This window comes from Stegostoma tigrinum, chromosome 5 (assembly GCF_030684315.1).
Source record: "Stegostoma tigrinum isolate sSteTig4 chromosome 5, sSteTig4.hap1, whole genome shotgun sequence".
NCBI lineage: Eukaryota > Metazoa > Chordata > Chondrichthyes > Orectolobiformes > Stegostomatidae > Stegostoma > Stegostoma tigrinum.
This window is the reverse complement of record NC_081358.1, coordinates 86571887-86643975: the sequence shown is the minus strand read 5'-3', so window position 1 is coordinate 86643975 and position 72089 is coordinate 86571887.

Genomic DNA, 72089 nt, shown 5'->3' with positions numbered 1-72089 from the left:
TTAATGGAATTTAAGTTTAATTCAGAAATCTGGAATGTAAAGTTAATATTATTGTTGTAAAAATCCATCTGGTACACTAATGTCCTTTAGGAAAGGTAATCTGCTATCTGGCCAAATGTGACTCCAGGCCCACAGTATTAAGATTGAATCTTACTTGCCCTTTCTGACATGTCCTCAGCAAGCCATTCAATTCAAGGGAAGTTAAGGATAAGCAACAAATATTGGCCTTACCAACAAAGCCCATATCCCTTGAAACTCTAAAGAAAAGAAGAAAAGAATAATATTGTATTACCACAACTCTATGATATATAGGATGAACTTAAAGAACTATGTACAGTTTGGCACTGAAGAAAATACAAACAGGTTCACTAAACTGATTCTCAGAATTGTTCTATGACGCTCAGTTGAGTTAGCCATGGCCATATTCTCTGGAATGTAGAAGAATTGGTGGTGATTTAATTAAAACATACAAAGAAACTTCCAAGCTTGGATACTAAGAGAATGCTTCCCTGTTTGGGGAGTCTATAATTAGGGATCACCCCAACCCTAACCCTAACCCTAACCTAAAACTAACTGTAGCCCTAACCCTAGCCCACAGCATCCCAAAACCAGCCCAGCTCGTCCCCACCTCCCTAACCTGTTCTTCCTCTCACCTATCCCTTCCTCCCACTTCAAGCTGGACCTCCATCCCGCCCCCTTGACCTGTCCATCCTCTCCAGACTGACTATACCCTCCCTACCTCCCCACCTATACTCTCCTCTCCACCTATCTTTTCCTCTATCCATCTTTGGTCTGCCTCCCCTCTATTCCTATTTATTTCGGAACCCTGTCCCCATCCCCCTTTTCTGATGAAAGGTCTAGGCCCAAAACATCAGCTTGTGTGTCCCGAAGATGCTGCTTGGCCTGCTGTGTGCATCCAGCTCCACATTTTGTTATCTCGGATTCTCCAGCATCTCATTATCCCATTCCCATTATCTCTGATCACAGTCTAAGAGTAGTTTGTTGAATACTCAAGATCATAAGAGAAGGAATTTCTCCACGTTATGTGCTGTTAATCTGTGGAATTTTGTACCACAGAGAGCTATGGATGTTTAGCATCAAGTACATTGAAGATAGAGACACACAGATCTTAGGAAACAAGGATATGAGGATAGTGTTCAAAAGTAGTGTTGAGACAGAACGTCAACAGCAATTGCATTGAATGACTGCACAGAATTCTGGATATTTAGAGCCTGTTTCTATTTCTAATGATTTCACATTCTGATTCACAGACTTCTGGCTTTTCTTTTTGCTTATTCCTTAATGTTACTTCAGAGTCGTCATACATATAGGGTTTTTTTTCTGCTTCCTTTATTTAAGGCCTTTCTGCTACATCAACATTTTAAATCAAATAAAATGCTATTAAGTATTGCCCTCCCAAATTGACTTTGAACAAGAAGATGGCTGTTGGCCCTTACGAGAACTTGACCCTCTACATTTAGTCACCCAACTTGGTGATTTTATTTAGTAATGAGTTTTCACTTCCACATTAGCACAGCTCCATGTCAATATTAATGGTATCCCACTGTTTCAAATCCTAGCAATGTAACTGGAAATCAGTCTGAGCCTATGCATTTTACCAAATGATGAACTTGACAAGCAGATTTACTCATTTGTTCGAAAAAAATGAGAAGTGCCGATGTGAAGTGTAGCCCAAATTCTCAGTTTGCTTCGAACCTTATTTGCCTTCTTTGAAAATGTGAGTTGTGGCTGCTGTTGGAGGACTTTGTAGACTGGATGATTTCTTTTTAGTGTCTGCCAAGATACTTGGAAAAAAATTGCAGTTATTGTATTGAATGCTAAAGTTTTAATTGGACAAGAATATTAGCATTGGAAAATGAAATAGGAAAAAAGACAAAGCCTGAAATGAAATGTGTGTCAATGTAAAACCTGGAATTCTCATTATGTGGGAAAATTCCTACACGTGTGGAATCAATAGCAGGAATCCATGCTTTCATTTTCCGATTCAGTTCTGCTGAATTTCCAAACATTTGCAGATGCCTCGTATGTTATTGTGGCATAATTTCTGCTGTCTAGCTAGCAAAATTTATAGGATGGAAAAGTATCAAAAGCAAGCTTTTGTTAAAGTAGAGATTTTCAAAGGCACGGCATTCACCATTGGAGCAAGTGGTTCATAAATGCAGCCACTTGTCTGCCAATATGGTTATCACTGGTGAGAAATACATAAGATGCAATTTTCCAGATGTGACAAGAAAGATGGGAGAACCAATAAGAATGAAAATATCCGACTGTCAACACAAGAAGTAATTCTCTGATTTTCCCCCAAGCCATAAAGATATCAGAATCTCCGTTACATTATGAATGACATTTCATTAAAGCCCCAATTCACCTCTTTTATATGTCACTTCCAATGCTCCTCCTAGGCAGACCAAACTCCCAAGACAACAAATCAGAGAAGGTATCTGTTGTCTGCAGCTCATTGAATGCCAACCCTGCTTGTTATGCAACCGCTTCTTCTGAGCAAAGTCTCTATCTGCTTGATGGCCTCCATCCTCTTCGGCACTTCAACCATGCAAGTATTGCCAAGCATTGACAAAAATTAACAAATCAGACTTGCCTTATCATGCCTGCTCTCGGACCAACTGAAACACCACTTCAACACTTCAATACCTTCCTTTGGAGCTCAGAGACAAGTAATGACTTGTACATTCCTGACAGATCTCTTTATGTACAGAGACAGATGTGCATCTCAGGCATTTACACAGAATGCTTCTGCACTTACTTGGACATTGCAGGTCTTACTGGGCTTTCTCAGTGCACATTCATTGACTTTAGTGATGTCTTAGGGTCTGCCAAATCTATGTGTCTCACATTGCTTTCATAGGTAGCAAGGACTTCAGTTTGTGATCTGCATTGCTTTTTGGCACAAAGGGAGATACAGGTGGCTTTCTATCAGTCAGACAGATTTGGAGGGCTCTAGGACACCATGCTAAGCCAACTTCAAAGCTGCAGCATTTGCTTTCAAACAAACTACATGCGCTTCAAGCAAATGCCCATGTGTGAAAGTCAACAGTTCTTAGTGAAGTGAAAGTGGACTGCAATCAGTCAAGGACTGCAGCTATAGTCAGTCAATGGGATGGCCCTATTCCAGACCAGGAGGTTGGTCATGGTCAATCAGGTTCATGGTCATACTGCTATCTGTGGATCTGTGTCCTTACAGTCCAGGGATTAGGCCATGATCTTTCCTGCAGGTTTAATGGAAACTGCCTGGGGATTACAAGTTAATTTGGTTCAGGTGCTGTTGAAATATCAGTCTGGGTGTGGGTGCAGATTTTCTTGCAAAATGATAAAGAGAAGGATTGCAGACAAAGCAGTGGATGTAAGACATGTTAGTAATGATGCAAAAATAGAAGAGACATTCCCAGTGAGTGAGTAAAAAACCCAGTGGGTAGGAAAGGGGAGGATGAGGTGAGCTGGAGTCGTCGAGTTGACGTGATATTTGCAGAAGTGAAGTCATGTGCAGCTGCAGAGTTAGACTGGCTCTGGATCACGTGAGTGTGAGCTAGAAGAGAGAATTCGGTGGCACTAACCTTTGCAGACTACAGAAGATCATAGACTTTCTTTCTGCACTGTTGGGTGTCTCACTCTGCCTGGGTCACAGCGCTGATGAATCTATAATTTGTGTCTAGGCTGACTATGCCTGGTGGCTTGGCCTCCTAGGAAAAGGATTGCTGTCCTTTTACCCACACCATCGAATGGCACCTTCGGGTTCCTGTCTTCAAAGGAAGGTGCCTTTTCTCGGTCTCCTGGCTCAGTTGGTAGGCAAGCCCACTGCTCCTGAAAAAGTCACAGAGCTAAAAATGTCATCAGATTAATCAAAGTTTCAAGGTTTCTTGTCTGGTCCACTCAGGCTAACAGAAAACACTGGCCAGGTTTTTGTACTTAGCATGAAAATACCGAAAAAGGCACAACCTCAAGCAAGCTAAACATAAATTACCACTTATAACTGTCTAACCTAAACTCTGCTCCTTCTTAACATGCTACACATACAGGTAGATAGACGCAGACAAAAAAAAGGATGGAGAAAAGTGTATTAGAAAGATATAGTTCAATGGTACCAGTCCACAGGATTCAATGTGGTGCCCTTTGAGTGACCTGATTTCCAATCTGCTGCTGTTTCTTCCCAAGTCCTTTTCATTCTTTACTGAACGCACATAGCAACTGGCGCACTAATTTTTCAGTCTGTCGATCACTGGTTAGACGCGGCAACTCAGAGGCAAATGGTGAGTGAAAATAGCTATTTATCTTCTATTTTCTTTTGTTACTTGCCTGCAAAGAGAGAAGTTTTATTTTTAAGAGTCTGGTAGCTTTTCCCCCTGTATTGGTCACACACAGGCTGCTCAGAAGCTCATCAATAAGTTGTCGTGCAAAACCCTCCATTCCCACACAACCAGTCCTGATTCAACAAACAATCCACGGGCTAATTTTGTATAAAACTGCTGTCAACACAGATCCACTGTGCTGATGAGTACAGCAATCCTCTCTTCACTTCTTGAGCAAGGCAATCATGTAACTTTAACTCACAAAGAATCCCAGTAACGTTTTTAAACATGCAACCTCCCCTTCCACAGTTTCCTACATTTAATGCAGTCCCCATTTTTGTTCACAATCTAAAAATAAAAGTAAAATGGTCTTTACGGTATTGGGTTTGACAAAATTGGTCGAGCATCAGAGCATGTGAGGGCCAGTTCTTGGCTAGCAGAGTCTGCAGTTGTGTTGTAGCTGGGCTTTAAATACTGACCCCAAAGCACGAAAGCCAGACTATCTCAGGAATGGAGAGTAACTGTTCCTTGTTGTCCATTCAATTGCCCAAGAAAATGCGCCGAAAAGTCTGATCGCATAATTAATGAGTTCCATAAGTAAAGAGCATATGAAAGCTTGCTCTGGGTCATCAGTACAAGGCACTGGAAAAATCAATCACCAGGTACTTTAAGCTGCAAATGGACAAATTCCACTGATAGTTCTTTTCTCAAATTATAATAATTATTCCTACTAGTTTTAATGTGCAATATGAAGCTTTTACATTGTGAAACCCTCTTTTAACTAAAGAAATAGATAATTTACTTCAAGGTGTAGTCCAACAGAAATGTATTTTTGTTTCCAGGTTTTTTGTATCTTTCTCTCTATGCTGTTAAAATTAATAAATCTCATTCTTTAAAACAATAATTCTATGATGCACAGCTCCAAAAACTCTATAAAAAGAACATTGCTCTCAGTGTGACTATATTAAGATTACTGCAGCTCATCAGTAATAAAGAAAAAGTCGCAGGGAACATCAATTGTCTCAAATGCTTCCAGCTCTTGATTATCAAAATGAGCAATTTCCATTCGATTTAAAGCACTAAGCTGACTCCATTCTTCATTATTCTGCTGTAACCATCGATATTTCTCCCTGAGTGACAAAGCATTAAAATTAAACCAAGAAATTCCCAGCATGTAAACATTGCCACAGAATTAATAATGTTTGATTGATAAAATATGAGTGATCGACATGTGAATTGTAATCAGTGCTTTTAAATAGAAGGGTTTCATAAGTTCTTCAAAGCTCTTTATTATAGGTGTATCAAATTAACGTCAGGACATAACTTGGTAGCATGGCAACAAAAAAAAATCAGTCATAAACAACCGTTCATCATGAACAATATCTTTGCATTTTGATTGATGTCTTTAATCAATCATGAATTTTGCCAACAGCAATGATGAATCAGGTTTCAATTCACATTGAACACCTATTAAGTAGGCTTGAATTCAGTGGACCATTCAAAAATATATAATAAAAGCAGGTAATTTGATCCCATATAAATTGAGTTTTATTGTAGTAATGAAACTGTCAGGACAACTGTTTTACCACCTTAAAAGTATGACGTGAGATTTTCTTTGAATAACGAGGCTGGGCGCCTGGAAGCATGCCGTGCTTTTGGAGGCAAAGGAGTTGGGCACAGCATGTGTAAAATTCTTACATAGCACCTGCCGAACCTATTTTTGCTGTATAAGGTGTCTGTAATTAAAATAAAAACGCTGCTTGTACTTTTCTCTTAACATAACATTTCACACAGTATGTGCAAACATACAGACAGTTCACAACTGCTCACCTTGTTAGTGATTACTTAATATTCAAGGAACTCAGTTGTTAGCTAAAGGGATTGTTTGAACTTTGCAAGCTAGAAATGTCACAAGATGCTAAATTTTACTGGATTGTGTTTCTTTTCATTAAACTGTGTTTGTTATTTTCCATTCAATCAACATCCTCCCCATGCTTCCTTTGGAATCCAGCTTCTGTTCACAGCAAAAATCAGCTTCATTATACATCCTCCTCCTGTTACACACAGTGATGCTTGACAGAGGAAATGGCACAGTTGCATTGTTAGTTCAGCTAGGATATGCTCTTCATCACTTCGGAACTCCTTTCAAAGCAAGGTCAACATTTGACTTTCTTAACAGCAGCCGAGTCAGACAAGAGAAGGTAATATCACAGTATTATGGAAGTTTGAGGGTCACAGGGGGTAAAACTAAATATTTGGGAAATGTATTCCTTCAGAAAATAAATATTTTGGAAAATTTGTCATGTGGCACTGACCAAATGAGCAAATAACTTTGAGTAGAATTATCCTCCTTTAATGTTTCATTATCGCAGTTATCCAAATATCTAATATTCCCTTTTATAAATATTCCCTTTTCCAAGATTTCACTTAGTGTGTGAATGGGATTGCAGTCACACCTATTCAACACTTTTTCAGATCTCTGTTCACAAACAATTCTTCAGTTGTAACTAATTAATTTGGTAACTTGCCACATTGTGATGTTCTAGTCAACAATAGTAACAGGTCTTGATTACGAATGTTCTGAAGCACCAAAAGTAATTTTATTGTGTAATCTTACATTAAGTAGTAATTAAGTAAGGTAAGATTACACAACAAAACAAAAAAAAACTTAAGCCTCCATGGATCATGGTATTGTAATTCAACAGTTGACTTTTACTGTTGGAGAGGCAAGGACTGATTAGAGCTAGTCAGTATTGCTTTGTGCATGGGAAATTGTGTCTCATAAACTTGAGTTTTTTGAGGGCATGACCAAAAACATAGATAAAGGCAAAGTGGAAGATGTTGTTTACATGGACTTTACGAAGGCCTTTGACAAGTACATGGTAGACTACGAAGTAAAGTTAGATCGTAGTGGATCCGGGGAGACTTAACCAAATGGATATAAAATTGGTTTGGCAGTAGGAGACAAAGAGTGGTGGTAAAGACTTATTTTGCAGATTGGAGGCCTGTCACTAGTAGCATTCTGCAGGGATCAGTGCCAAGTCCAGTTTTGTTGTTTTTTGCATAAACAATTTGGATGAGAATAAAAGAAGCACACTTAGCAAGTTTGTACATGACGCAAAAATTGGTGATATGGTGCATTGTGAAGAAAGTTATCTAAGAGTACAAAGGGATCTTGATCAGCTGGGAAATTGGGCTGAGCAGTGGCAGATAGAATTTAGATAAATGGGAAGTGTTGGATTTGGTAAGGCAAACCAGGGCAGGACTTGTACAGTTAATAACCTTGCTTCCAGGGAACGGAGTCAGAGGGAGGAGCATATGGAGTTGCTGAATCCAAATTGAAAAAGTGACATCACGAGAGGGTTGTGACCTGATTTGCTGGTCGGAAATCTGTCGTAAATTTGAAAACAAAATCACAGCAAAATTGTGAAATTCGGCACAGAATTGATGAGCTAGGGGTCTGAGCTTCAGACACCGTGGCACATCCAGGAGGGGGTGAGCTACCTGGATGCTTTGTTTCAGGAGGCAATCACACTTGGGAGGTTATGTACCTCAAATTTGGTCAGTGGCCAGAGACAGCAGGCTGTGACTGTAAGTGAGGCAGGTGTGAGGGACATCTCTGACTGGCTTGAAAGGATATTAGAGACAGAGGGAGAGGATTTAGTCGTTGTGGTCCACGTTGGGACAAACCACATAGGCAAGGCTAGGAAAGAGGGCCTGTTTAGTAAAATAGGGTGATCTTTAAACTAGAAAGTGGGAGGAAGGCAAGACTAAAACTCAACGAAGTGTAATCGCCAATGGTAAATAAAGTAGCAGGTTAACATCTGTGAGGGTGGATTCTACAGTATGTAAAAATATGAAAAAAATGAAAATAAAGAACTCAGGAGAAGTTATTAAAGTTCCCAGCTCACAACAAAGGAAAAAATGTTTGGAAAGGGTTAGGAATCAAAATTTAAGCGCACCAGACAAAGGGACGACGGATGAAATGTATGGGAAATACAGAACTGATGTTGTTGTATCTGAATGCATACAGAATACAACATCGGGTAATAAGTTTGTGGCGTAGATCAAAATTGGCAGGTATGTTGTGATGGGTATCACTGAGATGTGGCTGCAAGAGGATCAGGACTGGGAGCTAAATATCTAGGGATATACATCCTATTGAAACGACAGGCGGGTGGGCAGAGGGGGTGGGGTTGCCCTATTAGTAAGAAATGAAATTAAATCAATTAATTAAAGCAAGAAACGAAGTAGGGCCAGATGACGTAGCATCTGCATGGGTAGAGTTGAGGACAGCAAAGGTAAAAAACAAATAGAAGTTATGCACAGGCCTCCAGACAGTGGTCAGGACGTGGGGCTCAAGATAAGCCATGAGATAGAAAAAGTGTGTAAGAAAGGCAAGGTTACAGAGATCATGAGGGATTTCAATTTGCAGGTAGGCTAGGAAGATCAGGTTGCTAGTGGATCACAGGAAAAGGGATTTGTGGAATTACCCTTTTTGCCTGAACACTGGCCCCAGTTCAGTTCAGCTGGAGACCATCCCGGTGGTAGAGATCCCTCCTGTTCCAATACTGATGCCCCATGAAAAGGAACCCCTATTTTGTGCACCTTTCTTTTAGCCACATATTTACTTGCCTTATTCTCACATCCCTATGCTAATTTGGCTCGGGCAGTAATCCAGAAATTATGACCCTTGAGTGCCTGTCCTTTAATTTTGTCCCTACCTTCTGATAATCCCTACATGTGAGACGACTGTTTGGAGCAACTTGTGGAGGACCCCACCCAGCAACTGGCTATTCTGGATTTAATATTGTGCAATGAGGCAGACTCGATAAGCGACCTTAAAGTGAAGGAACCCTGAGGAGGCAGTGACCATAATAAAATAGAATTTACTCTACAATTTGAGAAGGAGAAGCTGGAATCAGATGTAATGGTACTACAGTTAAATAAAGGTAACTACAGTAGCATGAGGGAGGAGCTGGGAAAAATTGACTGGGAGAGGAGCCTAACAGGAAAGCCAGAGGAACAGAAATGGCAGGAGTTTCTGGGAGTAATTCAGGAGACACAGCAAAAATTCATCCCTAGGAAAAGGAGGATGGGGCAACCGTGGCTGTCTAAGGAAGTCAGGGACAGCATAAAAGCGAAGGGGAAAGCATATAATGTGGCAAAAGGCAGTGGTAAGCCAGAGGATTGGGAAGCTTACAAAGACCACAGAAGACAACTAAAAAAGGAATAAGGAGGGATAAGATTAAAAATGAGGGTAAGCTAACCTGTAATATAAAAGATGATTGCAAGGACAAAAGAGAGGCAAAATGGACATTTGACCACAGATAATAACACTGGAGAAGTCATAATGGGGAACAAAGAAATCGCTTTGTGTCAGTATTCATGGTGGAAGACTCAAGTAACATCCTAAAAATTCAACAGAGTTGGGGACAGAGCTGAGTATCATGACCATCACCAAAGAGAAGGCGGTAGAGAAACTGAAAAGTCTAAGGGTGGATAAATGACCTGCACCAGATGGACTACACCCCAGAATTCTGAAGGAGATAGCTGAAGAGATTGTGAAGGAGTTACTGGTGATCTTTCAGGAGTCATTGGAGTCAAGAACTAGAAAGTCACTAATGTGGTCCCCTTGTTTAAGAAGACAAAAGATGGGAAATTACAGGCCGATTAGCCTGACCTCAGCTGTGGTAAGATTTTGGAGTCCATTTGTGAAGAACGCGATTTCTGAATGCTCGGAAGTTATGGTAAAATAGGGCAAAGTTAGCACGGCTTCATCAAGGGAGGTCATGCCTGATAAACCTGTTGGAATCCTTTGAGGAGACAATGAGCAAGTTAGATCAAGGAGACTCAAAGAATGTTATCTACTTGGACTTTCAGAAGGCCCTTGACAAGGTGCCCGCACTGGAGGCTGCTGAGTAAGATTAGGGCCCAAGGTGTTAGAGGCAAAGTGCTAGCACAGACAGAAGATTGGCTGTCTGACAGAAAGCAGAGAGTGGGGATAAAAGGGTCTTTCTCAGGATGGGATCTGGTGACAAGTGGTGTTCCACAAGGGTCAGTGCTGGGAACACAACTTTTGACTTCATACATTAATGATCTCAATGATGTGGGCATTCTGGCTATGTTTGCAGATGATGCAGATTGAGGAGGCGGGTGGCTGCAGAAGGATTTAGACCAGTTAGGAGAGTGGGCAAATAAATGGCAGATGGAATACAACGTGGGCAACTGTGAGGTCATGTACTTTGGTAGTAAGACAAATACAATGTTGGCAGTCGAGAGCACTAGAAGATAAAAGGAGGGATGTACTTCTGAGGCTTTATAAGGCTCTGGTCAGACCACATTTAGAGTATTGTGAGCAATCTTAGGCCCAATGTCTCAGGAAGGATGTACTGGCCCTGGAGCAGGTCCAGAGGAAATTCACAAGAATGATGCCAGGAATGAAAGACTTAACATAAGAGGAATATTTGAGGACTCTGGGTCTATACTCAATGAAATTTTGAAGAATGAGGGTGAATCTAATTGAAACTTACAGAGTACTGAACAGCCTGGATACAGTGGATGTGGAGAAGATGTTTCCACTAGTAGGAGAAACTAGGACCTGAGGGCAAAGCCTTGGATAAAAGGGAAGACATTTTAGAATGGAGGTGAGGAGAAATTACGTCAGCCAGAGAGTGGCGAATCTATGGAATTCATTGTCACAAAATGCTGTGCAGGCCAGATCATTGAGTACATTTAAGACTGAGATAGATACGTTCTTCATTGTCAAGGGGATCAAGGATTACAGAGAGATAACGGGAGAATGGGGTTGAGAAATTTATCAACCATGATTGAAAGCAGACTCGATGGGCCGAATGGCCTAATTTCAGTTCCTATACCCTATCGTCTTACGGTCTTAATGGCAAGACTCTGGAGGGTGTTGCTGAACAGAAAGATCTAGGGAGTGCAAGTATATAGTTTCTTAAATGTGGTTCACAAGTAGATAGAATGGTGAAGGAGACATTTGGCATGCTTGTCTTCATTGGTCAGAGCATTGAGTATAGGAATTGGTAAGTCATGTTGTGGCTGTACAGGGCAGTGATTCGGCCACCCTTGGAATACTGTGTACAATAATGGTCGCCTTGCAAAAGAATGATGTTTTTAAATTAGAAAGGGTACAGAAAACATTTACAGGGATATTACTGGATCTGGAGGGTTTGAGTTTTGGAGGGAGGCTGGATAGGCTGGGACTTTTCTCCCTGGAGCGTAGACATTCGAGGGGGACCTTATAGACATTTATAAAATCATGAGAGGCATAGGTGAATAGCAAAGGTTTTCTTTTTTCCCTTAGACTAGGGAAGTTCAAAACTACAGGGCATAATTTTAAGGTGAGAGGTGAAAGATTTAAAAGGGGCCTGAGGGACAATTTTTTCACACAGAAGATGGCACAAATTTGGAATGAATTGTCAGAGTGCTGGATGCTGGTGTAGTTACAACACTTAAAAGACATTTGATGGGTAAATGAATAGGAAATGTTGAGAGGAATATGAGCCAAACTCTGGCAAATGGAGTTAGTTTAATTTGGGAAACTTGGTCAGCAGGGACGAGTTGATCTAAAGGGCTTGTTCTGTGCCATATGACTCTATGATTTAACTCTGAAAAACATTATATACTTCTATTATTACTTTTCATGAAATCTCATAAAGAACCAAGGCAAAAATCCACACAACCTCACCTCCCCTGATGCATCATAGTGTTTGTAGTTCAGCTTCCAATTTATAAACCCTAAGATATGTTATTGCTCAAAATTCAAACGCTTACTGCAAGCATAATTATCTGGGATCAGACTGGATCCAGGATTCCCACGTGCTGCAACTATCACACCTCCCTGAATGTATTCTAATTAACCACCTCATTATTTTGTTCAATTATATGTTATCTATTTTATATACATTTTACAAACTGTACCATAATTTCCATACTATTTCAGACCTTAAGAATAAAATGAACATATCCACCAACTAACTAATTTCTTTTCCTGTGCAGGGTAATAACCCAATCACGGAACATAGAACATAGAACATAGAACATAGAACAGTACAGCACAGAACAGGCCCTTCAGCCCACAATGTTGTGCCGACCATTGATCCTCATGTATGCACCCTCAAATTTCTGTGACCATATGCATGTCCAGCAGTCTCTTAAATGACCCCAATGACCTTGCTTCCACAACTGCTGCTGGCAACGCATTCCATGCTCTCACAACTCTCTGCGTAAAGAACCTGCCTCTGACATCCCCTCGATACTTTCCACCAACCAGCTTAAAACTATGACCCCTCGTGCTAGCCATTTCTGCCCTGGGAAATAGTCTCTGGCTATCAACTCTATCTATGCCTCTCATTATCTTGTATACCTCAATTAGGTCCCCTCTCCTCCTCCTTTTCTCCAATGAAAAGAGACCGAGCTCAGTCAACCTCTCTTCATAAGATAAGCCCTCCAGTCCAGGCAGCATCCTGGTAAACCTCCTCTGAACCCTCTCCAAAGCATCCACATCTTTCCTATAATAGGGCGCCCAGAACTGGACGCAGTATTCCAAGTGCGGTCTAACCAAAGTTTTATAGAGCTGCAACAAGATCTCACGACTCTTAAACTTAATCCCCCTGTTAATGAAAGCCAAAACACCATATGCTTTCTTAACAACCCTGTCCACTTGGGTGGCCATTTTAAGGGATCTATGTATCTGCACACCAAGATCCCTCTGTTCCTCCACGCTGCCAAGAATCCTATCCTTAATCCTGTACTCAGCTTTCAAATTCGACCTTCCAAAATGCATCACCTCGCATTTATCCAGGTTGAACTCCATCTGCCACCTCTCAGCCCATCTCTGCATCCTGCCAATGTCCCGCTGCAGCCTACAACAGCCCTCTACACTGTCAACGACACCTCCGACCTTTGTGTCATCTGCAAACTTGCTGACCCATCCTTCAATCCCCTCGTCCAAGTCATTAATAAAAATTACAAACAGTAGAGGCCCAAGGACAGAGCCCTGTGGAACTCCACTCACCACTGAAAAGTTTGAAAAAATTAGAAAAGACAGAAGTAAAACAAAGGAGCATCTCTTTCGCTTAACTCCCTTAATCACTGGGGACCCAGGTTCGAATCCTTCTACAGCAGGTGGTGAAATTTGAATTCATAAAAGAATAATCTGGAATTAAGAGCCAACTGATGATCATTGTCGATTGTTACAAAAACACATCTGGTTCACTAATGTCCTTTAGACAAGGAAATCTGCCATCCTTACTTGATCTGGCCTACATGTGACTCCAGACCTGCAGCAATGTGATTGACTCTTAACTACCTTCTGGGCAATTAGGGATGGACAATAGATGCTGCCTAGCCAGCAATGCTCTCATCCCGTGAATGAAAAAGAAATGAATGAAGACTCACCTCCAGCATGCTATTTCTTGCTACACTCTGCTAAGTCACATTAAGTTGACCAGGTCTATATGCTCTAAACTCAAATGGTTCAGCTGACCCAGTTACAGAGGAATCAGATTAACCTGCTTCTTTAATCAACTAGGTTCAACTGCTCTTCCAGTAGATATTTTGTTAAAAACCCATTTAAAGCTGGGAACATTAGTATTTAAAAATGTAGATTTCAGTTCAGGCTAACTCTAAACAAAAATAGATTAGTCCAATAAGATTCAAACTTTCTTACTCATTACTAGCCAGCATTCGGTTCCTTCAGGACAAGTGAGGGTGCTGCAAAGGCAGTTCCTAATCTACATATTCAACAATGACTTTAATTGTGATATTTGCAATTAGGATAAAAACCCAGGTCTAATTTAACCTCATATATGAGACAACACCAACCGAGATGGTGATCTTGCTAAACATTCATTGTCGAAGTGACAGAAGATTCCACACTAATCAGGACTTTAATTTATTCCCTGTACAATAACAGTAATCAAAATGAATTGTATTTCATCTGCACTTCAATAGTAGAAAAAAATATTCAAAGTGTAATGAGATAAAATAATAATGTTAAATAATTTCTGTCGAAAGCTTTCACTTAGAATTATAGAATCCCTACAACGTGGAAACAGTCCACTCCAAAGAGCATCCCAGTCAGATCCACCCCATCCCTGTAACCCTGCATTTCCCATGGCTAATCCACATACCCTGCATACCTTTGGACTGTGGGAGAAAAGCAGTGTAAGCCCAAACAGGCACAGGGACAACGTGCAAACTCCACACGGTCACCCACGGCTGGAATCAAACCCAAGTCCCTGGCACTGCAAGCCAAGAGTGTTAACCACTGAGTCATCACAATTTTCACCACATAATCAATTTTCTAGTTCTTCCCACACTTTAAATGGCCCATTTCATTAATACTGACACATATTTGATGAATACTACATCAAAACTCATCCCAATCTAGGCGAGATTGTTACATATGGAAAGGGTTATTAATTATCCAACAGAATAATTCAGATGCTTTAGCACTTCAGTCTGGATTTTAAGAAGTTCTGACTATTAGAACTTTGAAGGTATACAATCAACTGCGTGATTTTATTATTTTGTGTGAGAATGGAGATAGAAGTTCACATTAATTATGTATTTAGAACTATTAGATATTCTCATTTTTGATGTTTAGTTACAGTCCCAGTATGGATAGGATGTTTTGCCTGCATGGAGTTTTACTGTAGATTCATACAGGGATTAGATGTACTGTAAGTCATTTCATAGTAAAATAAACTGCCAGCTTTGATCTACAACACAATGGCACCCTCTTACCTTTACTGCATTGACTTATATGGGTTCCATGCAAGAGATCATGCTGATTTTACTTGACTCAGACTCCCATATAAAATGGCTCCTTGACTAATTGCCTAGCTTGGCATCTAAAAGTTAGAAACCAAAAAGCAACGAAAGAAAATCCTGGAATTGGAATTCAGAAACATTACCAGTAACATTTGTAAATGCAGTTCAGATGAGTCAACATCACCAGGTAGTATAGACAATTTAGTGCTAAGAATATGCTATAGACCTAAGGGGATATTGATGTGCTTTTCTAAATGTTAATAAAGCAAATTTTAGTTACCTACTCAGTAATAATCCTAAAGAATTTCAGTCTAACTCATTATGACTGATATGCACTTAGGAAAGTCTGCAACTTTTTGCATTTTTAAAAATAATCGAACATTATGTTAGGGCACCAAGTAAATAACATAATTCTGGAGAGGTAATTTTAAAACTGAATGTGGATTTGAGGAGACATCTGGATTACTATGCACAGTTTGTATCTATCTTTATCAAAAGAATATTCAGTTCTGGAATGGATTTCAGAAAATGGTTGCAAGATTGATCTCAGAATGTAAAGTTTGATGCATGAGGGAAAATGGACTGAATCCCTTCTCTCTTCAAAACCAAAGACTCACAGGAGGTAAGATAGAGTTGTTTGAAATTATAAAAGTCTTGACAAAATTGAATTACTAAAAGCTGGTGAGCATGTGAACAGGATTTAAGCACTGGGGTTAAGCAGAAGGACAACAAACAAAAGTAGGAAATAAAGGAAGAATCTTTGTATAAAAAAGTTGTGTTTATGTTGAAGAAATACTGGCCTGACTGCTAAAATGTGGCTGTAAGAGGTTCCAAGAAAGAATTCAAATTTGAATAGAAAGAGGCTTATCAGCCCATCAAAACTGTGCTACCTCATTGAAAGTGCAGTTCAATTAATCACATTCCTCTTTTCATCCCTCATAGTATGGCAACTCATGAAGGCAAGCTTGTTTGAGGATGTAAAATTTATGTTGTAGCACACAATGTGATACCTTTATCTTTTCATAGCTTCACATATTGCAACAAATCAAAGCAAATAAAATCCAAAACTTCAATACCACTAAAATCCAACCGATGTTATAGCCACACCTCAGGTGAAGTTCCACAAATTAATACAGATCCAGATGGATACTCCAAATTATTAAACTTGTGTGTGAGGGAGTTCACTTTAATTATTCACACACCCGTCAGCTGGTCACAACAAGGTTAATTTACAAATGTGCCACATGTTTCCTTTACTTTTGAATGGGTGATTAATAAAGTAAGATATTGCTTTAAACTGAGGAAACACAAATGAGTTGTATCAAAATTTGAGAGCTCATGTCCAAGATATTTTGAAAGAAAGGCCATGTAAAATTGGGTGCAGAGTTCACAAATGATAAAGGGATGAAGAAGAACACCAAGTTTTATACCATCAAAAGTAAGGTAGGACTAGAAACTGCTAAATGCTTTTCTTTTTATAAAGACCAAATCTTTTTATTTCTTTTGCTTTTCGATTAGAGACTGATAAAGTAAGATACTGCTTCAAACCAAGGAAACTGTATTATATAATGGGCACAGTTTTAAACAGCATGTTCACTGAAGCACATTTTGAGTTGAACAAAACATTGCCACCTTTGGGAACAATGAGAGCTGAAGCAGATAGCCTGGAGTTGAAGAGTTTTGAACGAACGAGTAACTGCTTGACAGCCATGTTTTGACTAGCTTCTAGCCAAGTGGCTATGGCTCATTTAGTGTTTAGAAGAAACACACAGGCTGCAAAGAGAAATCATCAAAACTCCATCTCCATGTGGAGGTATCAGGAAGTCTCCAATACAGCTTGATGGCTCACAATTACCCTACTCTGTAAATTCCCATGTTGAAAAGAAAAAGTAAAAATCATCTTCAGAAACTCTGACGGGGATAAATTTGTAAATAATGAATGAAAGACAGTATCGCTGTATGAGAGTTCTTCTCTCATTGGCAAAGAAGTAAAACAAATTTGGAAAAGACCACAATAAAACAAGTCATTGAATCCTGTGACCCAAACTCACTCTGAGGAAGGGTCACGAGACCCAAAGCATTAACTCTGACTTCTCTCCACAGGTGCTGCCGGACATGCTAAGCTTTTCCAGCAATCTCTGTTTTTGTTTCTGATTTCCAGCATCTGCAATTCTTTCAGTTTTTATGATCAAATTGTGTTTCCCTGATTTATTTTTCTTCTTCAATGCTTAATAGCTGTCTGACAGGTCAGTGAATGTCAGGAAATAATGTCGACGTGCCAAAAAAGCTAATACATACTCATGGGTAACTTCAATTTACATGTAGATTGTAAAAAATCAAACTGGCAGAGATATTCAATAAGGAAGAATTTATGAAATGTATTCTGAACAGTTTCCTTAAAAAGTATATTTTGTGTCCTATCAGGGAGCAGGCTAGTTTGGAACTGGTGATGTTTAACCTTTAGCCCTACACTTTTCCTCAGAACACCTGGATAACAAGGATACCTATGTCAAGCTCCTAGTTATTGACTAAAGCTCCACCTTCAACACTATAATATAAGAAAACTAATCTCCAAATTATAAGACCTAGGCCTCTGCTACATTCTCTACATTCCCGAATTCCTGACCCACAGACCACGATCATTGAGAATAGGCAATGACTCCTCCTCCATGATATTCCTCAACACCAGTATCCTGCAAGGATGTGTACTCAGCCCCCTACTGTACTCAATGTACTTTCATGGCTGTGAAGCCAAATTTCATCCTAACCCCATCTACAAGATTCTGATGGCACCTGTAGGCCAATCTCAAACAATGATGAGACAGAATACAGGAAAGAGATAGAGAGCTTGGTGGCACGGTGTAAAGATAACAATCTCTCCCTCAACATCAGCAAAATGAAAAAGCTGGTCTTTGGTTTCAGGAAGCATAGAGTAGGGCATCTCCCAATCTACGTGGTTCTAAAATGGAGAAGGTCAAGAACATCAAGTTCCAAGGAAAAAATATCACCAACAATCTATCCTGGACCGTTCGCCACAGTCAAGAAAAGACAGCAATGCCACATCTTCTTCAGGAGGCTAAGGAAATGTAGCATGTCTGTAAAGGCTCTTACCAATTTTTATAGATGCACCATAGAAAGCATCTTATCCGGATGCATCACAGCTTGGAATAGCAACTGCTGTGCCTAGAATCATAAGAAACTACAGAGAGTTATGAACAGAACCCAGCCCACCATGCAAGTCAACATTCCATCCATTGACTCTATGTTTCTCGTTGCCTTGGGTAAGGCAGACAACCTTTTCAAAGTCCCCTCCTACCTTGGTTATAATCTCATCCAACTTCTTCCATTGGGCAGAAGACACAAAAGCTTAAACACACATGTGAAGAGATTCAAGAACAGCTTCTTTCCCGCCATTATTAGACTTCTGAATGGATCTCTGAAATTTTAAACTTAATGTTAATCCTGGTCTTTGTGCGCCTTCTCTGCAGCTGTAACATTGTATTCCTTGCTCTGTTCTATTACCTTTATACATGTTTTATGCACACAAGACCAAACTTTCATTGTACCTTGGTACATTTGACAATAATAAATCAAATCAAATCAAAAGTGGAAGGAGGCTATCTAGCCCATCGTTCCTGCATTAGTTCATTAAGTGAGCATTATTTTTAACTGAATAATCATCCAATGCCCTCTTGAATGCCTCAACTGAACCTACAACCATACTTCCAGGAAGTGGATTCCAAGACTTCACTAATAGCTGAGTACAAACATTTCATCATTCACCCTTGCCTCTTTTGCAGACCACTGTAACTCCATGTTATGTTGTTCTTATTCCTTTTACCTAATCTATCCAGCCTGCTCATAATTTTAAAAACCAAATATCCTCTCAGCCTTCTTCTGTCCAAGGAACAGTCCCAATTTATCAAACCTGTCCTTATAACTGAAGTTCCTCATCCCTGGAATCATTCTTATAAACTCCAATCTCTCCAATAAAGTCACATCCTTCTGATAATGTGATGCCCACAACTGTAAACAATACTCCAGCTCACGTCAAACAATTGTCCTATACAACTACAACATCACCTCTTTGCTCTGTACTCTATGCCCCTACTAATAAAGTGAGAGTATTGTATGCTTTACCTAATGCTCTGTCTAATTACCCATGCAAATTTCAATGACCTGCTCCTTATATATACCTTTAGGTTCATTTGTGCCTCCTTAAAATTGTAGTCCCAATTTTGTATTGTCTTTTGACGTTCTTCCAAACAGCTTCACCTCACTCTTCTGCATTGAAACTCATCTGCCACCTATCTATTAACTTGGTAATGTCCTGTTGGAATTTTACACTGCTCTCCTCATCATTTACAAACATTCCAATTTTTGTGTCATCTACAAACCTATAAACTTGGAAATTGCACACCAAGATCTGAATCATTAACGTGCATCAGGCAAAGCAAGGTTCCGAATACTGACCCCGGGAAACTCAATGACGAATTGCTTCTCCACCCCAAAATATATCCATTAACTATTCTGTTTCCTATCACTCATCCAAGTTTATATCCATGGTTCTAATGACCCTTTAATCCATGTCCTATAAGTTTCCTCACAGGTCTATTTTATTGCACTGTATCAAACACCTTTGGGAAATCCATATACATCAAATCAACAGCCTTACCCTCATTGAGCCTCTCTGTCACCTCTTTAACAAAATTCTAGCAAGTTAGTTTAACATGATTTCCCCTTTAGGAGCAGATATAATTTGAGCTAAAAATAGGATACCAGTTTGTCGAAGGTGGCTAAACCCTATTGCTAGGATTAAAAGGATAACAAACTGTGCTGTAGGCAACAAGATCATGTTGCAGCAGGCAGCTAAGAAGCTAAGCATGAGGCCACTGTTCAATTAAGGATAGTGGCCCCTCTCCTACTCTACCAGTTCAATCTGAGAGTCAGCAGTTCAACAATGCCAGCACTGTTGACTTAATATGTCGAGATTACCTCAAAGCTGAAATTTCCTCAAAGACTAGTTTGTATCATTGACTGCGCCAGGGCTGGCAGGGCCAAGCAAGGGACAGTCAGGAAAGTAAGGGAGATTTTTCCAGTGGCGTTGACTTGGGTGCAGAGTCTTGGAGGACACATCAAGAGGAGCTGAATATGTCACACAATCACCTTGAGTAAGGAACTGAATTCACTACCTGATGGCTAGGAGTACCTCTGAGGTTCCCATTGCTGGCAATGTGCCATAGCTTGTAAGAATCATTGTCAGATCTTGTTATTTCTGCTGTAACTCGTTAGTGAATTTCTGGAATGATGTATGTTCTCGTTGCAATCGTTCTTAAAACAGTATTCTGGTGACAATATCAGGATTGATGCCCAAACACCACTGTTTCCAATGATATTATGAACCAGACAATAACATTATATGTGGAAAGCAATATTTGTCATGAAAAGCTTCTTATAAGTTCAATAGTTTACAGCAGTAGATATCAGTATTGTTCAGCTGTCAGTTTCGGGACAAGAGCTGACTGCAAACACCTTGACTCCAAAATCACTTCAAAAATATTTACCGCAGCTGTCAAAAATTGAAAAGTTCTTAACACAGGAGCAACTAAATAGGAGTAAATTCCATTTGGGGCATATTGTTAAGGTACTCAGGTACAAACCTGAAATGCACAAACTTCATGAGATGCACATCTAAGAAAGAAAGTTGATTGAAATCTGATTTGGGATTTAATACTTCTGACATGCAGCAATCCCTCACAACTGCATTGACTCAGCCTGGCCTTGGAACTTCAAGTCATTAGATTGGGGTTAGACTCAGCAAGAATTTTGTCATTGTGGAAAAATTGATACTTCAGCTATCTGTCCAAACATATACAAGGCTATGATAATTGATCTCAATTACAAAATAGGTTTCATTTATATATTGGCCTTGAAATTCTTTTAGGTTTTACTAAATCTCCCACAGTCACTTCAAAAGCTGTATGACAGGATCACAGTCTTAGGGGTAGATTGTTTAAGACTCAGTTGAGGAAAAATGTCTTACTCAAAAGATGTGAATCTTTAGAAATGTCCACCACAGAAAGTCATGGAAGCTTAATCCCTGAATGTATTCAAGAAAGAGATCGATAAGTTTCTAGATTTTAAATGCAGCAAAGGCTATGGGAAGAAAACAGGAATATGACATTTAGATGGAGGATCAGCTATTATTCTATTAAATGGCAGACCAAGCTCAAACATTCTGAATGGCCCACTTCTGCTCCTAGTTTTATCTGCAAAAGCTAGATTTAATGGTTGACTAGAAGCAAGCTCTTCAGGGAGGAATGGTGGACTGTTCCACGAAAGAGTCTAATATGGCATCAAGCTTATTAAAGGGCATCACTGCCTCTCAGGGCCAGGAAAAGATTTCTTATGCAGCACATGGTTTACAGCTCAGTACATTTGCATGCAGGTTTAGCATGGGGCTGCCAACCAGGCAGTTCTCACTGCGGGCATTTTCTGGGGTCAAAGACTCAGGCACCATCTTTAAAAGGTAACTTTGCACGGCTTGACTCAGAGCTGGCTGGCAGCATTGCTGGGGCTTGAGTTGGTCTGAAATGTTTTACACCAGCATAAGCTGGTCTGTGGTCCAGCCATGGCTCTTCAGGTGTAATGGTCAATGGAAAAAGGGAGTTTTTCCTCTTCAGGTATGGCAGCAGGGAACCCTGTCTCAGATTTACATCCTTTATTAAATAGAGCACCAGCCATTTCTGAGTGGGTGACATGAAATGCCCCAGTGATCACCAGTGGCTCCCTGGAATAATCCACTTGTGTAAAACTTGAGGTCTGCTTTTCCCTTTAAGGTATCTGAAATGGGATTGCCATCCAGTCGCTGCAGAGGCAGATGCTAATCTACGAGCTGGGACATTGTGAGGCACCTTCATTATTGCACCTCCATAGGTTTCAGGTAGTTGCAGTGACACATGTAAATGCCTTTCTGGCCTTTGCTGGTCATTGATGTAACCCTTGTTGGATGGTGGACCTCTGCAGGTTGGGCTACATCTTCCGGCTGCTGTTGCCGACCCTGTATCCTCAGACACTACTTACTCCTCAGCTGTGAGATGATCAGAAGATTAGCAGCATTGATTGGCGCCATCAGGGCTGTTAGTTTCAAGGATCTGTGAAGACAGTGATTTGATGCATACAATCATCCTTCTCTTCGAGGTTTGCCATCAGGCATGCTCAGTGCTGCCTTTGATATGTATTTCACCAAGCAATGCTCCTCCCCAGCCAATATATCCACCAAGGTGAGGGCCATTCTCCTGACACCAGAGGACAGCGCCTTATGACCTAATGTTCAGCTACATTCAGACAGTGTACATTGGCCAAGCTACTGAAAGCATGACTGTACATCTTTCCATGCCCAAGATGGCTCAATATAGCTTCAGGAAACTGTTGTAATATTGCTTTGTCATAATATACCTGTCAACAAATATATTGCACCTCAAATTTCATATTCCCTCCCCACCACCAACGCACAATACTCCAAATCTTCCCCTCGTCTGGCAAGAGCTGGTAGTCCTTGACGTGGCTATGTTGTGCCAATGGAGCACCTTACAGTTGGAATGTATCTCCCTTCCTTCATGACTATAGCCACACCTCAGACATGACAATCAGCCCAGCCCTTTGGCTCCAGGGCATCATGAAATCTGACTGGAATATGATGCCATGAGTTTTAGGGAAATGTTGGGTGATTGAGATTGGAACGTAGCTGAAAATGACTTGCTACCCATAGGTTACATTATCAATAGAATGCCTTTTCAATCAACCAAAGTCAGATTAAACTCCACTGATCAGAAAAACTCCTCCCACTTTGGTGTTGTCTTTTTGAAAGGAAGAGAGATTTTGGAGAATTAGTTCAGATGACAAGACTTACTTCTGTTTTTGAATAAATATGTTTGACACTCTATCTGATACTCATCAAGATTCCCCTCATTCTTTATCTCCCATAGAACCTTGGGATTCCTGTTGTCCCTGCCATCATGGAACGTCCCAGTTTTCACCAATCCCACCCATGTGTTTGCTAATTTCCTCACCCTGAGCTCCTTGTGATTAATGCCCCTGCCAACCCTTTACCCTATCTATCTAGAGACTACCCCAACTATGATGAAACAGCACCCTACCCTATCTCCACTAGCCATCGCTCCTTTAGTCACTTTGGCCTAAGCTTGCTTGTCAAACATGCTCTACCCTTCATAACCTGACTACACTTGGACTACTTAAGCTACTTCCCTAATGCATGCATTATTTAAAATATTATCGCTCTGAAGACAAAGCTGTAATACTTACTTTGAACTCCAGGAAGAAGCTGAAAATCATCAGGTGTGTGCAGTAAGGCAACCTAGAAGCTAATACCCAATCAGATGACCAACAACTCAGCCATCCCAGCAGCACCAGCTGGGAGAAGTGTCCACTGCTGGAACTAAAGGAGGTCTCATCATACCAAGGAGCCCAGGTAAGCCTTGGAATTGGATTTCTCAACAGTGGCTTGTTGTGGATGGGGACCAGGATCAAGATGCCAAGGAGGGAGGGCTAAAGGAGGAAAAGACCTGATCATGGGGTTTCGTCCAATGATCCCAAAAAATGTCAAAAGGGGATTCACCACCTTCCACCGCGCCCCCACCCCAGCCCTCTCCCTCTCACATGACAGCTGAAATCCAGCTTCTCACATTGTATGACCATTGCCCACTCATGAGTATAGTAGCAGTGGTGACTAGAAGACAAATCTCCAAGGTCAGCGATTGGCGACTTCATTATTTCAATAGGCCCAAGGGTGGGAAGGTTTTCTGACGCCCCCTTCCCTGAAAATCTCAGGTAGGCTGAAAGTAGGCGGCAGACAAAACTTCATATCTGTTGCCAAGGGAACATAAAGTACAGTCCAACATAAGAAGGTTCAAGCATACACAGTGTAAATAACTGTTCCTGCCGTCTGGTTAAAATCAATGAAACAGGGAATCTGCAGGTTCTTTTCTCTTCACATTATTTCAAGTTTGCAGCCTGTCCTAATGACTTTTGTTTTATGAATATGCCTTTACCACTGAGCAAAGAATATAAAAAAAATTATCTTTAACTTCTGTCTGAAAATTTCTGCTCATTTCTTCTTTTGTTAAAGAAAAGCTTATGATATCATCAAACTCATAGCTTTCAGCAAGTTGTGAAATGTTTACATTACTTGTGGTGCAGGCTTGACAAGTCACATGATCTGCTTCACTCCCATTTCTTGTGATCTTGTATGAAGTGGTTAGATTTTGCAGGAAGTTATGGATGTATGAACAAAATCACCAGACAAACCAACAACAAATCAGACCAACACTTGTACTTCTCTCAAAAATGGCTGTGCACTAGTGGCGCAGACAAGCAGAATTTATTGTTACATATGGGAATAACAGAACAAGAAATCCAAGTTTGCAAGTATTACCAAGATAGGAGATATATGTTAGATAGCCTGACCTTCAGGACCTGTAGTAATCAAGTGCATCAAGCACTCAGCATGAGAGTAGTGACATCTCAGACATACAGTGCATTCCCTGTGCTGAGCTTTATGCAATGTGATTGGCAGTACTTCAGATTCATTTAGCTTGTGCACTGCACAACATTCTCATTAGAACAGTGCTTATTCACAAACAAGGGAGCTTCCCATAATGTGATTCACATGTCTGAACCGTACTGTTTAGGCTAACCATAATACAGACACGGCAAGTAAAGACCTTAGCTGAAGCTGAATCTTTAATCTTAAAGATGTATCAGTTTGCAAGTCATTGTTTTGACCATATAGATCTTGTTGAGTAATGAAGGGGATTACGTGGGAAATAAACCACTTATAACATCATCATGGGATGTAATGCCTGCTTCAGGCGGCCTCAGTGTGCTCTTTACAGCACCTGAACCAAGATGATACAGGGTCTGTTTCCCTATGTTGGGAGAAATTGGGCAACTGTTTTTAAACCTCTGTTCAGTTCAAAAAATGGACACGAGGACTAATTTCTACCTTTGCATTTTTATCCGGATGCATCATGAAACATTGCTAAGAGACAGCTCAAAATGACAGTGAATCATTGTACTTTTCAGGCCAAAAATTAAACATTTAATCTTACTATTATTATGAAAATATATTCTTTTAAAATGGTCTTATGTACTCTCTTAAATAATTTTTAAAGTTTTTTTAAAATTAAAATGCATAGAGACAAGGACAACTCTCTTTTTCTCCATTAACAGATGCTTCCAGATCTGATGGGTTTCTCCAGCACCTCTGCTTTTACAGTTAAAAGTGGGGTGTTAACCCAGCACAGTCACAACACAGAATTATTTGTTTGCCAAACTGCATAAACAGCAAATGATAACCAAGCCTAAATGATTCCGCCATCAGTAGATCAGACTTGAACTCAGCAGTCCAGCCATATTCAGTCTTGAAAGATGGTGGATATTTAAAAAACTCAATGGAGAAGGACCCTCCACAAATAACCCTCAACAATGGAGTAGCCAAACAGCCTAATGACAAGGTTAAAGCATTTGCAATAATCTCTGCATAAAATGCCAAGTTGGTAAGCCACTTCGGCCTTCCCTGAAGGTCCCACCATCACAGCTACCAATCGCCAGACCATTTGATTTATAGCAGATGCATGGAACACCACCAAGTGCAAGTTCACCCCCAAGCAACTCACCGTCCTAACTTGGAAATACATCACTGTTCTTTCACCGTTGTTGAACTTTCTCCATAATGGCACTGTGTGTCTACTTGTACCAAATGAAGTCTAGTCATTCGGGAAGGCAGCTCACCACCACCTTCTCAAGGATACAAGCTCAAGAGTAAAAAGCTAACTTCGTTGTTGGTGTGCTCAAGACCTTTATTCTAATGTGGTGTGGCAGTCAACAGCTTTGAGATGCCAATAATATGTTGTTTCATTGCAGGTAAATTGGCAACACAAGAAGGAAACAAGCTAGTCAAAATGAAACCGGACAAAATAATTTTAATTGATTTGCAATAGCCAACAATCCCAATTTTAACTGTTCAACTACTCAAGTCAATGATACCTTTAACAAACACTGAAATAGCTGCAATGTTCTTCATGCTATTTTTCAAGCATCAGTTAGAGACTGACCCATATATCTTGTCAAATTTTTATCTTTTGCTGGGCTGTGTCTTGTTCCTGTGCATATATGAGTACATCTTTTCATGTTGAGTTCCCAGTAATCTCACTCTTCTGTTCATTTGAGAAGGCCTGGTTAACTTGGCTATTTTACAACATAACTTCATATGGGTCTGACAGAAAGGTATCCACAAGGGCAGGTAATTTATTATTTAAACTTGTTGCAACCATTTTGGGGGTGGGGGGAGGAGTTGAATGGAAAAAGGAAGGAAGCCAATTCATTCTCCTTGCTAGGGATCTTGACAATTTAGTGTATGCTGTCTGGAATTGTAATAATTTGGAGAACTTTTCCTGAGGACTGCTCAGAGCATCAGTTACATTTTAATGGAGGTGACCTGTTGGCTTGTATTCATTTCCATTTGTTGTGAGTGACAAGATAGAGATACAAAAATGTCACACTGTGAATGACAATATCTATATCAATGGAGCCGACATGCAGATGGTTGAGACCGTCAAATTCCTAGGAGTGACACTCGCCAACAATCTGTCCAGATCTACTCATGTTGATGCAATGGTCAAGAACACACAACTCCTCTACTTGCTCAGGAGGCAAAGGAAATTCAGCATGTCCATAAGGACTCTTTCCAACATTTTAGATGTACCATTCTACCAGAGTCATTGCTGCTTGGTACGGCAACTGCTCCGCCCAGAGCTGTAAGAAACCACAGAGTGTTGTGAACAGAGCCAAGTCCATCACATAAGATAACTGTCCATCCATTGACTCCATCCAGACTTCTCAGTGCCTCAGGAAGGCAGACAACATCATCAAAGATCCCTCCCGCCTTGTTTATAATCTCTTTCAACCTCTTCCACCAGGCAGAAGATACAAAAGTTTAAACATGCGAGCTGACTGTTTCAAAAACAGCTTCTTCCACACTGTTATTAAACATCTGAATGGGCTTCTCGTTTTAAATCTAATGTTGATCTTGTTTTTGTGCACCTTCTCTGCAACCGTAGCTTTGTATTCCTTGCCCAGTTCTATTACACTATGAACTTTGAGTGGTATGATTTGCTTGCACTACATGCAAAAAACATTTTACTACACCCAAATGCATCAAGTAAAAAGATGATTTCCATATTCTTAAGCAATCTTGTCCTTACTGATATAAGGTGCAAAGATCTAAGGAAAGAAAGGCGAAATGGTCATCAGAATAAGGGCAAATGTAGGCCATTTGCTCCATCACAAACAACGAGAGCATGGTTGATCTGATAATCATCAACTCTACCTCCCTGACTTTTCCGGTGACTCTAGTGAACAGGTAGAGATCAATGCTGACAGTGTTCACCATGAGCCGCGTTCCCTGCCAACAATTGCCATTCTCTAGATGCAAAATGTAACAGAAAAATAGGCAATGCTCAAGGTGGGCAGAGTCAGTGTCACTTTAACGTGTGAAAGTGTGGGATCCATGTCTACTGGATTTTAGAACATTGAAGGGCCAAATATATGAAGAATGGGTTTGTAAAGTCCAACCACATTTCATTTGCAAATATCTCTTCATACATATGCAAGGCAATTAGGCCGTTGCACATAGGAGCAGAAATTAGGCCACTCAAGCCATTGAGTCTGCTCTGTCATTCAATTATGGCTGATACATTTCTCAATCCCATTCTCCCACTTACTCCCCATAACCCTTGATCCCCTTGACAATGAATAACCTATCTATCTCTGTCTTAAATATAATCAATGACCTGGCCTCCACAGCCTTCAGAGGCAGTGAGTTCCATAGATTCATCACTTTCTGGCTTAAGAAGTTTCTCTTTATCTCCTTTCTAAAAGGTCTTCCCTTTATTCTAAGGCTGTGCCCTCAGGTCCTAGTCTATCCTACTGATACATCTTCCCAACATCCACTCTGTCCAGGCCATTCAATATTCTGTAAATTTCAGTTAGATCCTCCCTCATCCTTTTAATCTCCATTGAGTATAGACCTAGAATCCTCAAATGTTCCTTTTATATTAAGCTTTGCATTCCCAGGATCATTCTCATGAACATCTTCTGAACCCACTCCAGGGCTAACACATCCTTCCCGAGATATGGAGCCCAAAACCGCACGCAATACTCCAAATATGGCCTGACCAGAGCCTTATAGGGCCTTAGAAGTACAGAAGTGTCACTAGAAAAACTGAATGGCCTGAAGGTGGATAAATCATCTGGACCAGATGAACTACTCCACAGAGTTCTAAAAGGAGATAGCTGAAGAGAAGAGTGAGCATGTTTACATATCAAGTTTTCATCAAAGGTGGATTGCACAATACCATTGTCATAACCTAACATTTTCAATTCAGTCATGTGGAGGTCAGTGGCAATACTTAAGAGGACATGAAGTTGGCCAAAAGGGCTGGAACATTTGTAGAACTTCCAAGGATGCTGCAGATGAAGTGGAATGTCGTTGCATTGTAAGTCATGTGAGAATGGTGATACTCTCCAATTAATGCATTGCAATGGAGAATTGTTGAGTTGGTTCTGAGTTGGCTAAGGGTCAGCATGCACAAATATCTATTTTTTTAAATAATATGTTTGTCATTCAGGTGCCACATGATTATGGTACACTATGCTCTGCGCAAAAGGAACAGGTAACCAGGTGCTGTATCAGGTGCTGAGGAGCCAGGGGAATGGGAACAGTATTCCAAGGAGGAAGAGGAAGATGGTGAGCTGAAGGAAGCCATCCTTGTGACTGACAGAATTCAGCAAAATTGAATCCTACAAGGCAGACAGCGCCTGATTGACAGCAGGTTACAGTAGATATGAGCTGGTTCCAGAAGACCATCGTGGGCTGCCAAAATCATGATGCCAGCATTTAGTTTGCATTACGGATGTAAAGTGCACCCTGTATTCTTGCCTGATTTGTTTTACTTTTGCTGTCTGTCAGGAAAAGTTCATGTTTGGATTTGTCTAGATGTTTGCCTGTATGTGACGTTGCCCAAATGGACAATGACAAGATATCAAGATTTGGATGACCACTGGACATTGGGGAAACAGTAACAAAGACTCAGAAAATCTTCAGATAGAGTATATCTAAGGACAGGCAAGGTGTGTGATTTGCTGGTTAAAAGGTGATAAAGCATACAGAACAGTGTTGCATTCATGGGGCAGTATCAGCCTTGCGTAATGTGGCTTTGCAACTGCTGTCCCATCATCCTGCCAGTGTGGGGCAATGTCAAATTGCCAGGATGTGCCCACTGCACAGAGTCCTCTCAAAGATGGTACAGGACGAAAGGATGCCTGTCATTTAGTGGAAAATCACTGAGTGGCAAGTGGTTCTGGGAATGGTATGTGGCAAGGGGGGACAGACAGTTACTGAAGTGCATTTTGTAATATTTGGCAAGAAATTTCAGCTGCAATCACTCAATGTAACTGCCTTAGGCATAAAACGTAAGAGCCATGGAGTCACAATCATAGGGTCTTACAGCACGGAAACAGACCCTTCATTCAACCAGTCCATTCCGACCATAATCCCAAACTAAACTAGTCCCACCTGCCTGCTTCCGAGTCATATCTCTCCACACATTTCTTATTCAAGTATTTATTTAAACGTCTTTTAAATGTTGTAATGGTAGCACTTCCTCTGGAAGTTCATTCCACACATGAACCACTCTCTGCGTAAAAGAATTACCTCTCGTGTCTTTTTTAAACCTTTTTTAAACCAGCCTATCGAGCCTTTCTTTTTTTATGACTCAAACCTTCCATTCCCACCAACATCCTGGTCAATCTCTTCTGAACCTTTTCCTACTTATTAATATCCTTCCTATAACGGGGAGACCAGGACTGGACACAATACTCCAGGAAGAGGCCTCACCAGCATCCTGTACATCTTCAACATAACATTCCAACTCATTTATTCAAAGATCTGAGCTCTGAAGGCAAGCTTGCCAAATGCCTTCTTAATCTCTTTGTCTGTATGTGATGCAAACTTCAAAGAATTATGTACCCAAACCCTTAGGTCTCTCTGTTCTACAACACTGCTCAAGGCACTACTTTTAATTGTATAAGTCCCATATGTTTCAGGAAAGTCAGATTTCATTCTCTAATTCCAATATATACGATTCCCACCTGCTCAATGTCTCATTACAAAATCTCTCCATGCCTGGAATGGATTTAATGAACTTTCTCTGCACTGTCTCCAATGCCAATATATCTTTTCTTAGGTGAGGGAACCAAAACTATTCACAGTATTCTTGATGTCCTGCACCTAAATGCAATGTATAGTGTTAGCAAGATGTGCCTCCTTTTATGCACCACTCCCTTTGAAGTAAAGGCCATCAGCCTTTCGCTTTCAATATCATCTGTTGAAATTGGCTGTTAGATTTTTGAGATAGAAACATAGAAAAAAAGGAAGAGGAGTTGGCCATTCATCCCTTCAAACCCTGTTCCACCATTCAACACAATCATGGCAAACCTTCCAGCTCAGTAACTTGCTTTCTCCCTGTATAGTTTTATCCATTTTGCCCTAAGAACTATATTTAGTACTTACTTGGAAATTTTCCATGTTTTGGCTTCAACACTTTTGTGGCAGAGAATTCCACAGGCTTCCAACTCACTGGCTGAAACGTTTCTCCTTATCTCAGTCATAAATGTCATACCCCACATGGTGACTCCTGGCCCTGGGCTCCCTGGTCATTGGAAACATATTTCCTGTATTAGGGTCGAGGCCTGAAACATCAGCTTTTGTGCTCCCAAGATACTGCTTGGCCTGCTGTGTTCATCCAGCTCCACGCTTTGTTATCTCGGCTTCTCCAGCATCTGCAGTTCCCATTACCTCCTGTATCAATACTATTAAGCCCTGTTGGAATTCTGAAGTTTTCTATGTGAACACCGCTCATTCATTTAAACTTTAAACTCCAGTGAAAATTTTCCAAACCGATCCAGCCTCTCTTCATATGCCATGCTGACCATCCCAGAAATCAGTCTGGTAAACGTTTGTTACAGTCCCTCCATGGTCAGCACATCGTTCCTAAGATGAGGAGACCAAAACCGTGCACAATATTGCATGTTTGTTCTCACCAGTTGCAGTAAGACTAGTGAGAAGTGAGTGAAAGGACAGCCATGGATTGTGAAGAGTGTGAGGTTAGTACCTCACTTGCCAATTGAAGATATATTTGCTGTCCTTGACCAGATGTGAAATGATCAAACTTATTGAGTCACTGCATTAGGTCCTCAGGGCAACCCAGCAGGTACAGCCATAACAATTAACTGCTCTTATTGATTTTGTAATGTCCGTCTCATGTAAAATTCTTCAAACTTGAAATCTTGTTTCATGATTCTTCCAGTCAACACTGGAAATTCAGAATCGCTTCTGCAAATTATTAATTTCTATGGGGATCATAACACAATATTTAAAAGAACGACATACATTCTATAAACGTAGCAATAATAAGCAAATTGTTAATTACAGTTTGCATAACTGCTGGTAAAGCATAGGAAGTTAGCAGAGGTTAAATAGGCATTGATAGGAATTCTTTACAAGTGTTTGTGACAATGTTTAAAGTACAAAGGAATATAGTGAATAAGACTCTGAATTCTTTCCGATACGATAATTACCTTGCTTTAGGAATATTAACCACTTGATGCCAATAGGCAACACATGTACAACATGTGTCTATCCCTTTCTATCTCAAATTGAAATTAAAGCCCTAAAACCAAGCTTGCATATTTCAACAGCCTTACCCTGAAAGCATGCTATGTGCCCATTTACAGACCTGTCTGAACATTATACTAGATACACCTCAGGCATTTATCAGAGCACCCCACCTCCTGAAATTTTTAATTGCTGGTTTTTAGATGAGAACCAAGCAATTGAAACAAATATTCCTGACTGTTCCCAGTAGGGGCCTGATCTATTGATTTAAAATAGTGAGTAGGGGAAATCTTTAGTTTAATTATAACAGGAAACGTAGGAATTGCACTGTTAGAAGTGATGTGTGACGGAAACCTTATTTTAGCATTTTAGAGCCTGATAAATAAGCAGTTGAAGGCAAAGCAAATAAAGGAATAAGACAGCAGGTTAAGTGGACTGGTTGGGCTGAACAGCCTGTTTACATGCTGTAATGCCCATTTAATTCAGCACTATTCTTCAAACACATGCAAAGCCAAGAACAAAACTTGATGGTCCTTCATTCAACAACTTTACCAATGTAATAAATACATTCATTTTAATCTCATCCACAAAAGTTTGAACACATAGCCCAAATTTTAGCTCTAAAAACGTGAAAAGCTCTAAAAAATGTTGCGTACACAAGGTTTTTCCACTGTGCAAATGTTTGAATGACATCAAGTTAATAATTTTATCATTTTCTCAGGTGATGCAAGCACAGGAACCGGCAGATTTTGATTTGCTCCAATATACACATGTTACCAAGAGATAGACAATGACCATCTCTTATCAGGTTACTGCAGACTTCCATTCATCTGAGAGTCGAGTTTCATCATGATGGCTTTCATGTGATGATTAAAGTTGTGGGCTGATGTGTTACAAGTACTTACTAAATTATGCAAAGCTCCTGTGTTATAATTTTAGCCAGATGTTAGATGAAAGTCGAAGCTCTTAAAAAGTAATTTGGTCTATTATTGCTAAAGAAACATTACCAAAAAACTCCAATATTGAAATAGTTGTCACTGGAGTGTAGAGTACATCAAAAAGATTTTCCCTACACAGAAACATTAAAGTAGCAGACTTGTGGTTCATATATTGTATAGCTTGGTTGACAATATTAGTTCCAGAAGTCCTTCTGTCTTTATGCTTGAGGCAGGGAATATCACTTGAAAGACACATTGTGAAGTTGCAGCAATTATTTTAATGGCAGAAAACGTTAGGCAGGAAACTTACGTTGTTTGAATATATACAGTCAGCCGTGCTCTCAAGCTGATCAAAGGAAGAATATCTTTCACATGTTTTATGGTTTAAGGTATGTTCAAAGTATGTGGAGTTTAAGAGTCAAGCTGCAGCTGCCGACAATCGTCATTGAATATGCCAGCTTTTGTCCTGCAGGTCGCAACAGGTCTTCCTAAGCCACATGGCACATCAGCTACAGGGTTCCACGTCTAGAAACACTAATAGCAATATTCCCCCGTTTATTAACTTGTCAATGTGATAGCCAGGCAGAAGTGTTTGTTTGACCAGTCTGGTCAGTAGGGGCACGTAGGACGTGGCATGTCTTCAAGCATAAATTAAACCCATTAGAAGTAGGCCCTTCAGCCATTCAATACATCAGGTAATAGGGAAGGCAAATGGAACTTATTGCTAAAGGAATAGAGCATAAAAGTAGGAAAGTGTCACTGCAACTGTACAAGGCATTAGTGAGACTGCACCTGGACATGACGCAGAGCATTGGTACCCTGACTTGACTGGGGATGCAGTTATATTGGAGGCATATCAAAGGGTGTTCACTAGATTGATTCCCGAGATGGGTTTGTCTTATTAAAAATGATGCAGAACTTTACGCCTATATTCTCTGGGGTTGGAAGTAACTATGATGCCAAAGCGGATTAGCTAAGTACATGTCAAAAAGATTTCTGGTCCTGTGCGATATGCAAGGTGTAGCAGATTCAAAATAAAGCCCAGCTCAGACTGTGCAGGACTCATCTTATTGCATCTTCCCATCAGCCGGCCAACCTTCTAACCTTCTTACACCACGTGCTTTTACTTCCAGCTCCAGTAGCCTGGAGGCATCTTTCTAGCTTTGGTAGCCTAGAGACTCCGTTTCATCTCTGAAGGCAGAAGACTGCTGAAAACCTAACCATTTCTATAACCTAAGCTCTCACAGCCTGAAGATTTGTACAGAGTATCACACTATCCTTCTTTCAGTACTTTACTTCTGCTAAACTCAAAGTACTGAAATCCCTGACCATTTGTTTCTGTGTAAGTTATAAAAATACATCTTAGTGAACATTCAGCAATTAAATCTCCAGGTGGCTGATCATGTCTTTTAACTTAAGTTATTTACCGTCTTGGAAATTATGATTGAACTCACTTTTCTGACCTTTGTTTAAAGAAAAATAAGTCACCTTCACAGAACTGAAATCCTAAATCTATCTTTTCACCCTTTCAATCAAAATTCCCAAATGGGAAAAATATGTTATACTCATTATTCCTCATCTCTTTTAATTATCCAGGGATGGTGGGATCCTCCCCACCATTAGAATCTCATTTCCTAGAAAGAATATACCTATTCTGAGTGTTCAAAATATTCCCTTAAATATTTTGGGTCCATACTGATCTAGCTCCAAGCCTAGTATCCCTGTTCATACTAGTAAGCTCAGCTTTATTTCTAGCATAATTATCACTATTTAAGATGAAAATTTTAGTCTTAGACCCATTCTCTTTCCTTTCAAACTGGCTATAAAATTCAGTCATACTGTGGTCACTGCTTACTGGGGGTCCATTTACACTGAGACCATTAATTAACCCTGTCCCATTTCACTGTACCGAGTCAATTTTAATTTATCCTCTGGTTATTCGAGGATGTGCTGTTCCCTCCAACTATCTCTAAAACATTCTGTGAATGCATCCTCAACATACCTATTGTCAAACTAATCTTTCCAGTTTACACATAGATTATGAATTTCGCTTACCTTTTATCATAAGTATTTCCTCATTGCAGTGTTCATGGAGGAACCGTGCAATATTACAGTTAGCGCAAAATAAAAATGTGAATATTTAGTAGTTTGCCAATCCAGTTCACTTTAAGAGGATGAAGCTCCAACTGCCAAAATTGTCTGTCAAAGAGGGATATTAGCATTTGTCTCCAGATGTTTCTGAGTAGCTCCTGAGTCTTATCTGGGAGGCAAATTGCACTTTGTTGTAGCTCAAGATGTTTGACATCTGCCCATAGGTCCTTCTCCTCTACCAAATCTTGAGGATCTTGATCGGCGCAGGCTTGGAGGGCCGAAGGGCCTGTTCCTGTGCTGTAGGTTTCTTTGTTCTTTGTTCAAACACAACGCAGAGTTTCTCCAACACTTTCTGATTTAGTTTAGGCTCACATACACCAGATTAGTAGTTGACAGCCTCAGATTCTTAGTTTAATTACACATGGACAAACAACAGACAAAATCTTCTTCTTGCTGCAAGGATACCAATGGCAGAATAGTGGGCCATGGTCAGCCACACATTGTGATGGTCAATTAAATATGAAGAGGTAAGGCCTCTGCCAATCCGGTGGCAGGGACAGGCATAATATTACTTATATGTGCACCTAACTTGCACAAAACTGTGAAGTAATACACATTGGAAGCAAATAAAAATGAGAATTGGAATATAATGCTGAATATAATTAGGCAAGTTGGACCATTAACAAGACATCTCACAAACAATAAACCCACTTGATTGGCAACTCACTAGTAGAAAGAAGCTCGCTACACAGTTTGTCAAAAAGCCTAAACGATGGAACAAGAGGACCCAAATTCAAGATCGACTTTGCCAAATTTCTTGCCCAATTCTGTCACAAATCTTTCCAAAGCCCACAGTGCTCACACCCCGATGAGTTTCCAACCATGTGATCACATTAAATTTTGTCTGAGTCTTCATTTGATGTTCGGTGTGAAGCTCTGGGTACTGCAAGATAAAAATAACAAAACCAAATTAGAAATATTGAGTGTTAATTCACTAGGTTATTGGTAAATTAAGGTATGATTAATTAAAAAACAATAATATTCTTATTAACAGTCTTCGAGATAGTACAATTTACAATAATCATATACTGGGTGGTTAAACTAAGGAATCATTTGCCACAAACGATTGTATCAGCAGAGTCTGCAATTTACCGCAAGGAAAAATTGGCTGCTTTAAAAGAGTATAAGAAGTAAGTGGAAGAGTAACCTTCGGCTAGATGTCTTATAGACAAAAGAGCAATGCGGATTTAATGAGCCATGCGATTTGTTTCAGTACTCAACCACTTTATGATTGTATTATTTTGCAACAACAAATCTCTCAGAGATCATCCTGATTGAAATTGCTAAGCTCTATTTATTCTCATGAACTGAAAGCACAAATTGGAGACAGAAATTTCCACTTCCTTCACGTGCTTTCTAAAAGTAAATTGAAAATACAGTAATAGGGTAATGAATCAGGTGGTGAATGCAGTTACAGATTTTCTTTTGTGAAACAAACTACAATGGTTGAGAGCAGCCACGGATCGCTGATTAACATAATTAAAAATGGCATCGGCTATCAAGGTATTTGCACTTGTGCACTACCTGTAATGTGAGTGAATGATGATCGTGCTGGTCTGTGTTCAAATCTTGATATCATAATTAATCCTAAAGACTGACATTCTAAACCGTTTGCACTTACAGATTTCTATTGGTATTGCAATCAATTCATTGCAATCTGTGAAAAGCATCAGGAGAATTCATACTTGCTTATCAGCCTGCAATATTGTCATTGCTGATGTAAGTAACTTGGTTAGATTTTACAGCAAGGGGACGAATTGCAATGCACAGTAGCAGGTAACTAAATTTGTAAGTTATTCTAAATGTAAATTCTAGGTTAATGCAGACCATGAAAAGATTTGATGACCAAATAATGAAAAGATGTATTAAAAGAAGCATGATTTTTTTTGGCACACTGGCAGTCCTTCACTAGGCATTGGGCCTTCAGCCAGCAGATGGCAATAGTAAGGGAGGGTAGCCAGAGCAGCTGAATGGACAGTCGCTGGACAAAAGAGAGCCTTTGTGGAAAGGGAGCCTCATGAGTTGAAGGATTAGTCAGACAAAAGATTGCCTCAGCCTGAAGTAAACCACATGTTTAATTCAATGTATGCCCTGTGTCTTCAATGTTACATCTCAATTTCACTTCATGTTTATGATGCCTTGATGCCAGTGCAATAAAGAATTCCTGTTTTGTGATACTTGGGCTGTCTACCTGTTCCAATTTCATCTTATTTTTCTGGTGTAGGTAGGCAGGATTACCCAGCACAAGCATCAAGTCATGCCGAATGAAGCTAAAAAGTCCCTGGCTGAGATTGTGTATGTAAGGTAGGAAAGGTGGAGCAAAAATCCCCATCACTTCATGGACACACCCTGGACTTAAAACCCTCTGAAGACAGAAGCTGTGGAAATTACACTGGATTAAATTCAATGAATTTTTGGGATTCCAGAAACCCAATTATGATATCAAATCTTGATATCATAATTAATCCTACAGACTGACATTCTGAACCGTTTGCACTGACAGATTTCTGTTGGTATTGCAACCAATTCATTGCAATCTGTGAAAAGCATCAGGAGAATTCATAGTAATGAAATGTGAGGCTGGATGAACACAGCAGGCCCAGCAGCATCTCAGGAGCACAAAAGCATCTGCAGTTCCCATTATCACAGGAGAATTTATACTTGCTTATCAACCTGCAATATTGCTATCACTGATGCAAGTAACTTGGTTAGATTTTACAGCAAGGGGACTGCACCTGAGCCAGGAAAAGACTGGCTGGGACAGACTGGGAAATATACAAAGCCAGGGGCAGATGTCTGAAACAGGGGTAATGGGGACTGCAGATGCTGGAGAATCCAAGATAACAAAATGTGGAGCTGGATGAACACAGCAGGCCAAGCAGTATCTTAGGAGCTCAAAAGTTGACGTTTTGGGCGTAGACCCTTTCTGATGAAGGGTCTAGGCCCAAAATGTCAGCTTTTGTGCTCCTAAGATGCTGCTTAGCCTGCTGTGTTCGTCCAGGTACAGACTTTGTTGTCTGGAACAGGAGTTAGCTTGAAGAAACTAAAGGAAGACCCCCACAGGTGGGCTGTGTGAGGACAATTTGAGAGTCTGAGCAAGAAACAGGCCCCACACATGAAGAAAAGCAGCCCTCAGAACCACTGAAAACCAGCAACTAACTATGAACATCTACTCGACATCCAGAGGCAGCCGAAAGCATCCAGAGGCACAAGACGCTGACCAGGGCAACACCAGCAACCTCCATCACCATCCAAGACAGCAACCTGCTCACAATGATTACCAGAAAAGAAAGAAAGCCCAAGGTACTCTCCAGTCTGTTCCCACACATCTCAACACGTCAACAGACCACCACTCGACTGACTGTAACTCATACTTGCAGCCCTTCACTGAACCCCAGCTACAGCAAGCGACTACAGACAAAAGCCAGTCAAAATCACACCAGACATGAGCCTAAGGTCATTGAGATTCTCTAAATCAGCTTGGCTAGTACTAAGTAGGGAAGGTGAGATTTGGGGCTAATGGTGTAGGGCAGCTCTAAGGAAAGGAAGTGGAAATGGATTTGGGGTCAGTAGGTTATCTCTCTCTCTCTTTCTCTCTCTTTCTCTCTCTCCCTGCCTCTCTTCCCGATAGCATATGTAACAGTCACCCACTGTATCTATTTACCCACTGTGCTAAGTCTTAGCTGCAAAACCTAACTGGGAGATAGGTCTCAGCCAGAGATAGATGGATTTTAATTTTGCTATTCTCTTTCTTGTTTTCTGTAAATATATTCAATCTGCTTGTTTGTTCAATAAAATCAAAGTTTTCTTTGCCTCTGAAATACCTGCCCCCTGTGTTTTCCCACCACACCATAATTCCACGACATAAGCCCAGTGTCAGAGCCAGGGAATTGTTGAACAACAAACCAGGCAGCACTCCCTGCAGGTGGATGATGGAAATGTTGAGAATGGCAATGTTCATGCGGGAGGCCGAAGCTGCTCCTAAATCATCGGAAGCTCAGGCATTGGTAGAGGAAACCAGGTCTTAGGACAAACCCAGGCTTCGGTGATTTATCTGCTTTCCCTTAACGAAATGGAGGAAGGACTTCTTGTCAGATATTTACTTGGCAATGTGTAGGAAGCTGGACAAATTGAGGAAATGCTCTTTAATTGAAAATTAGCTTGAGGAAACGCAAATGACATCCCAGTTTTGTGTTTCCACGAACTGGCAAGGAAGGACAGAAGTACTGCGAGCTTTTAAGCTCTGGCTGAGGAGGAAAAGCACAGAAAGTCAAGACCAGGTGACAATGAGCGCAGAAGTAGGCATAAAACAAATGTTGCTAAGAGAACAAGCCAGAAGCCCAGAGATGTAATCTGATCCATGCCATGAATTGGATGCCTGTTCTTGCATGCAAAATGTCCTGACATTGTTAAGATGAGAGGTGTCAGTGTGCTCCAAAGTGCGGCTTTGAATTTCAGGTGTCTGCAATGTCATCATCCATGGATATGTGTGCAGGCAATCACTGCCCATGGGGTGTGCCCTGAGCTGTTGGTGACTCCTCTCCAAATTGGATGGCTGGAGGAGTCATTGATATTCTGGAATTGCCAAGTAACCACTCTAACTTTCATGGCACAGATTGTCACCATCTAGCTTCTGACTGGCAGGAAGGAGAATTAGAAACCGCATATTGAAAATTAGGTAATAATGACATTTAAATGAAAATAAGTCAGCCCTTTCCACTCGCTAATGAGATTCTCCTCTTGCCGTTCAAAATTTGGTTGCAGAGTTGGACATTTTGCTCTAAGTAGCAAGAACCTCATGGCTGACAATCTCACAGTGTATTCCTTACAGGTTCATCAATGCACGCATCATTCAGGGGCTGGGAAGATTCTGCACCCCGCTCCCCAATCTAAATTCATTCCAATTGCAAGGAATTAGCACATTCCTTTGAAATTTTGCAGGACACTCTGAATAACAAATGATTGCCGAAATAATGTACACAGAGTAATACGTGATTTAACTGCAACACTGTCTTAGCATTTAATCCTCACATAGTTTTCGGACAGGTAGAAAATGGACAGAAACCTGGCAATGCAGAATATTTACTCCGTCACTAGCCGTAAGGCTAGTTTCAGCTGCAACTTGTCTAAATTATCAACCATGATTTCCAGGCTCTAATCTTAAGTGTTGATAGTTATCATAGTTCACAGTGATAAATAAACCCTCAACTGATGTGCCAAATATAAATCTCATGCAATCTCATAACTTAAACAATGAAACCTTTTTCTTGTCGCTGCCCTTAAAGATAAATGTTACAATATTGATCATAAAAAATATCCTGTTTATTAAATTGAGGGAGGCTGGCTTTATTTTATTGAGGTTAATAAGTCTACTACAAAAACAGAATCATTTCATGAGTGTGTTAAACATTCATATGATAACAATAAGTTGCTTATATCTGCCATTTTACCAGGTTGTTCAGAAAACCCTTTATATATTTATGCCTGCTACGTATGCTCCGGTTTCCTCCCACAGTCTAAAAATGTGAAGGTGAGGTGGATTGGCCATATTGAATTATCCATAATATCCAGGGATGTGCAGGCTAAGTGGTTTAACCATGGTTAAGGGGGACAGGTGTTATGGGGATTGGGGTGATGGTTTTGGTTTGGGTGCTCTTCAGAGAGTCAGTGTAGACTCAATGGGCCAAATGGCCTGATCTATACTATAGGGAATCCATGAAGTATCAACCCTATGAACTGTTTTAGCACTGAGTGTAATATTTATATTCTTATTCCTTTGCCCAGTTGCAACATTCTATGTCTACAGTAGCTCTATTTTTTAATGCTTATATTAATCCCTATTGTTTAGGAAGATCTGAATATAAATTGTGATCAATGTTACACACTATTTTCATAGATATATGGTATTTCTCACCTGTAGCCAATAAGTATGAAGAAAGAGCACCCTGTCCTGTTGATGCCTTACATATTATCTCTGCGGCCACGGACCAGTGTCATTCCCGCTACCCATCTCTGAATTAACTTCATCAAGAACTCCGATCGCAGGGATATTATTGTTATGACTACATCATACATATCACAGAGTGTTTTATGATCTTGTGTGCTGCTGCCTTTTTGTTTATAACTGAATCAATTTAAAATAACTTAATGTTTTAAACTAAATAAAAGGATAATTTATTGAAGAACTTTCTCTAAAAGTTATTTAAGGTGAAAAAAAGTGATAAAGTTATTAAGTAAATTTGGATACAAAGACTTAAAGGAGACAAGGACAAAATATATTTGAAAAAAATCACGGTAATGTCTAAGATTATTGCAGGCATTTTACTTGCTTGAGGATTTTTTTCTGTAGTGAAAATGCTGAAAGCTTGAAGTTAGAATTCAGCAGCTATTAATGCTTTTGTATTTGAATAGTTAAAGGTTGCTCTCGCAGTTGAGGTTCAGGGGCAACTTGATAGAAATTTATAAGATTGTGAAAGGCATAGATGGAGTGAAAAGTCTGGGGCTTTTTCCTAGGGTAGAGAGATCAATTAACAGGACAGGCTCAAGTTCAGTTGTGGTTCAAGTTGTGGGGGAGTATTTAAAAGAGATGTTTGAGGCAAGTTTTCCAAAAAAGGGCAGTGAGTGCCTAGAACATGCTGCCAGAGTTGGTAGTGGAAGCAGACACAATACCAACATTTAAGCAGCACCTGGATGAATACATGGCTAGGAAGGGAATAGAGGAATACAGATCCTGCAAGTGAAGACTGTTCTAGTATAGAAGAGCAAAATGTGTCAGCCCAAGTTTGGAGGGCTGAAGGGCCTGTTTCTGTGTTGCATTGCTCTTTGTTCTTTGTTCTCATTAGTGGACTGAGCAGATCAGGAATGGGAGTGAATTAGGGCTCCTTCACTGTGTTTCCCTGGCACTATAAATTGTAATTTTTAATAGTCTGGTTCAGTACAGCACGGCAGAATAGCAATTCTTCCTCTGCTCCTTTTTGCTGCAAAGTCACGACTGTTTCACAATATTCCTCTAATGGTCACAGCATCACAGTCTTTCCTCCCAGCCTAAAGAAATAAAATCTATTATCCTAAAACTGTTGGATCATACTTGTCTATTAGTTATTGGGTAACCTAGGGTCATGGTAGACTCACCCAGTATATTTCTATTGAGGTCATTCATTTTTAACTGTGTCAGCCAACAGCTTGGAGGGATCTTATACTTTTAGTTTCTTGGTGAGGTAGGAAGGACCTTACACAAGAGTTTCTATTTACGCTTGGACGCGGTTGCTGAATTTTGTAAGGTCTCTGTCATTTCTACATTAAAGAAGCATTGGTGCCAATTCCAGCTCAATCCATGTTAAAAGTCATATGATTTTGAGGAGTCTATGCAGCAATTTTAAGGAGTGAAGAGTTTTCTTTGCCAAATGTATAATATTGCAACTGACATGTGATTGTGACTATATGCAACAAAAGAGACATATCTAAATATGGTAATTACGGAGGAGTCTCCTGTCTGCCACAAAAGAAGATGGTTGCAAAGTCCTTCCTAAAAATCTTTCTCACGATGGTCAAAGAACTTCCACGGATTTGAACTTCACCATGTGGTAAATCTAAGGGAAATGCTTAGAACAGAACCAATTGCTGCATGTGATCCTTTCAACCTTACAAAATCCTTTCAGTCCATCACCTGCAAAGGTTTGTGGACTATCTCCCTCAAATGTGGTTGCTCAGAAATTTGTTGCCATTGTCTGCTTATGTCTTAATAACCTACATATCATTTTCATGACATGGAACTACATGGAAGCAGCAAAACAGCTATCTTGTGGAAAATTAGGGTCAAATAAGGTTATGCTAATGCACCAACCTTGGTTTCACAGAGATGTAGAAAGTAGAAGCAAGAGAAGGCCATTCAATTTAGTCATGGCTGATCATCCAACTCAGTATCCCATTCCAATTTTCTCCCTTTGATCCTCTTAGCCCTGATAAATAGATCTAACTTTTCCTCAAAGGTATTCAATATTTTAGTCTCAGCCACTTTCTGTGGCAGCGAATTCCACAAGCTGACTACTCTGCAGGAGGGAATATTGCCCGGTTTAGGGATTGAACTCACAACTCTGAGATTAAGAGATTCATACTTCCTGGACTAAGCAAGCTGGGCTAGCTGCCAGTGTCCTTGCTGCATTGTTGCACCTCACCCCTGGTAAACTACCCACAGACTTGGAGATAATTTACAGAACAGGCAAGGAACTGTTTAAACTGTGATAACACAGTGTGGAGCTGGAGGAACACAGCAGTATCAGAGAACCAGGAAAGCTGACCTTTCGGGTAATTTTCTGAAGAAGGGTCCCTACCCAAATCGGGTCAGCTTTCATGACCTGCTGTGTTCCCCCAGATCCGCACTTTGTTATCTCTGGCTCCAGCATCTGCAGTTCTTGCTATCTCACTGTTTAAACTGTGGCACTTTTAATACAAAAACAAAACTATACCAATTTCTCCAATAAACTCCTGAATACAGATAATGATAATGTGTGATCACTCAGAAACCAAGCTTCAGGTCATTGTTGAGCCTTTCGCTTACACACATCAGACAACGGACTTTTCACTTAAAATTCAAAAATCTAGGGTCAGCTTCCAACTAGCTCAAACAGCACAATCCCTCCTGATCAACTGATAAAGACCAACATTGAGATCCCTCGACCATTTTCCATACCCAGGGAACTTCCTGTCAATGAAGGCAGACTTTGACAATGGGACTCATCTGTTCCTTTAATGTGCCAGTTCAGCCTACAACTGGCTGCAAAAAAAATGTATTTGAAGACCAGAGTCTCAGGGCAGAGATCAAGGTTATAATTTATCAGGCAGAAGGGATCATGGTGTTCCTTTGATCTAAGATGAATGAAGATTTGGACAACCTACAACAGACACCTCAAAGTACTGGAGATGTACTCCCAACACTGCCTTCGCAAGATCATCCAAATCTGAAGGTAAGAAAGGTGCCAACAGCAGTATTCTCAGTTAAATCACTAATTGTTCGATACCAGTTCTCATATGTCTGACTTCAAACTTCCAAAGAAACTGCACTGGTTTTAACTCAGTCACAGTGAGGCACTCTCAGGAGAAAAACAAAAATGTTTTAGGGGTGTCTTCACAAAATTCCTCGAATAACTCAGCCAAATCATGCAGTCCCTGGCCTTTGATTGGCCAAAATGAAGAAGTTTCATTTAGAAAGATTTTGAACGTATGTCAGGAACACACAGAGACAAAGCTGTCATGGTGTGAGAGAGGTTACACTAAACCTCCAAACAATTTATCCACTCTATCCTTCAAGCACACATAAAGAAAAGTCTTCAATTATACCTTGGGCTAATCAGCATCTCAGAACTAATTTAACCAAAGTCACAATTGTCTCACTAGATCATACGGTCACTCATTAGAGAGAGAGAGATGACTGATGGCAGTTGAAATTAAGGGTTACCATGTACTAGTTGAGAAGAAGAGATTAGATCTCAAAGCCTAGCGTCAAAGTAAAAGAATGGCCCTTTAGAACTGAGATGAAGAGCAATTTCTTTAGCCAGAATGGGTGGTGAATCTGTGAGCCTCATTGGCACAGAAGGCTGTGGAGGCCAAGTCAGTGACTACGTTGCAGACAAAGTTGGGTTCTTCATTAGTAAAGGGAATCAAGGGTTACAGTGAGAAGGTAATCGAGAAACATGTCAGCCATGACTGAATGGCAGAACAGACTCAATGTTTAATTCTCCTCCTATACTTTATATTATTGTCAAATCCCTCATGGTCACCTGAGCCAGTACAGGAATTAAAGTCACTCTTGTTGATATCACAAGCCAGCTATCCATCTGGCTGAGCTAGCTAACTACCCATCAAATAGGAGGGGTCATAAATTATTCTCAATCCCAAGGGGCTGCCTAAGAGAGCAGTTTGTTGCTATTATCTCTGAACTATCTCTATAAAGAACTCAGAAATCCAAAGGTGCTGGAAACTTTCCAGTGAACGTCCATCAAACCATTTTTCATTCTATATTGTATGTTACTGAACACAAAAAAATTATTTTTGTTAGTCATGTACAAATCTTTGGTGACAATTGATCTGTTTTTCGCTTATAATCTCCTGACATATATGTACCATCAATGATAGTAATAGCTTTATATCTGGGCATCATGAGAGTGAAAACGTATTTCTTCCTCTGATTTTCTTCCATGTCGTCAGCAGAGTAAACCAGCTAATTAATGTTCATGGCTTGCAGCTTGAACATGGTCCTGAGTAAATTCGTTAGGACCTAGTACCTTGCCAGCTTGCATACTCTCGAGCACTTTTGCCACCTTCTGCTTCAGCAATTGCCAGTGACATTTTCTGCCTAACTCTCAGTGGACTCTGCAGGATGACGTCTCTCAAGTTATATTCATTCAGCAGCTTTCAAAAGACATGATTCCATCTGGTCTATATTAGTACTGGAGGTGTGTGAAGCTTACAGATGGTAAAAATCACCAAAGATGAAGGATTAAATTAACCTTGGCTTCTACTGTGCCTAATGAACTATAGCTTTGCTGTTTTTTCATCTTCTAATAAATTAGATCATTCTAAAAAACTCTGCTTGCACTGTCACACACAATTCTCTTCTTTGGAAACTTAAATTGTGGAGCTCTGGGAATAGATGGAATGCACATCTAATCTTTCCTGGCTTATTGACTCTCTTTAATTGATAAAATTAAAAGATTATCATCATTATCGTTCCCAGGAGGAGGTTCAACTTCAGAATCAGAGATTCCTGAGATTTGTTACACTGAGTTTTATTTTGTTTTCTAGGTTTTCTTTCTTATCTTCGATCTTGAAGAAAAAGAACACCAGCTATAATACACAAACAACAACAAGCCTTTACATTCTCATTGATGGTAATTCTTCTCAGGCAAGTGATGGGATAGGCTAACTTGGATTGTACAGAAATGTGTGTCCTATACTGTTATCTCTTCAGTTCCAAGGGGCAGTTGATTAAATGGAAGGTAAACAGATCACCTTCCTTTCAACTCCTAACTCCATCCCAATGAGATCTGGGTGATAGGAAGACCCATGAATTCCATCCCGAGCACACTGCCAACTCCTAATTAAAGCCCTTCAATTGGCAATTAATCACCACTTGTCTCACTGCATTTGGTATTAACCCAGTGGTTAACCATGTGAGGTCCACAGAGATGCCCCAGAATTTTTGCTTGGTGGTAGACTCTTTTAAGCATTCAGTGTTGATCGAGGAACTCGGCTTCAGAAAATAGTTACCTGTTGAAAGCTCCCCTCTGCACTCACTAGAGACTCCACTCATCTCTCCCCACTCAGCTACCATCCCATATCCATCGTACCATCACTCACCTCTGGCCTGGGATCCAAATACAATTCTAGGCCTCACACGGTTACCATAATGTCAGCAGTCACCGATTTACAAGTGACAATGCCTGGAGAAATGCAACACAATACATATTGATGATCTGCCAATGTGACGATGTGAATTTTTTGTCAGTTTGAAAACATGATGCTCTGAAGAATTAAATTTGCTTCCATTATAGCATCTGGTATCTACATAGGTACATTATAATCAGAGGTACTCGTATGTCTGGGCTCAGGCTAAATAAATCAGATGTACTGTAAGATGATACCCTCAGAGCATCATGCTGTAAGAGAACAGAGCTAAGCAACATGGAAGCTGCCATGATGCAGGGATTACATTGTTAGCATTCCCCTTAGAAGTATGTTGCATATCTGCTGTGAGACATAACTCAATATGATATTGAGATAGAGGATCACAAGGCCATAAGACATAGAAACAGAATTAGGCCATTCAGGCTCTAGTCTACTCTGCTATTCAATCATTGATGATAATTTCTCAGCTCCATTCTCCTGCCTTTTCCCGATAACCCTTGATCCCCTTACCAACCAAAACTGTATCGATGTCTTAAATACACTCAATGATTTGGCCTTGACAGCCCTCTGCAGCAATGAGTTCCACACATTAATCCCTCTCTGGCTGAAGAAATTTCCCTTCTCATCACAGTTCTAAAGGGTCATCCCCTCACACAGACCCTCAGGTCCTAACCTGTCCTACGAGTGGTAACATCTTCACCATGTCCACTCTATCCAGGCCTCTCAAAATTCAGCAAGTATCAGTGATGTATCCCTCAACCTTCCAACTCCATTGAGTACTGACAAACAGTCCTCAAACACTCCTCATATGTCAAGACCTTCCTCCCTGGGGTCTTTCTTGCAAATTTCCTCTGAATTCCAATGCCAGCACACCTTTCCTTAGAAACAGGGCCCAAAACTGCTCGCAATGTTCCAGATGCAGTCTGACCACAGACTTACACAGCCTCAGCAGTGCATCTCTGCTCTTACAATCTAACCTTGAAATGAATGCTGACATTGTTTGTGCTTTCCTAAGCACCAACTAAACCTGCATGTTAACCTTAAGAGAGTCCTAATTGAAGACTCCCAAATCCTGTTGCGTTTCAGATTTCTGAAGCCTTTCCCTGTTTAAAAAAAGTCCACGCCTCTACTCTTCAAACCAAAGTGCATAACTTCACACTTTCTCATATTGTATTCCATCTGCCACTTCTTCGCCATTTTCCTACCCTGCAATAAGTATGAAAGATGTAGTAAGTTGATCTCGAAACCGAGGTGGGACTCTTTGCAATTCTCACCCAATTCTGCCAGTTCTTGCAATTGTCATGTCATTCATTCCTCTAAGATTCCACCCAAAGTCTCTAGGCACCACACACTAGGAAAGGTTTGAAGACATTAGGGATTGTGCAGAAAAGAATTCTGAGAATAGTTCCAAAAATTGGAAAATGATTTCTTTCAGAAGCTAGGACTATTGTCTTTGGAAAGAAGAAACGTAAAATGTGATCCGATTGAAGCATTCAAAATTGCAACCTGTCTGGACAGAGTTGATTGTGAGAACCTATTCCTATTAAGGGAAGAGCACGAAGCAAAGGCCAATGATTTTAAATGAATGTGAAACTTTTCACTGGCGAGTGATGAAAATCTGAGATGGACTGCCTGAGAGTGTGCTGGAGGCAGATTTAATCATTGTTTTCGAAATAGAATTGCGTAATTATTTGAACAGAAAAAAAAAGTACTATAAGAAGTGGAGGGGTGTGGGGCTCAACACAAAGGGCAAGCTGACCTCTTTCTACGCTGTACTCAATCCATAATTCAGTCAAGTGAAAGAAATCTGTTTTATGTTTGATTCAAGGACCTTTAAAGTAGTTGAATCCACTGCCCTCTAAAGTAGGCTCGTAAACCATTCAGTTGTATTTAAGAAGGCAGCTTATGACCATGTTTTCAAGGCAGTTAGAACTGGATAAAAATGTTGGTCTTCTCAACAACCGCATTACTGTAACTGAGTGAATAAAGTGTCACCATGGATGAGTTGGGCTAAAGGTTGCATTTCTAAACAATGTCCCCATCATAGCAAATGATGCTTACAGTGGCATCTCAAGAAAGAAAGCAAACAGGGGGGATCAGCAGGCTGTACTCTTTAATTGTTGCAACTTGTCAACATACAACCCGCTATTTCCAATAACTAAAGAAAAGATCATCTTCCCAAGTGCTAACTCAGCGGAGATGCAAATGCAGAATTATTGTCTCTGCTGTAAATGTGCCTGAAGCTATCATGATTGGCACATTAAGTCAAAGCAAAAAGCAATTGCAACATGAATCTGGGCTCTAGCTATTTGTAAACTTGCAGCCATGCTGATTTTAATGGTAGCACAATGGATGGCCCTTCTTGTAGCCACTTTCTGTAATATTATCTACACTTCTACAGCATGAAACTATGGATTGGAGGCTGTATTGCTTTCATTTCACCACAGACTCATAACTGCACTTTAAAGTTTTCATCGGTCTCAATGTTTGCTTGGCCATTTAATCATTCATCTCCTCAGATGAGCTGCTAATCGACCAAGAAACCATAGCTTCTTAATTGCATCACTTTAAATTCTGTGCATTTCCATCTCCTACAATAAATGTACACGTTGTACAAGTCTAAATAGGCATTAGCCATTTGAGTCCAAGCTGCACCCCTTGCTGAAAATGTACATGTTGTGGTGTCTTGTCCCTGGAAGAGACAGGAGAAAGACAGATTTTCTTCTTTTGTACTTCGGATGTAAAAGCAAAGGAATATCAGTGAAGATGATATGTGGATAATGGAACATTCTCCATTTTTCTTATGTCTTGCTTTTTGTATTAAACTGTATTCTGCTCATGCAGTCAGTTACAGTCATGTGTGAAAAAGGAACATTTGTCTCATAAGTGACTCAGTCTAAACATTGCAGATGCAGGGCAATATGGGAGACAAAAGCACAAGCTCTCACTGGAAGTTAAAGAAAAACCTCCATATTACAATCTAACAGGGAAGTTGCACGTGGTATTCATGAAGTTCAAAGTTTACCAACATCAACTAAAGCCCGCAACCACTAAAAGGCTGTTCGAGCTCAACCAACCTCATTATGGCAGTATTTTAAAGTTGGTTTCTGTGCAATTATCCTGTAACAAATACAAACCTCATGCCATTGGCAGGCACCTCTTTATTATGACTAATTGTAGGTACCGCACTGTAATTGATACTGACTGTTCACCATCTGATAGCTTTAATTATTGATGGCCTTTGCACCAGAGGTATTTGTTAACTAGATAGTGTTATATTGTCATCAAGCACTGGAATGCACTCCAAACATCATTCTATTTCCCTCTATGTATAGAGCACAATATTTTTCTTACCTTTTTACTTGCTTGCATAACTAAAAAAGATGTAATGTGTGGTTGTACTGTTTTAAAACTTTGTGGAAGAAAGAGAATTATTCTCTTTTCATGAACTGCATCAACTCACTGTAATGAGGCCTAAGGGATCATTTCTGTTTTTATTCAAAAAATCAAATAACTTGACTGAGGCTGAAAATGAACACCACTTCAGAATAAAAATAGGAAACTTGTATACATGACAAGACTGCAGATTTAGTTATTTGGATCTGCACCACTGTGCTCTTGCAAGAAAAAGGATCATAAACCTTGCTTCATCAGATATTTTCATCTCAACATCGCTGTCGTGAAAAATAAAGCTTCAGTAATTCAAAACTCCTTTTCAATGCTGGAATAAAATATCACATGCAGCAGCTAATATCAGTCTGAGGTGCTAAACGAATATAACAAGAGAGAAGAACATGAGAAGACCAGATAGTCCATGGAGACTGCTCAATAAAGTAAAATTCAATAAAATCATGGCTAATCTTGGGCTTTAGTAATACATTTCTCCCCCCACTCTCGATAAATTCGGATTTTAAAAAAAAGTCAGGATTTAGGTTACACTGACTGCACCAGCAATTATTCCTCAATTGCCCTTGAGAAGGTGATGTTGAACTGCCTTCTGGAGCTGCTGCAGTCCATCTTTTGTCAACACACATGCACACAATGCTTTTGGGAAGGCATTTCAGAATTTTGACTCACTGACAATGAAGGAACGGCAACAGTACCCTGAGGATCCCCTGTAGTGATGTAGTAGAGCTGAAATGACTGAATTCCAAAGCCACAACCCTCTTCTTGTGTGTCAGGTATAACTCCAACCAGCAAAGAGTTTTCCTCGGTTTCCCATTGACTGTCGTTTGGCTAGCTCTCCTTGATGCCATGTTCGGTGGAGTGGGGCCTTGATGCCAAGCACTCTTGCCTCACATCTCGAGTTGAGCTTTTTTGCCTATGTTTGAACCAATCTAATATGAGTTCAGGAGCTAAGTGGCCCTGGAGGACTCAAACTGAGCATCAGTGAGCAGGTTATTGCTAAGCTAATGCTGCCGATATCATGATTGATGACACCTTCACCACTTTCCTGATGATCAAGAGGAGACTGATTGGGCAGCAATCGATCAGGTCAATTTTTGTTGTTGTAAAAGACATTCTTGGGTAATTTTCACGTAGACGTCCATATTGTTAATTGTACTGGAACAGCTTGACTAAGGGCATGTTACTTCTAGAGCTTATGTTCCAATGCTATTGATGAAATGTTGTCAGGACCCATAACCTTTGCAGTACCTTCAACTGTTTCTTGATATTGCATACAGTGAATTACATTGATTCAAGACTGGCATTAATGACACTGGGGGTGTCAGGAGGAGACAACAATGTCTGTGCTTTAACATTGATGGACCGCAGCAACAATGGCACTGAAACCTCACTTTGGAAGTTGTACTTGCAAATCTGGCAAAAAAATAACAAGGCATTGGTGAGGGGGTTCCAGGGCAAGTTGTAGCTCTCAGCCTCACTCTGCATCACAAACCAGCCACCTTGCTAATGGAGCTAACCATCCCTTAGGCAGAAGTAAGGTGAGTAAAGAAAGGCCAACTGATGAGTTTCTTCACATCATTGTGTAGGGATGAAAGAGTATTCTCTGCAAGTTAAAGTGAAACTCACCATTCAGGCTCACTCCACAACCTGGTGCACTTGGGCCTGTGTATGAGACCATTAGACCATAGAAATAGGAACAGAATTAGGCCATTTGACCTCTCAAGTCTGCTCCATCAATCAATTAGATTGAATGATCCACACATTCCTCACATTTACTTTCCTTGCACGGCCTTTGCCCCATGTATCTTGATTGCAAGACTGATCAAGCATCTGTCTTTCTCAGCTTTAAATATATACAAAGATTCTGCCCCCTCAGCTCTCTGTTGCAGCTGGTTCCCAAGACTCACAATCTTCTCAGAGAAGAAATTTCTCCTCATTTCAGTCTTGAATTAGTGTCCCCTTATTCTCAGACTATGGCCTCTGGTTCTGGGTTCTCCCACAAGGTGAAACATTGTCTCAGCATTTCCCCTTCAAGCCCATTAAAAATCCTATATGTTACAAACAAGATCATTTTTCTTTATTCTAAACTCCAGTGAGTAGAGACCCAACGTGTTTAAGGTCGGAAATCACACAACACCAGGCTATCATCCAACAGGTTGATTTGAAAACTAGAACGCATCTGCAAATACAAATTCAACACAGAGATTTATATTTGTGTTTGTATGTTTAAGTGTCGGTGTGTGTGTGTGTGTGTGTGTGTGTGTCTGTCTTAGAGAGAGAGAGAGAGAGTGTGTGTGTGTGAGGGGGGGTAGAGAGAGGGGAAAAGGGTGTTTCTGTGGGGGGTGCACACACACACACACACACACACACACACACACTCACTCTCTCTCTCTGTCCCTCTCACACACATTCACTTTCTCTCTCTCTCTCTCTCTGTCTCTCTCTCACACACACACACACACACACACACAACACACACACACACACACACACACACACACACACACACACACACACACACACACACACACACACACACTTAACTGTATGGGTTGAATTTGTATTTGTAGGTGCATTCTATTCGTACAAAAAGCGCACAAATTATAATCAGTCAATGTGGCATTTTATAATTTCCTACTTTAGAAATAAAACCAGTCTGACTCCAAACCAAAGCACAAACAGATTCTAAACAAGGCCTCACACCTAACATGCATTGTCTGACCTAAAATGTCACCTCTTCTTTGCACTGATAAAAAGTTTAGTTCTCACAGGGCAGTGACTTGAAAGAAATTCAGGGATTTACATATTAATCAATTGACACCTTCTAACTGATTAAAGATTTAACAGCATCTTAGGTTTGTTTAATACATCCTCATCAGTTGTGTGGCTCTTGATCTTTTACTCGTAAATTCTGTCCCTTATGACACCTCTCTCACCAAAGTGATTTCTGACCCTGTCCACCCCAGTCCAACAGCGGCACCTCCGCAACAGGCCAACCTGTTCAGACTTTGCTCATAAGGCAATCCTTCCATATCAGGGATCATACAAGTGAACATTCTCCGAAGTGCCTCCAACGAAATGATATCATTCTTTAAATGAGATCAAAACTGCTCACAGTACTCCAGATGTGGTCTCACAAACACCTTGTACAGTTGCAGTAAAACTTCTCCATTCTTATACTCCATCCCCTTTGAAATAAGGGCCAACATTCCATTAGCTTTCCTGATTACTTGCTGCTATTATTGCCAGATTTTTTTTGTCTCTATCCCTTTTTGAATGGGGCATCACATTGACAGTTTTCCGATCCTCTGGTGCCTCACCAGAATCAAAGCATTTTTGGAGAATTATAATCAATGCATCCACTATCTCTGCAGCTACTTCTTTTATGATCAGAGGCTGAGGATGAAACACAAGGTACGTTTCTGGCCCACCATTAGTATTCCTACCTTTCAGCCTACGAGACTCAGCTTCTAAGTCCCACCTGCTCCAGAGGGGTGAGATAATATAGCTGAACAGGTTGATTAAAGGCATCTAAGCAACTGACTGTTTACAGATCAAGAATGTGTGCAGAAGAGTAAGCTGTCATAGAGAATGATGCAGCATTGTCAGGAGCAGTACTTCTCAGAAATGCTTTCCCAAGCTGTAAATTTTATTCAGCAGCTCCCCAAAGTGGCACGTGGAGAGATGTTATATTGGCTTCGTGAGTTTTGGGAACTCTATAGCTGGAGAGTAAGAGAGAAACCCATGTTCCCCTTTCCAGGAAGGCTCACTGGCATTAAGCGTAGGCCTGCAGATAGATTAATACTAGGGCCCTTCAATGTTAATTATTTGACTATTTATCGGCCTCGCTTGTTTGGGAGGCAAATGGCCCAAATGGGCCTTCCTGCCTTGGACTTCCTGCCCCAAGAAGGAGATGGAAAGATGATGAGATCTTGTTTTTCACCACCTTCCTGATTTAAATCAATTCCCAAACACACCATTAGTGAAACCATAAGATATTCCTCCACCCCATTCTCATTTCCACAACCCTCTCTCCCACTTTAGACTGCTGTATTGTTTAAATTGATTTTTTTTCTTGCAGTTCCTAAAATTATTATGAAGTCTTTTTATTCCCAGTATGACATTCCTTGTTTTATTTTCAAGTTTACTGCATGCTTCATATGTACTGCCAATATTTCTGGTCACTAACTGCAGAAGATACTATGAAATAGCCAGGAAGGATATTCCTTTATATCTCTTTGCCTAATTGGTAAAGTCCATTTAGCAGCTCTAACACCGATTAAATTAAAGTGGAACAGAAATGCTGTTAAATCACCAATTGCCTTATTCTGTAAAAGACCTTAATCAACATTTTCTGATTTACATTCCTTTAATGCACAGTAATAATGTAAGCATTAAAATCTGGTTTGTGAAAAATTAGAGCCTCATGTTCTAAGAAGCTGGACCACCCTAAAAGTATAACAATTTGTAATTTAATATCAAGCATATGTTACCCATTAGATTCTGCAGAAATATTCATTGTAATTATAAAGAAATATTGTCCCAATTTCACAGTTGCACCTTTTTTCAATAAAGACTGATTTCTAATCACACCTATTGGCATAGACTTGCTGAGTCTGGAGAGAACAAATGTTAGCTAAAACCAGATTTTTGAAATGTTACGATTTATCTATGGTCTTTTGTGGAGAATGATAGGACATATTGCTTGATGCACTAATATTTGGAAGAGAATGTCTATGTATTGAAATGCAACTTGAACAAAAAACGTTATTGGAAATGGCAGTTATAATATGGGAAATAGGAAACACACTATTTAGAAAATACTAATAAATATTACCTGTTAAGTTAATGATAACAAAAGCATGGTAGAGATGCCAATAGTATAAGTAAACAAGAGAATTTATATCATAATTTATTTGTATTTGTAGAGACTATCAAATTAATGTAAAACCTGGACACCGGTCTGTGTTAATATTCAAAATAGAATTGATGTACACTACATGGGCTGAAACAATACTTTACAATGTCAGCATTCAGTCTTTCTCATCTCATGAAACACTGAAAGATGTTTTCAGTTGATTGCATCAACAGACAGCACTGTAAAAAGAAGGGCTCATCAACAATGCTATCCAGCAGCATTTGCTCAGTGATAGCCTGATAACCTGCTCACTGATGCTTACTGAGATAGTAGGCACTGCAGATGCTGGAGAATCCGAGATAACAAGATGTAGAGCTGGATGAACACAGCAGGCCAAGCAGCATCAGAGGAGCAGGAAGGCTGATGTTTTGGGTCTAGACCCTTCTTCAGAAATTGCCATTTCTGAAGAAGGACCTAGGCCCGAAACGTCAGCTTTCCTGCTCCTCTGATGCTGCTTGGCCTGCTGTGCTCATCCAGTTCTACACCTTGTTATCACTGATACTCACTTTTGTTTTGCCAGGCCCACTTAGCTGCAGATCACAGTAAAGCCTTAGGGCAAACAAGGACAAAAGAGCTGAATTCCAGAGGTGAGGTGAGAGAGACTACCCATGATATCAAGGCTGCATTTGACCAATTGCAGTATCAAGGAGCCCTGACAGACCTGGAATCAATGGGAATCTGGAGAAAACTCTCTGATGGTGGGAGACATACCTAAGCCATAAGAAATTGGTTATGATTGTTGGAGATCAGTCATCTCAGGTGCGCAGCATCTCTGCACAATTTCCTTGGGGGAGTGTCCTAGACACAACTCTCTGTAGCCACTTCATCAATAAACTTCCCTCCATCACAAGGTCAGAAATAGAGATGTTCACTGATGACTATACAATATTCAGCACCATTCACGCCTCTTCAGATAGTCCATTTTCAAATCGAACAAGGTCTGAACAATATCCAGGCCTGGGCTGACAAGTGGCAAATAACATTCACAACACTCAAATGTTAGGCAATGATCATCTCCAATTAGAGACAATCTAACCCCTGTCCCTTGGCAGTCAATGGTGTTACTTTCATTGAATCCCCACTGTCAACATCCTGGCAATTGCAGTTAACCAGAAACGGACTCACTACACCAACACAATGGTTACAAGAGCTGGTCAGAAGCTAGGAATACTGCGGCAAGTAACTCACCTCTTGACTCTCCAAAGCTTGTTCATTGTGAACAAGGTACAAGTCAGGAGAGTGATGGAATATTCATATGAATGGCAGGGAATGACTTGCCAGTTAATTAAGAGGAGAAATTAGGATATGGTAAGAAGCTACAAAAGGGATAACAAGAGTTTCTATGAATATACATGAAGGAAAAGAATTGGGAAAGTGAGTGTTCATCCTCTAGATGGTGAGAATGGCCAATTAATACCAACTAATAAGGAAATGGCGGATGAAATGAATACATGCTTAGTTTCTGTGTTCATTGCAGAGGATATGAAAAGAATTCCAGTAATAGCTGTAAGTTAGGAGATGGAAGAAACGGAAAAACTCAGTGAAGTCATAATTACCAGGAAAGCAGGACTAAGGAAACTGATGGTGCTGCAGGCTGACAAGTCTTTGGTTTCTGATGGACTTCATCCTAAGTCCTTGTAAGGAGTGACTGATGAACTAATTGATGCATTGGTGCATATTTTCTAAAATTCTCTTGCAGCAGGAAAGGTTTCAACTGATTGGAAATCAACAGATCAGCCAAGATTGTATCAAGTGGAACAAAAACAAAGTTGGAAGAGAAGCTCAGAGATAATGGTGACTGCAGATGCTGGAGAATCCAAGATAACAAAGTGTGAAGCTGGATGAACACAGCAGGCCAAGCAGCATCTCAGGAGCACAAAAACTGACGTTTCAGGCCTAGACCCTTCATCAGAGAGGGGGATGGGGAGAGGGTTCTGAAATAAATAGGGAGAGAGGGGGAGGCGGACCGAAGATGGATAGAGGAGAAGATAGGTGGCGAGGAGAGTATAGGTGGGGAGGTAGGGAGGGGATAGGTCAGTCCAGGGAGGATGGACAGGTCAAGGAGGCGGGATGAGGTGGGTAGGTGGGAAATGGAGGAGCGGCTTGAGGTGGGAGGAGGGGATAAGTGAGAGGAAGAACAGGTTAGGGAGGCGGGGATGTGCTAGGCTAGTTTTGTGATGCAGCGGGGGGAGGGGACGAACTGGGCTGGTTTTGGGATGCAGTGGGGGAAGGGGAGATTTTGAAGCTGGTGAAGTCCACATTGATACCATTGGGCTGCAGGGTTCCCAAGCGGAATATGAGTTGCTGTTCCTGTAACCTTCAGGTGGCATCATTGTAGCAGTGCAGGAGGCCCATGATGGACATGTCGTCTGAGGAATGCGAGGGGGAGTTAAAGTGGTTCGCAACTGGGAGGTGCGGTTGTTTATTGTGAACCGAGCGGAGGTGTTCTGCAAAGCAGTCCCCAAGCCTCCGCTTGGTTTCCCCAATGTAGAGGAAGCCACACCGGGTGCAATGGATACAGTATACTACATTGGCAGATGTGCAGGTGAACATCTGCTTAATGTGGAAAGTCATCTCGGGGCCTGGAATGGGGGTGAGGGAGAAGGAGGTGTGGGGCATGTGTAGCACTTCCTGCGGTTGCAGAGGAAGGTGCCGAGTGTGGTGGTGTTGGAGGGGAATTGGAGTGGTCTTTCCGGAAGGAGGACAAGGGTGGGGATGGAAAAATGTTTTGGGTGGTGGGGTCGGATTGTAGATGGCGGAAGTGTCGGAGGATAATGCATTGTATCCGGAGGTTGGTGGGGTGGTATGTGAGACCGAGGGGGATTCTTTTAGGGCGGTGGTTGTGGGGGTGGGGTGTGAGGGATGTGTTGCAGGAAATGCGGGAGACATGGTCAAGGCTGTTCTCGACCATTGCGGGGGGGAAGTTGCGGTCTTTGAAGAACGCGGACATCTGGGATGTACGGGAGTGGAATGCCTCATCCTGGGAGCAGATGCGGCGGAGGCGAAGGAGTTGGGAATAGGGGATGGGATTTTTGCAGGAGGAGGTGTATTCTAGGTAGCTGTGGGAGCCGGTGGGCTTGAAGTGGACATCGGTTTCTAGCTGGTTGCCTGAGATGGAGACAGAGAGGTCCAGGAAGGTGAGGGATGTGTTGGAGATGGCCCAGGTGAACTTGAGGTTGGGGTGGAAGGTGTTGGTGAAGTGGATGAACTGTTTGAGCTCCTCTTGGGAGCAAGAGGCGGCGCTGATACAGTCATCTATGTAATGGAGGAAGAGGTGGGGTTTGCGCCAGTGTGGGTGCGGAAGAGGAACTGTTCCACGTAACCTACAAAGAGGCAGGCATAGCTTGGGCCCATGTGGGTACCCATGGCCACCCCCTTAGTCTGTAGGAAGTGGGAGGATTTGAAGGAGAAGTTGTTGAGCGTGAGGACGAATTCGGCTAGGTGGATGAGGGTGTCGGTGGAGGGGGATTGGTCAGGCCTGTGGGACAGGAAGAAGCAGAGAGCCTTGAGGCCATCTGCATGAGGAATACAGGTGTATAGGCACTGGACGTCCATGGTGAAAATGAGGCGTTGGGGACCAGGGAATTGGAAGTCCTGGAGGAGGTGGAGGACGTGGGTGTTGTCATGGTCATAGGTGGGGAGTTCCTGGGCCAAAGGGGAGAAAATGGAGTCCAGATAGGTGGAGATAGGTTCCGTGGGGCAGGAGCAGGCGGAGACAATGGGTCGGCCAGGGCAGCGGATTTGTGGATTTTGAGAAGGAGATAGAAGCAGGCAGTGTGGGGTTGGGGAACAATGAGGTTGGAGGCTGTGGGTGGGAGGTCACCTGAGGTGATGAGGTCATGGATGGTGTTGGAGATGATGGCATCATCCTCCGACACTTCCGCCATCTACAATCCGCCCCCACCACCCAAGACATTTTTCCATCCCCACCCTTGTCTGCCTTCCGGAGAGACCACTCTCTCCGGGACTCCCTTGTCTGCTCCACACTCCCCTCCAACCCCACCACAGCCGGCACCTTCCCCTGCAACCACAGGAAGTGGTACACTTGCCCCCACCTCCTCCCTCACCCCCATCCCAGTCCCCAAGATGACTTTCCACATTAAGCAGATGTTCATCTTCCCTCCCTCACTGCACCCCAAAACCAGCCTAGCTCATCCCCTCCCCCCACTTCATCACAAAACCAGCCCAGCTCATCCCCGCCTCCCTAACCTGTTCTTCCTCTCACCTATCCCCTCCTCCCACCTCAAGCCACTCCTCCATTTCCCACCTCCCTACCTCATCCCGCCTCCTTGACCTGTTCGTCCTCCCCGGACTGACGTATCCCTTCTCTACCTCCCCACCTATACTCTCCTCTCCACCTCCTCCATCCACCTTCGGTTCGCCTCCCCCTCTCTCCCTATTTATTTCAGAATCTTCTCCCCATTCCCCCTCTCTGAAGAAGGGTCTAGGCCTGAAACGTCAGCTTTTGTGCTCCTGAGATGCTGTTTGGCCTGCTGTGTTCATCCAGCTTCACACTTTGTTATTATGGTGGAGAAGCTCAGCAGGTCTGGCAGCATCTGTGGAGGAGAAAACAGAGTTAACGTTTCAGGTCCGGTAACCCTTCCTCAGAACTGATGTTGGCTGGAAAAACGTCAGTTTATATGCTTGAAGTAGGGCGGTGGGTGGCGTAGGGAGTAAACGATAAGATAAAGCCCAAAGAGAGAGAAAAACAGTTGGACAGACAAAGGAGTTGCTAACGATCAGGCTGGGAGGTTGAATAGTTGTTAATGGGGACTGTTAGTGACTAACAACACGGGGTGTGTAATGGTAGGCTGTGTGTTAACAAGGCCTGGTGCGTGGGGTGGCGGAGCTGGGACATGGGAGAGTTTAGGCCCTAAAATGATTGAACTCAATATTGAGTCCAGAGGGCTGTAGGGTCCCCAAGCGGAAAATGAGGTGTTGTTCCTCCAGCTTGTGTTGGGCTCCACTGGAACACTGTAGCAAGCTGGAGACAGAGATGTTGGCCAGAGAGCAAGGTGTTGCATTGAAGTGGTAGGCAACAAGTAGTTCAGGGTCTTTTTTTGCAAGCAGAATGTAAATGTTTTGCAAAGAAGTCGCCAAGTCATCGTTTCCCCAATGTGGAGGAGACCACACTGTGAGCAGCGAATGCAGTAGACTAGATTCTTTGAAGTGCAGGTGAAGTGTTGCTTCATCTGGAAGATAAGTTTGGGCCGTTGGATACTGGGGAGGGAGGAGGTAAATGGGCAAGTGTAGCACCTTCGCTGGTTACTGGTGATGGTGCCTTAGGGCTGTGGGGAGGTGTCGGGGGTGAAGGAAATGTGGACCAGGGGGTCCCAGATGGAACAGTCTCTGTGGAAGGCAGACCAGGAGGGGAGGGGAATATGTATCTGGTGGTGGCATCTTGCTGGAGATGGCGGAAATGGCATCTGATGATCATCTGAATGTGGATGCTGATGGGATGGCAGGTGAGGATTAGGGGAACCCTATCACTGTTGCGGGAGGGAAGACAAGGGGTGAGGGCAGAAGTGAGAGAAATGGATCAGACCGATTCAGGGCCCAGTCGACAACGGAGCTGGGGAGTCCTCGGTGAGGAAGAATGTGGACATATTGGAGGCTCCCTTGTCAAATTTGGCCTCATCTGAACATATGCGACGGAGACGGAGAAACTGAGAGAATGGGATGGAGTCTTTACATGGCCCGAGTGGATCGAGTGTATTGAGTGGAGCTGATCAGGCTCAAGCGGCCAAATAGTCTACTTCTGTTCCGTGTTCATATATTCATGCATTCTAATAGAAAGGAACTTCACAATTAATGCAAAAAAGGAGTGCTTTTGTTGACAGTGACTGAAAACTAGTAACTTGTACTTTGAAGTGTTTAGAGGAATCAACCAGACAAAATAAATTTAAGAATCACAGGAGATGCCCAAGGTGCCACATCACAGTAAATTATTTACTTTGGTGATAGTAATATCTCTGGCTTTCATGATATTAAAATTTTTAGTTTTAAAATAGCACATGCTATCACATAAAATGAAAGCTACCAAAAGTGAAATTGATGATACATGAAACATTCAATATCTGGTTTAGATCTGTCACCTCAGTGCTGCATGGTCCCAGCTCAAACAGTCAGACCTTGAAGTACATATCAAAACCTGAACCTAATGATGCAAATACAATTTTTTACAAAATAAATTGTAAATGAAGAGATTCAGCAATGTAGCAGGGTGGATCAAAATTACTAATCAAGGATTTACCACCCGGGTGCAGCTCCAATAAAAAAGCAGAACGGGATTTTAAAAGCCCATTCAAATGCCATTTTATTTGATTATTAGCCTTGTGAATATGACAAAGTCAGACTGTAAGAAAATGAATTGTTTACTGAAAGAACTTTCATTTACTTTTAAAATTGCCCTGAAAAATTCCAACTAAATGTTGATTTCTGTAGCTTATTATGTTTATAATATGCAACCACACAGCTCCAAGCAATTAGATGGGGAGGCAGTAATTTACTGCGCACATTCTGCTACCTATTGGATGTAATATAAACTTGCTGTTTTTGTCATGTGCTGAGGAATTTGGTTATAGGCTATACATTTTCCCTCTTGTGTGTTCTTTGAGATGAAGATGCCCATGTTCATCACCTGTAGTGTGTGATAGAGTCAAATACAGGCCTCTGCTAAAAGTCATCTGCATTTAGCTGATTCTGCTGCTAACTGGGCAGAGTAGCAAGACATTGTTTAGGTGGATGGTCAGCTCAGGATTTCCTCTTCTCCCTGCTCTGATCTGTGCATATTTTCAAATGAGGAAGAATTGTTTTTAATTTGGCTGCTATGTGAGTCCCATTCACAGGCAAATATCCTTCAGGACATGAAGTCAGTATCAAAACTCCCAAATGAAGCATTCAGACAGATTTTTAAGTTCTTTCTTTGACTTCTATGGTAGCACATCCAAAACTCAGTTTCTTCATAAGAGATAATGGGAACTGCAGATGTTGGAGAAACCAACATAACAAAGTGTGGGGCAGGATTCACAAGGCAGGCCAAGCAGCATCTTAGGAGCACAAAGGCTGAAGTTTCAGGCCTAGACCTTCATCAGGAAAGGGGGATGGGGAGAAAATTCTGAAATAAATAGGGAGAGAGGGGAGGCGGACTGAAGATGGGTAGAGGAGAAGATAGGTGGAGAGGACAGTATGGGTGGTGAGCTAATTTCCAACCCCACCCTTGCCTGCCTTCCGGAGAGACCACTCTCTCTGCAACTCCCTTGTCCGCTCTACACACCCCTTAAACCCCACCACACCCGGCACCTTCCCCTGCAACCGCAGGAACAGCTACACCTGTCCTCACAACTCCTCCCTCACCCCCATTCCAGGCCCCAAGATGACTTTCCACATCAAGCAGATGATCACCTGCACATCCGCCAATGTGGTATACTGCATCCGCTGTACACAGTGTGGCTTCCTCTACACTGGGGAAACCAAGCGGAGACTTGGGGACTGCTTTGCAGAACACCTACGCTCGGTTCGCAACAAACAACTGCACCTCCCAACAGCGAGCCTTTTCAACTCCCCCTCCCATTCCTTAGATGACATGTCCATCCTGGGCCTCCTGCAGTGCCACAATGATGCCACCCATAGGTTGCAGGAACAGCAACTCATATTCTGCTTGGGAACCCTGCAGCCCAATGGTATCAATATGGATTTCACCAGCTTCAAAATCTCCCCTCCTCCCACTGCATCCCAAAACCAGCCCAGCTCGTCCCCTCCCCCCACTGCATCCCAAAACCAACCCAGCTCATCCCCACCTGCGTAACCTGTTCTTCCTCTCACCTATCCCTTCCTCCCATCTCAAGCTGCACCTCCATTTCTAACCTACTAACCTCATCCCGCCTCCTTGACCTGTCCGTCTTCCCTGGACCGACCTATCCCCTCCCTACCTCCTCACCTATACTCTCCTCTCTACGATCTTCTTTTCTCTCCATCTTCAGCCCGCCTCCCCCTCTCTCCCTATTTATTCCAGAACTGTCTCCCCATCCCCCTTTTCTGATGAAGGGTCTAGGCCCAAAACATCAGCTTTTATGCTCCTGAGATGCTGCTTGGCCTGCTGTGCTCATCCAGCTTCACACTTTGTCATCTTCTTCATAAGAGGTTTGCTTTGGTATGCAAATGTCAGTCATTCTGGCGACATTACCGGCCCATCTCAGCGTTGGTTGCCTCATTATGTGGATACTTGGCATGCCATGGTATTTTCTCCTGCCATCTGATTTGCAGAAGCATCTGAAGGCACATCACATTCAAAGTCATACAGTAATACAACATGGAAACAGACCTTTTGGCCCAACCTGTCCAGGCCATGCATAGTCCCAAACAAAATTAATCCCACCTGCTTGTTCCTTGCCCATATCCTTCCAAACCTTTCCTATGTATGTGCTTATCCAAATGTCTTTTAAATGTTGTAATTGTACCCACATCCACCACTTCCTCAGGAATTTCATTCCACAAACAAACAACCATCTGTGTAAAAACCTGCCCTAATGGCTTTGTTTAAATTCATAGAATATTTCATGGAATCCCTACAGTGTGGAACAGGCCCTTTGACCCAACATATCCACACTGATCTTCAGAGTAACCCACCTAAGCTACACATCCCTGAACACTACAGGGTACTTTAGCATGGCCAATCCACCTAACCTGCACATCTTTGGATTGTGGGAGGAAACCAGAGCACCCCGATGAAACCCACACAGACCCACAATTTCTCTCCTCTCGCCTTAAAAATGTGCCCCCTAGTCTTGAAGTCTCTCATCCTAGAGAAAAGACAACTACCATGAGCCCTATGTATACCCCTCATGATTTTATAAACTTCTATAAGATCAGTTCTCAACTCCTAGCCAATCCAGCCTCTCCTTATAACTCAAACCTTCCACAACCAGCAAGAAATGTTGGAGATTCTTGACATAAAGCTGGTACACTGCCCAAGGCCTGCATTCACATAGCAGAGTAGGCAGGGCTATTGCTCTATAGAGTTTCAATTTTGACAGCAGACATCTCCTCATTCCCAAACTTACATTAAAAGTCTACCGAACATTTGCCTTGGTAATTATTGCATATGTCTCATTGTCAATATCGGCAGCTCAAGAGACTGTTTTGCCAAACAAAGCTAATGTATCTGCTGCTGACAAGATTTTTTTGCATGGACTAAAACCTTTGGCTTGAGATAGGGGTTTCCAGAACTTTTTTTGGTTGATTATCAGGCCAATGTTATTGTGTGCATTTGAGAACAAGTTGATATCATATCTCAAGTTTAGCTCTGCATTGGACAAACAGGAAATCGAAAAGTATGTCCTTGGAGACCTTTATCTTTGCCTGGAGTTGTCTCAGATAGATTAGCTTCCCGTCTATACGATACTGATTTTATTACCAGCATCTGTGCACGGACAGCATCAAAAAGCATGCCAAAGAAAAATGCTGAAGGCGGTTCATGCTAATGCACCTCTGCAGTTTAGTTCCATTACTGAGTGGGAATAGGTCAAAATAAAATAAATAGGAGCAGGAGTAGGCCATTCAGCCTCTATGAATGACTACAGATCTGAACCCTGAAGTGCTGAAGACATTAAAGAAAATATCTGCAGATGTAACTCAGTGGCTGTCTGGAGAAAGAGAGAGAGACCCATGGAATTTCACCCTGTGTCCAAAGTTCCTTGTAAACTCTGTGCTGTTTCTCTTGAACTGTCCATCTGCAAATGCCATTTTAGCTGTTACTTGACTTTCTCTGAAACAGCAAGTTTCCTTTTACTTTCAGGCAACTGAAGCATTTTGTATTGTTGTGAGATGTTTCCTTGCTCCTCAAGGATCTCTATAGACCGATAAGGTTCAGTGATCTTCCTGGCTATGTATCAATCTGCAGCATTGTAGACTTTGGTTGAGATAGAGTAGCTCCTTGAGACAGGGGTCTGGCTGCATCCACCATCCCTTAACAATGTGGGGGGGTCGTCAAAACAGCAGTTACCAGCAAGTTGTGGCAGACTGATGATTGATTCTTCATTGCTGGATGAAGGCTGTTTGAGGATGCATTTAAAGTATTCTGCCTGTCTTTGTAGAATTTAGACCATTTCTGGGAGCAGTGTTGACCCATTGGCATATTGGTGTCATATTTCCAAGCATCCTACAATTTTATTTCATTCGTTCACAGGATGAAAGCAACGCTGGCTGGTCAGCATTTATTGACCAGAGGGCTGTTAAAATTCGACCACATTGCTGTGGTTCTGGAGTGATATGTAGACCATGTAAGGATAGCAGTTTCCTTCCCTAAAGGAAATTATTGAACCAGATGGGTTCTTCCAACAATCGATTCATGGTCGTCATTAGATTAATTCCAGATATTTAGTAAACTCAAATTCCACCATCTGCCATGGCAGGATTTGAACCCAGCCCCCCAGAACATTATCTGGGTCTCTGGAATAACAGTCCAGCAAATAATACCTCAATGCCATCACCTTCCCTTAATTTCTTCCAGTCTTTCTGGTCTGCATAGAACTGAAGAACAATTTTTTTTTGATTTAGAAATGTTCTTGCATTTCTCTGAGTTTCCCCTGAAGAATAAATATTTTTAGGCATTAAGCTTTAAAGATTGCTGATTTGTCATTAAGGTCAATCATATTTTCCCTCCATTGGTTCTGAATTGTCTGTTGTTTTCATCAAGCCCATTTTGAAGTTTATGAGAAGTTGGACCAACAGCTTTCAAAACAGTGGAGTATTATACCTTGAATTTGTCCAATAGTCATCTTTAATGCGGTTAATGTCCATTTTCACTGAGAGAAATTCCTTTGTGACTATCTGTTTGAGCCTTGAGACATTGAAACTTTTCTGGGTTTTAATGCCCTGTGAGTCCTCTGAAGGGGGAGAGTTTAAGTTTGAAATAATAAGATGGTGGTCAGTCCATGCATAAGGGTTACACATGAGTGATAATGGGAACTGCAGATGCTGGAGGATCCAAGATAATAAAGTGTGAAGCTGGATGAACACGGCAGGCCAAGCAGCATCTCAGGAGCACAAAAGCTGACTTTTCGGGCCTAGACCCTTCATCAGAGCTCTGATGAAGGGTCTAGGCCCGAAACGTCAGCTCTTGTGCTCCTGAGATGCTGCTTGGCCTGCTGTGTTCATCCAGCTTCACACTTTATTATCAGGGCTACACATGAATTTGGTTTTATTTAATTTGGTTTACTGTAGTCACAGGTACCTAGGTACAAAAGTTTTGTTCTGCAAGCAGTACAGGCAGATTATAGAAAACAGGGACATGGAGATCATAGTGTGCTTAGACAGAGAGAGGCATACAATTTTACACTGCAAGGGAGGCACGAAAAGCAAGACGCACATTAGCAAGATCAACAGTATTTGAAGTTAGAGAGTCCATTCGTCAGCCTAACAAAAGCAGGGAAGAACCTGTTTGTGAACCTGTTGGTATGTGTTCGAGCTTCTGCATCTTCTGCCTGATAGGAGAGGTTGTAGGAGAGCATTGCCAGGGTGCAATGGGTCTTTGATGATGTTAGCAGCCTTTCCATAGCAGCAAGAAATACAAATAGAGCCCATGGGTAGGATGTTGGCACCCATGATGGCCTGGGCTGTGCACACAACTTCCTGTAGTTTCTTATGGCCCTGGGCAGAGCATTTTGCCCCTGGAGAGCATGCTTTCTGTTGTGCATCTGTGAAATTTGGTGAGGGACCTTATGGACATGCCAAATTTCCTGAACTGCCCAAGGAAAATGAGGCGTTGTTGTGCCTTCTTGACCGTTGCATTTACATGGGAGTCCAGGGCAGTTTGTCAGTTATCATCCCTCCTAGGAACTTGACACTCTTGACCCTCTCCACCTTAGCTCCACTAATGTAGATGGGGGCGGGATGGACCTCCTCCTTTCTTCCTGAGGTTGATGATCAGATGTCTTGTTTGGCCGACATTGAGAGAGAAGTTGTTATCGTTGCAAAATGTCACCAAGCCGTCTATCTCCTTCCTGTATTCGAACTCATCATTGTTTGGTATCCGCCCTACCACAATCATTTCATCAGCCAACTTGTAGATGGTGTCTGTTCAGAATTTGGCCCCACAGTTGTGGGTTTACAAGGAGTACAGTAGGGGGCTTAGAACAAATCCTTGGGGGGGGGGCCTCCAGTATTGAGGGGTTTAATGGAGGAGGTGCAGTTATCTATCCTCACTGATTGCAGTCTATGGGTCGGGAAACTGAGGATCCATTTGCAGAGTGGGGAGTCAAGATCCAGATCTCGGAGTTCTGAGATTAGTCTGGAGGGGATTATGGTGTTGAAGCGGAGGTGTAGTTGATGAGTAGGAATATGACGTAGGTGTCCTTGTTATCCAGATGGCCCAGGGATGAGTGCAGGGCTAGGGAAATGGCGTCTGTTGTGGACCTGTTTCATTGGTAGGAAAATTGCAAGGGATTGAGGTAGGCGGGAAGGCTGGAGTTAATCTGGACCATGACCAGCCTCTCAAAGCACATCAGATTATGGAGGTCAGAGCCACTGGGCAGTAATCATTAAGGCACATTGCACACATACCTTGTCTATTCTTCTGCCTGGAACTGACAGTTAAAACGATACTAAGGAATTGAATGGAAGTGAACCCAAGATTTCTTCTCATGTTTAAAGAGATGACAAATTCTTCTGGTGATTAAGAATCATAGAATTCCTACAACATGGAAGCAGGCCACTCGGTTCATCGCGTCCACACCAACCCTCCGAAGAGCATCCCACCTAGACTCAACACACTAGCATCTCCCTGTAACCCTGCATTCTCCATGGCTGATCCACCTAGACTGCGCATCCCTGGACACTATGTGCAATTTGGCATGGCCAACCCACTTAATCTTAAGGAGGGTGCATCTATATATTTTACCCAGCTAGCTTTCTACTGTTTACCTCTCAAGCCTTGTAGATAGTATAGACTGCTGCTGCTGAGCATCAATGTTGGGGGAGTGACTGTTTGCGAATGTGATGCCAACCAAGTGGACCTCTTTGTTCTGCATGGTGCCAAGCTTCTTGAGTGATGTTGAAGCTGCACTCGTCCAGGAAAATGGAGAATGTTCTATCTAACTCCTGACTTATGGTTTAGAGATGGGAGATGGGCTTTGCTGAGTCAGGAGGTGGGTTACTCATTGCAATACTTCTAGCCTCTGACCTGCTCGTGAATAGAAGAGTTATAATTGTTACTTTCCATTCTAATGGTATCTTTCCTGAATGTAATGATCTTTGGATATGCATCTAAAACCTCATGAGCAACATCTTTTGAAACTCTAGGATGAGTCATATACTAATCGCTTCCTCCTGATTAACCTTTTAGACATTCTCTGCCATTCTTTCTGTTCTGACCTGCCTCTCATACTTGTGAAGTTATATGATTGTTCCTTTAGTCTGATATTTACTCAAACTCACTTATTTAACCTGGGTATACTTATTCTGAATATTCTGAAATACCTCCTTAAAATTTCTGCCACTGTCTCAAATGATCAACCCAGTCATTATGTATTCCAGTTCACTTCGGCTAGCTCAACTATGTCTCCTTGATTAACTGATAACTTTTGCAGTGCTCAGTTGCCTTAATTCTTGATTATAGACTGCAACAACTTCCCTACCACAGATGCTGAACTAACTGGTCTATAAGGCTTCTTCTTTCAACCTTCTTAAAAAGCAGAATGATGTGTGCAATTTTTCAGTCCAGAGGGACAACTCTTGTATTCAGGGGTTTTGAAAGATTATATTTTCTTCCACATGCTTGGATGGATGCCCATGTTTCTATCTGTATTTTGCATTTCATTCTTCTCTTGTCCATGAAGGCATGAGGGATAGCAACATAGCTAGTGTCTCATACCCTTCAGCCAACATTTCTTCTTTACTCTCTGAGATAAGGATGAGTTAATTGCGTAAACTGATAAAAAATAAGTATGACATTGTCAGGATTTACAGAGAAGACTTGACTGCGGGGTGATCAGAGATGGAAACTAAATATTCAGGGATATTCAGTATTTCAGAAGGACAGATGCAAAGGGAAAGGTAATGGAATTGGATTGCTGGTTAAATAAGGGAATAAACACAACAATGAGGAAGGGTATTAGTTCCAATGATATGCAATCTGTACGGGAAGAGCTGATCAACAACAAGGAACATAAAATTGTTAGTTGGGGTTGCTGTCCAGTTTCTTTCCACTGCCTGGGAAGATATAAAAATGCATATATGTATTATACAACATAAATACATATACACAAAAAGTGAGATTAGGAAATAATGAGATGTTATTGAATACATCTAGCTATTGATCCCTTATATGCAAAATGAGAGTGTTTTCTCAATGTTGAGAATTTCATTTTTCCATTCTTACTCTATTTTCCCAACTGTTTGCCATTTTGTTATTCAGAGCATTGGAAAATGCATCCCGTTGTTTCTAGTTACTTGTTTTTCTAGCTTAAGAATTGATATAATGTATGAATCTGAGCGAGATAAAATTTTGCTAAACAAAAGATATGGACCAAAGGCAGACATATGGAAGGTTCCATGTGCACAGATCAGCCATCATCTCATTGAATCACAGGACACATTCAAGGGACTGAATGGCCTACTCCTGTTCCTATGTTTCTGACAGTAGTTTCTCCAAACATATGATTTAAAGTAGCTTTGTGTTTGATACATTGTATTTTGATGTTTTTGTGCCTGAGAGCATTGATGAAGCTTGTTGGGCTTCCTGAGCTACTTTGCCTTTTTGGTGATATCCTTCTCTTTCAGATTTCAGCTTCTCCACGAACAAGATGACTATTAAAAGATCCTCTTTTGGGTGCAGCATTTCTGAAAGAGATAAATCAGAAATTCCAATAATAATTCTGTCTCAAATTATTTCAGGTTTAAATTTATAATCACAAAATTGTGGTAATGTGATTAAAAAAAGGTCGCCCATGGGTTCTACCTGGATGGTGTATTCTTGTACTAGATCTTGTTCTTTCCATTATATGATTGTTGCTTGGTGTAACTGAATTGTCAAATGCTCTTGAAACATTGTCAAAGTTCTCTCTCTCTTCTCTTTCACTTTGTCATTTTAAAATACGACCTGTTACCAGACCTACAAATTAAAGAAATGTTTTAGTTTATTCTTTGCTGCTTTTTTCTATAGCAATTTCATGTCGCTCATATTACCTCTTTTATATAATCTGGCCCAGTCCCTTGCCAGAATGATTTGCAATTTAAATATACTGGGTGAAATCATCTCTTTCTCCATTGTCATCATATTTAACGACACAGTTTTTCTTTCCTTATTTAAATGATTCATTTGAAAGCTGTTGCAGGAAAGCTGTTGCCAACGTTACAGGTTTACTGTTTGGTGTTTTCAGTTGTGTAACCATTGCAATTTAGTTAAATGTTGAATAATCTTCAGCAAGTGATCAAAAGATTGTATGTTTTGTCATTAATTACTGGATAATGGGTATTACCAGAAAGAAGGTGAACTGTTAACAAAGCTTTATCATTGAAAGTTTGTTGTTTTTATGAAGAATATTTAACTTCTTTTGGATTTTGATTTACAGACTGGTTCATTCATTTCTATCTGTTAAAAATCAAAAATATTAACTCTTTCAGTATTATCCTCCGATTTTTGCTGCACATTTGTTTCCAATCGTTTGAACATCATTAAACCTCTTTAAAATGAAGAAATATGACAGTTTATATTGTCATAGACAAGAACAAACTCCCTCAAAGCATATCGTAGAGGTAGCCCAAACCCTAACTTTTTCTTATTCTAAAGGCAAGTGTTAGGCATTGCATATCAGATGCAATTCGACTGGTCAAACTAACAGGCTTGAAGCAAAACACATTTTATTCATAAACCATACTTAAAATACAACAAAAGGAAAAACAATTGGAATAACAACTCTATTGGAAAACTTAGCAGAATAATAGATTATTTAACTACTAAACAGCAAATGTTCTAGTATAGTAACTTCTCATTGACACACCCTTAGCAAAGGCCAATTCAGTAAAATAGATTGTCTCACATGTAGTTTTCCAGTCCTGGAGGAAGGAACATCAAGAGAAAATTCCGAGAGAGATAATATTTTGTTGTAGCAGGGAAAAATGTATTGCAGCTTCCAAACCCCAACAGCTACTGAAAATTAAACTAAAATCCTGGTTCTGTGGGAGCTTGACATCACCCATTCAGGCTGCTTCTATTGTTTAATTCTTTAAAAAAATTCTTTATTCTTTAAAAATTCTTTTAAAAAACACAAAGGCCTCACAAGCTGTTTACTTTATTGGCTTGGAGCAGCCCAATTTCCACCTCTGTCTCAACTTCTTTTTGTAAAAAAGGGACAAAATAGACCTCTTAAATTCACAGTGTTGTCACAATATTTTCTCTCTAGGTGAAGGAAAAACTGAAACTTTGTATGGTATCCCCTTTCTTTTGGTGATTTCAAACCTGTTCTGTGGATGCTACACACCCTTCTGCTTTGCCTACAAGCTTTTCAAATTATTTTACATTGAACACAACATTATGATAATGGCATTTCCCAAATGAATATTTTTTGTTTGAACAATTAACGTTTATTTTTGCTTCAAAACAACTTGCTAAGAAACTCCTTTTCTGTACTCAATTTTTCAATATTACTTGGTTATACTGTTGGCTTACCAATGTTCTTAATGAGTGCCCTTATCTTACAAACATTTCCTTTCTAATATTTTGCAACAATTCTAATGATTCTCATTTGTTTAATAAAGTGATTTAAGTTTTCCTTTAACTATTAAGTCTGGAATTTCTCCATGAACATAAATATTTTCACCCGTCCTTTCAGGGCCTTAAATCACATCAGGTGTCAGATATCAATGGCTGTAACTCATATTTACGTTCAATTTTTTTTTCCTAAAGCTCTAGTGAAATTCTCCATGTTAAATTGAGCTTTACAACATATTTTGCAGACAAGGTGAGGAACCCAGGACAGGAGCTGTCAGCATTACCAAAGGAGAAAGTTGGAAAAAGACCCTGTGGCAGAGTGTGAGAGATAAAGATGATTGGGATTCGTCCTTGCTTCAGTACAGGGAAAGAAACTAACCGGTTGGTGGCTCTGGCACGTGCTTCACGTCTTTTCTATTCCTATATTTGATCATAGCACATAAGCTAGTGATAATGTTAGTTAAACATATAAAAGGCAGCACAAATAAATAAATAATACAGTTAAATATTTAAACATCGTTAAAAATGGCAGTTCAGGTTATGTATCAAGGCTGTAGCATGTGGAAGCTCTGGGTATCATCGCGATCAATGGCAAACACATATGCAGTGAAGAATTTGGTGACCCCTGGGTAGCAGCCACTGCAATAATAATTGAATTTTACATCCAGTGTGAAAAGAAGAT